This window comes from Zootoca vivipara, chromosome 8 (assembly GCF_965207765.1).
Source record: "Zootoca vivipara chromosome 8, rZooViv2.hap1.1, whole genome shotgun sequence".
Lineage (NCBI taxonomy): Eukaryota > Metazoa > Chordata > Lepidosauria > Squamata > Lacertidae > Zootoca > Zootoca vivipara.
The window spans coordinates 22,171,284-22,227,114 of NC_142591.1; the positions used below are offsets into that span (position 1 = coordinate 22,171,284).

The following is a 55,831-nucleotide window of genomic DNA, read 5'->3' on the forward strand; positions in this document are numbered from 1 at the left end:
CCTTATTGACTTCCTGCAAAGGGGGCAGGAGTCTGATATAGTCTATGCCAATGCCTAAGACAATACCACTCACATTTCTGTACTGTAATTCAATAAAGTTGTGGCCTTTTTTTTTTGCCAATAACCTTAAACCTAAAATTCTGTGTCCGTGTGAATTTATTTTAACAACGGGCTGGTCTGGGGACCTTGCCATGCAAGAGGAATTTGACTTCTGTGAATTTTGTTGTGAACTGACCTGCCGTCTGTTCTAAGTGTGTGGATCAGAATGCAATTATCTTTCACATTTTGCATGGCTCCAAATGTTGCAATACAGTTCTTAGCTTAAGCACTAAGATGCTTTAAAAATGCCTATTTCAAGGCAACTCACCTTTTGAAATGTGTACATTGAGATGAAATGATATGTTTCTTTAAATAGACATTTTTTTGATTAAATCACTTGGATCACCTGGGGAAATTATACTTGTACCACCTACAGCATATCATATGTGAAGCAGCAACCATCACTTGCCTCAGATACCTCATAAGACGTATCTTTTTGCCCAGTCTTTGCCAGACTCGTAAGCTTAGACCGTGTTTCATGAGAACCCCCAAAATCTCTTTCTTGTTTGTTTGGACTAGCAGAAAGTGCCTGCCATTGCTCAGGAATTCTAAGAATCCCAAAAATATTGTGATTTTTAAATGGATAGTGTGATTTGTAGGGTTTTTTTTGGACATGCATACCCAGGTGGCGCTGTGAGATAAACCACTGAGCCTAGGGCTTGCTGATCAGAAGGTCGGCGGTTTGAATCCCTGTGACGGGGTGAGCTCCCATTGCTTGGTCCCAGCTCCTGCCAACCTAGCAGTTCGAAAGCACATCAAAATGCAAGTAGATAAATAGGAAAGGTATAGCGGAAAGGTAAACGGCTATAGCGGAAAGCTAAACGGCGTTTCCATGTGCTGCTCTGGTTTGCCAGAAGCGGCTTTGTCATGCTGGCCACATGACCTGGAAGCTATATGCCGGCTCCCTCGGCCAATAATGCGAGATGAGCACGCAACCCCAGAGTCGGTCACGACTGGACCTAATGGTCAGGGGTCCCTTTACCTTTTTTACATACTGATACAGGGTTCAGTGCATCCAACAGTATCCAAACGTAGATGAAAACCATCTCCTCCAACCTCAGGAAACCTCGTTTGTGACCATCACACCACATTGTGTGAAGTCACATCAAAGTCACATTTCGGTTCACCATCTTGAGCACCTGGTGTCCAAATGAAGACCACTGCCTCCACACCAGGAACCCTCATGCTGAGTTGGGAGACAATATCTCAAGAGGCATCCAAACTGGCACAGTTGCAACTCACCATGCCATAGTGGGTGAAACCAAGTAAAACTGGGAAATGATATCTTCAGAGGTGTCCCTACCACCTCTGATTTTTGGACCCATCATGCCAAAATCAAGTGAATTGGTGCCCATCATCCTAATGTTGATGAAGATTGTCACCTGCAGCTCAGGAACTCTTGTGCCGAGTTTGGTGGTGATATTTGTAGAGGCAGCTTAGCCCTCTGAGGCCCAGGGCAAGTGTACTCAGCTGTCCCCACCCTGCTCTCCAGAGTCTTGGTTGTTATCAGAACTACCGGTATGCTGCCTTTTGCCTTGGAAATTTCATTGAGTCCCTTTGCCTCATAGAAACATTATCTGTGGATTTAACCATTCCATTTTTGAAGCCAACTAAATGGACGGTCATCACCATGTCCTCTAACAGTGAATTCGTATGCGCTGGGCTGCCATGTCATTTTCAGTTTGCAACACATGTCATAATAACCTCCTGATACCTGATCTGAGGGTCTTGACATCTGCCCTAGGTTATGGCACTCACCTGGATCCCAGGTCATGACACCCTGGTATCATTCCAACATTCCTCCATTTTCACTGGAGAAACGTTGGAGGGTATGTGGTTGGTGTGTTGTTGGTGTACATGTGATTTAAAATTGAAAAGTTGGTTTTTAAAATGGTTATTTTAAAAAACCAAAAACCAGCAGTGCTGTGAAACCTGGTGTTGTTGTTAAGTTATCTTACAATTAATGTTAACTGAATATGCACAAAACCAAAACAAAAAAAACTAAAGTGACACCACAACACGCCTGCCAGCCAAACAACCACTGCCCAAGATGCTTGCTTTCCTTAGAGAGACGTGTGAGAAGCTACTTCTGGTTAAATGGAGTGCATCACTCATACACGGCATCTCCATGCTTCCTCTTTTCTCAAGATAGGGGAGCTTTAAAAACAAACAAACAAAAATAGTTTGGTAATCACATTTCAATGGCATAGAAAATAAGAATATAGGTGTCTCTTTTGGCTCCTGGGAGGCTGAGCATCTGCTGAAAGGCCAGTGAGTTGGTTCACAAAGCAAAGGGCAGGGACGGAATATGGTTGCTGGTCTAGAATAATGGGTTAGGGATGCTGGTAGCTCTGTGGTCTAAACCACTGAGCCTCTTGGGCTTGCCAATTGGAAGGTCAGCGGTTCAAATCCCTGTGACGGGGTGAACTCTCGTTGCTCTGTCCCAGCTCCTGCCAACCTAGCAGTTTGAAAGCATGCCAGCGCAAGTAGATAAATAGGTGGCAGAAAGGTAAACGGCATTTCCGTGTGCTCTGGTTTCCACTCTGGTGTTCTGTTGCACGAGACGTGGTTTAGTCCTGCTGGCCACATGACCTGGAAAGCTGTCTGTGGACAAACGCCATCTCCATTGGCCTGAAGTGAGATGAGCACTGCAACCCCAGGGGTCCTTTACCTTTACCTAGAATAACGGCTTCAGGCAGGAGGCAGGAGGGCTCTGACTGAGTCCTAGAATCCATCCACCTTCTTCCCAAAGCCTAGTAAACACTAACTAGGCTTTGGGAAGGAGCCCTCATGCCTCCTTTCCAGTGCCACCGTTGTTCCAGGAGCTGCTTCTGCAGCCCCCATCCATAGGCTGGGGAAAATCGGGATGCCCTGTGATCAAGTCAGAAGCTGTGATGGTTTTAGGAATTTTGTCACCGTCCCGGCAAAATCAAGGTACTTGGAGGGTATGAGATATCTCTCAGTAAGTGATGTGGTAGCATGATGAAGGGAATCAGAAAGCGATCCTCAGCATTTCCTGCTTATAGGATCACCCATTCTTTTACTGGAGTTTCTTGGGAGAAAATACTGGTTATAAGGGATAGTTTCAAAGAGATAGTTTCAAGAGTCATTATCCGGAGTGCTTTGGACACCCTGCCAATACATGGAGATCTTCAGTGCCGAAACGGCATGTCATAATCCACCTGCTTCTTGCAGTAGATGAAGTGCACATAATTATACAAACTCATATCTGAAGCATATTTGGCAATCCATGATAATTAAGTCTGATTATTATAAATGTCCAGTTTTTGCACCGCACTGTTTTCATTATGTAAATTTGATTTAATGAAATGGTTGCAGGTTTAGAACTTCAGGCTTGTTTAATGGTTGTGGGGGTGTGAGAAGATCAGTATAAATACCAGTATCTCACAGCAGGAGAGCATCACACTCACCTGCCAGACTCCTATCATCACAACTGAAGCCAAGGTAAGCAGCTCTCCTTTCAAGCATCCATGCAGCCTTGCTTTGGGTGATGTGCATCTTTACCGCAGTTCTTTTGTCATGGGTACTTCTTCTAAACTGTGGGTTTGGTGATAGAATGTATTGCAGTGCAGAAGTAGGAACAAGTATATCTGTATTCTGAAGGATCCTGAAATGATGAGCCGTTTTGGTCTTCCCTCAGAGCTTTTGAATTCCATCATGACCACCCTGCCTGAAGCCAATGCTAAATTCGCTGTCGACTTTTTCAAAGTGTTGACCACTGAGCACCCATGCGACAACCTCTTGTTCTCCCCTGTGAACCTCACCTCAGGCCTGGGCCTACTCGCTTATGCATCTGGTTGTGAACAAGCACCTCAGATCGAGAAGGTGGGTCTAATCAAGCAGTAGAGATGCAGCCTTTAAACTGGGTTCATCAGCAGATACCTTTCCATCACTGGTCATATTTGATACAAGTTGAGAAAAAGAATGACTTCATTGTGGCTTGATCCAGTAATAAGCACAGTCAACGCTTCTGCACAAAATTCCATAAATGTGCAGAGATTGAATAATATTGAATCACTAGGCATGGAGTAGAAATTTGTTTGAGGAGACATTTAAAATGGAATCTTCCAAATTTGTAGTTTTCAAAGCAATATGTGAGCCAAAAACAGCTCTTTTTAAAATAGATTTGTACTTACCTGTACTTATTTTGTAAAAATAATATTTACAAAAATCCATATATTAGGGCGAACTGTGCATAAAAATGAAGATATTAGCGAGAGTAGCGTAATACATGCATTATATTGGGGAAATTGCTTGAAAAAATGTGCATACAGTATTAGTAAAAGAAAATGCATCTAAAATGGGTTTATTAGGAGAATTTCACACTAAAATGCTTGTGAATTTTCATGTGGATCTTTTAAAAAATAATAATAGCAAACTCTTGCAAAATGGGGAGAACTAAATTTAAGATTCGATTCCTTCAATTCTCATCCTATATGAGATTTGTTGCTATCAGCTCAAGACAGAACCATAGATTGCCCGAAGTTTGCATGTATGTTTGGATCATTAATTTAGCATGATTCAGATATCATGTGCCAAACAAGTTGAATCATTTCTAAGAAGATATCCATCCTGCAAATTTCACATATGATCTAAGAGTCATTTGACATACATATCAGGGTAATAAGTGCTGCTGTTATAATTTTGCCTGTGCAACTGAAGCAATGTTCCACTTTCATTCAAGGTCCTGCATTGGGATGAAGTGAAAGAGTGTGACAAACCCAGAAGCAGGAGCCTTGGACATTCAACAACCAGACTAAGAAGGGTATGTAGAAGAATGCTTGGATAAAGCTCCCGTCCCCAAAGAACCCAGCTTGCATATTAGTATATATTAGTATATTAGTATTATCTCCTGTTATCTCAACATCAAACTCCATGCCTGTTGTGAAGAAATATATCTGAAGGAAGAACAGAGGCAGCGAGCCGTCAATCAATTTTTCCATGAAAGTGCAAAATGTCATTTTCACAAATACATTTGAAACAAAATATTCAGATGTGAAGTTAACTGCCCCTCCTTAAGCTGAATGGGGAATGCAGCCTGCAATCATCTGTGGTATATTTGTGGCTTATCATTTGTGGTATCATTGCAACATTGGGAAAACTATACAGTTCTAGGAGTCTACTTATGGACACATACATTTTGTAACTTCATTGCAGGCGCAAGAAAAAGTTGAACCCTGCCCCAAACCAAGACCCCGTCCTGAACCAACCAAGCCTGAACCAACTTGCCCCAAACCAAGACCCCGTCCGGAGCCAGCCAAGCCTGAACCAACTTGCCCCAAACCAAGACCCCGTCCGGAGCCAGCCAAGCCTGAACCAACTTGCCCCAAACCAAGACCCCGCCCTGAACCAGAACATCCTAAACCTTGTGACAAAAGACGAGTCATTCACCGTCCAGCTCCTTGCCCTGAGCCAGAGCCAGAGGCCGAGCCACCATGTCCTAGACGCGTAAGTTGTGAAACATCTGGAGAGTTTCATCTAGATGATTTTTCTTTATTTTTTATTTAACATTTAGGGGGCTCTCTCTCTAAGTATTCTAAAGGATCCCACACAACTTGTGATGAAATCCACAGGAAAATATGAAACAGCTAGATCCAGATTTAAAATCCTTGCTCAGATGTGAAGTTCAATGGGTGACGTTGAGTCAGTTGCCATCCACCATCTAACTAACGTATCACAGAAGGTAGCTGTGAGCATAAAATTGAGTAAGTCACATGAAAGATGTCCTAAGCTCCCTGGAGGGATTCAAATGTGATAAATGTTTACTTCAAAGTAGGCATTCCCGAGTTCAATATGACTTTCAAGTAAGCATTCCTGCCCTGAGATAAGGGTATAGATTTTCTTTCTCACAAGACAAACCCTTAAGAACCAGCCAGGTGTCATGAGAATTAACCTCCTTTTTTTTTAATCCTTAGGATGTTCCCTGCTATGAGTGTGAGACACCTGAAGGAATCCATACGGCATTCAGCAAAATCCTTGCAACTCTTAATGAGCCCAGCACCAACTATACCCTCAGCTTTGCCAACAAGCTCTATGGAAACAAGGACATTGCATTCATCCAGGTAACGCTAATTTTGGCCCCTATGGGTGCTCCACTGCACTGTGAGAACCAAGTGCACATTCTGCAATTGACTGTATTCTACCATTAATGGGTTCATTATCTACTGGTGTCTGTCAAAGCTGTGCCTCATTCCCAGGCCATCAGAGGAAATGATAACAATTAGTTGCTCTACAAAGTGCTTTACCTGCAAAATCCAATGGTGCTGGTGGTTGCTGTTATTATTATTTATTATATTTATACCCCACTTATCAGGAGGAATTGGGAGGAACTGGATTTTTGAGGGCATTAGGCAACACTTGGAAAATTCTCAAATGAGAAAGATGATTCTGGATATTTTCTGTTTTTATGTATATATACATGGATCCAATGTTTTCTTGTTCTGTTCAGAAATTCATTTACTGTGCTCTGAAACTGTACTTGACTGAAGTGGAGAATGCTGATCTGCATGATGCCCCAGAGGAAGTGAGGAGACTCATCAACCTTTGGGTCGAAGTCCAGACACATGGTAAGAACACAGCACACTCCAATGACTTCTTGAAATAACTTTCATGACAGGGAGGTCATGATTTATATTCTGCAAATCAGGAACCAATTAAATATTTCTGAACCAACAATCAGTTAAGAGCCCATTGTGGGATGGTCAGAATATCAAAATAAATGAAACTGGTGCCCATAATATTTTGTTTATTAAAACATTTAAATACCCCCATTCGGCTGCAAAGGACCACTCAGGGTATAATTAAGTATTTCGTCTCTCAAGTTGCTTAATTTATCTTCCATAAAGAGTGAGTTACTCAAACAGTGTGATATTATGGCTAAAATCTGAAGATTTTTTTAAATAAAGATAACGTACTATATCTATTTCTTTCCCAGGTAAAATCAAGGACCTTCTCCCCAAGGACAGCTTTGACTGCCTTGCTCAGCTCCTGTTGGTGAATGCTCTCTACTTCAAAGGACAATGGGAAGTGAAATTTGACAAAGAGCTCACAGAAGAAGCCCCCTTTTACCCTCATCATGCAGATGAGGTGAGTTAGAAACATATTCCTAGCTTCCTTGCTTCTTTAGTGCAGAGACAATGGACCTTGTAACTTCCAGAATACATGTTTAGTGTTGGAGTTGAGTTGCCCCATAAGGTATTGAAGGAGGTCACTTGAAACACTTGGTGCAAGGAAGGCTCTGCAATGAACCTTTCCCAAGAGAAGCCACTGAGAGAGAGAAGAAAGAAAGAAAGAAAGAAAGAAAGAAAGAAAGAAAGACCTTCCCAAAGCAAACTAAGTTCCTTCTCTCTTTTTAAATATTTACTTTTTTCCTTTTCTTCACAGAAGGAATGCCACAGTGTGCAGCTGATGCATAGGAAGGGTATCTACAATGCAGGGACAATTGACCTATGCAATGTTCAAGTCCAAGTTCTTGAGATCCCGTACAAGGACAATGAACTGGCCTTCGTTCTACTGCTGCCAGTAGATTGCAGTGCAGAAGCTCTTGAACAGGTAAATGGTCTTTCCATTCTTATGATACTGTCCCTGGTGTTTTAGCCACCACTGCCCCTCAATTTCAATAATGGTATGGTATGGCATGGTATGGCATGGTATGGTATGGTATGGAATACTGGTATGGAAAAAGTCTGCTTATTTATATTTCTTATTGTATTCATCCTTGTTTTGATTCAATCTGGGACTGGAATGATATCACTGTAACTTCTACGTGTTCCTCTAGCTGGAAGATGGACTTAGCCATGAGCATCTGCTTGACCTGTCCTGTCATCTGAAGGCCATCGAGGTGGATGTGGCCATTCCCAAGTTCAGCTCCGAGAAGAGCATTGAAGCCAACGAATACCTGAATCTGCCAGATCTGACTGATCACGAAAAGGCCGATTTCTCCGGAGCAACCACAACAGAAGGCGTGGCTCTGACTCAGCTGGTCCATGATGCTGCTATCGAGATTGATGAAGAGGGTGGTGAAGAACCAGAGGCAGTCCCTTGCACCAAGGATAGGCGTCCACGTCGGGAACCTGTGGAGTTTCTGGCTGACCATCCTTTCCTCTATTTCATCCGGCACAATTGCACCCAGAGCATCATTGCTCTTGGAAGATTTGCTAAGCCAGAGTAAAGGAAGAGTTCTGATGCATGGAACAAGATCAATGGAAAACGGATAAGGAAGATGTTTTATAGGAAAAATAAACCTAGTATTTTCCCCTCTTTGCCTCATATGTTGTAATGCCAATCATTGCAGATATTTGGTCAAAGAGAACTTTCATTTGGTGGTGGGCTTAATTTTCATTTCATGATAATGATGTTTTAAAGAACTGCTGTCCTACCTGTCTGCAATTCTTTCTCCGCCTATTTTACAACTTTTTGAGGAAAATCTTGCCTCCTCAGGTCTGAATGCGGTCCTAGTTCTTAAACAGAAATCCAGGTCTTCAGAACAGCTGATAAAACAGAAATGTCTATATTCTGAATGGAAGAGAGCTTCTTTCCCTTAAGGTCTTGCATGAAGCGCAATGTTCAGGACGTACAGTTTTCTGCGCTACTATAGCACTGTGATCAAAGAAGCTGCCCTTCTCTGGGTCACAGCTGACACCAGAATGGAGCCTGGAGGCAGGAATTTGTCACTACTCTGGAATCTGCTTCCTGATGAAAGTCTTCCTGTTGATTCCTGATGCAATCGTGTCTGAATAACTGAAACACATTTGTATGCCTTCTGCTGAATTACTTTCTCTGAAGTCAGCATGAAGCTGCCAGCCTGTGCCTACTTACATTTAAGTAAGCTCTACTGAATTCATTGGGACTTACTTTTAAGTAGACACATATAGCATTGCAGTACAAAAACAGTAAACTGTAGTCTGGCTCCTCAAAATGATTTATTTTTTTTGCTATGATGTCTGTGAGACTATACTCTTTCTTTGAAACTTATGAAACCCTGTTGCATCTTTTTTCTGAACTGCACAATATCTCAATAAACAGAGCATTTAATAACATTGTTGTTTTGTCGTTTTCACTTATGTGAGGTGTATTGTAGAGTATGGGTTCTCAAGAGTTGTGATGAAAAGTCTTCCCAAGTCAGACAACAGGTTTTTTTAAGCCTCACCTAGAGTTCTAAAGCCAAACTATAAGATAGGAATCCCTCATTCACATCCAAAAATTGAGACACAGGAATACAGCTAGAAATACACACACACATAGCCATGCAAACAAGCCTCAGTTCTCTCCCCCCCAAAATAAACACGGCTAAACAAGACCCCACAGCCCCATGTAAACACTGTCAGTCAACCTCCCCTGAAAATAATCTCTACCCAAACACAGGGAAGCAACATTTCCAAAATAAACCTATACAAAAACAGCCAAGCAATATCCACCACATCCACCCAAACATAAGCAGGCAACTGCCCCTCCCAAAAGGACTACACTAACCCAGCCAGAATACTCTTCTGAAAAAGCACATACAAGGACACACATACCCTTCAAACTGCATACCAAGACAGCCAGGAACAGCCTGCTCTCCAGCTGAGAAAACCCAATGAAAGCATAGCCGAGGAACACTCCCAACCCCTTACAGATGCACAGCCAGCCAACACCTCCCCTTTCCCAAACCCCGCAAACCCTAACTAAGAACTATCACCTTCATTCCAAAGCTCCCTCTATACACATCCAAGCACTTCCTCTTTCCAACCACTCCAAAAACTCTACACAAATGCAGCCATGCAGCATTTTGCTCCCCTCCAAGATACCTCACACAAGACAGCTGGGCAGCATGAAGCCCTGTCCCAACTCAAAACACTCAGTCAGACTATCACCTGAAATCCCATACAAGACATAGATTCACCTAGTGCTGAGGTTATCTCTAAGAAAGAAGAAAGCTTTTTGTTCTTAGTAGGGGCGAGTTGTCCTGTCTGGTTTGGTTCTGCCAGTTTCTCATGTTTCCAATCTTAAACTCGCTCCACTTTGTATTTGCAGCAATTTTCAATTTCTTTTTTTTTTAAGTGAAAATTTGCCAGCATTTTAGTGTGAATTTGTCCTAACAAACACATTTTTGTTTGTTATTTTGCTACTATACACATTTTTTGCAAACACTAATTCATTTTTTGTATGTTGTTTCCACTAATATACACATTTTTGTACACACTAGTTGCCTGGATAACTGCATTGCAAAATTCAGAGAAATGCAAATTTCAAAGGGTGCCTGTGTTTAAATATTGTTTCAGAAAGTGCAAAGTTGGTAGGTTTATGTTTAAATGAGAAGCTTATCCAACTTCTCCTCCATTCCAACAGCTTAGCAAAATACAATAGGAACATTCCAAGTCAATTCAGAATCTGGGCAATGTGTAGCAATCTAGTATTTGTATAAGCCTAAGAAATTTTCAGGCATGGCCGGGCGTATAGTACTTTGATGTGGCAGAAGTTGGATCTGAGACCCAAATGCCAAGCTACATATTTGACTTAACATAGCACACAAAGTATCCAATTCCCAGTAGGAAAAGTTTGCACAGAAACCCATCAACACCCTCCACCCTCCACACCAAACATTGCCAGACACCTGCCCCCAAACCATACACAAAAAACAACCAGGCAACACTCCCAAACCCTTCACACAAAAGCTGTCATGTAACACCTCCCCTCTGCACAAAAATACCCCACACAACACAACTTGCTAGCAATTGCCCCGATCCACCCACAAATATAGCCAGCAACACCCACACCCACCCCACAGTACAGATGCATGCAACACACACACATTCAGACTCCCCAAATAACACACCCATGTATGCAATGAGAGACTCAGGCAGATTGAGGGGATGAGACTAATAGTGGGTCCAACAGTCAAGAGGGCAGTTTCTGCATGTGCTGTAGAGGGAAGTGAGGGGCAGGTGATAATGATAACAACAACAACAACAACAACAACAACAACAACAACAACAACAACAACAACAACAAAATTTTATTTATACCCCGCCCTTCCCGGTTTAGAAACCGGGCTCAGGGCGGCCAACAACAAATATAAAACATTGATTAAAAACGACTTAAAAACAGCATAAAATACAACATAAATGTAGCATCACCAGGGCTAACTGGACAAGTTAGTACTGCTAAGGCCAGCAAGGAGACCAGGGAAGAATTTAAATGTGGGGACCCAGTAGGGTTTCTTCATATAAAAAGGAAAGGGAAAAAGGAATAGAAGATCAGGCTAAATTGAAGGCCAGGCGGAATAACTATGTCTTACAGGCCCTGCAGAAGGAGATCAAGTCCTGCAGGGCCCTAGTCTCATGGGACAGAGCATTCCACCAGGTCGGTGCCATCGCTGAAAAGGCCTTGGCCCTGGTGGAGGATAATCTGGCTTCTTTAGGGCCCGGGACCTTTAAGCAGTTGTTATTCGTAGACCTTAGGGTCCTCTGCGGGACATACCAGAAGAGGTGGTTCAATAAGTATGAGGGTCCTAAGCAACATAGGGCTTTAAAGGTCAAAAACAGCACCTTAAACCTGACCCAGTACTCCACCGGGAGTCAGTGCAGCTGGTAAAGCACTGGGTGAATATGCTCCCATGGCAGGGACCCCGTGAGGAGCCTCGCTGCAGCATTCTGCACCTGCTGGAGTTTGTGGGACAGTTTCAAGGGCAGTCACGCATAGAGCGAGTTACAGTAGTCAAGCCTGGATGAGGCTCTTCAACCTGGGAAGGTAGTCAATCTAGAAGAAGGGAAACTGGTTGCTTTGGAGGACATATTTCGAAGAAGGAAAGGCTAAGGGGTAAACCCTACACAAATCACCTTATATGCCGCCTCCTGGGAACTGCTGCAGCCAAGCTGGTGCCAAATGCATTGCTCTGCTTTCCTTTGGCCCACATCAGCGAGGCCAAGAGGGGAGCCTTATCATCTGGGCAGCCCAGGACCTCCATACACATTGCCTAGGCTTGTGCCCCCAGAGAGGTCACTTCGGTGCTGCTAACTCAGCGGTTTAACTTCACTCCCAGAGGCACACTCGATTGTCTCTCAAGACAGATGGATGCCAACAATGACAAATTGGTGAGCAATCTGGCCATTGCATTTTGCACCATCTGAAGTTTCCAGACCATCTTCAGAGGTGGTCCCATGTACTGTGCAACACATTACAGTAATCCAGCTAAGATGTTACCAGACTGTAGTGCACAGCTATCCCCGTACTGATAGAGGAATAGCTGGACCACCAGATGAAGCTGACAGAAGACCACCTGAGCCACAAGTGACAGCAATGGCTAGGGGAGCACCCCCAAGCTGTGTACTCGCTCCTTCAGAGGGAGTGTAACCCCTCAAGAGCAAAATAATAATAATAATAAAATCATTCCAGTAGCACCTTAGAGACCAACTAAGTTTGTCATTGGCATGAGCTTTCGTGTGCATGCACACTTCTTCAGATACACTGAAACAGAAGTCACCAGACCCTTATGTATAGTCAGAGGGTAGGGAGGGGTATTACTCAGAAGGGTGGTGGGAATGGGTGATGGGCTGGTAAACCTGTTGATGACTGTTAACGACTGCAATTGGTCTTGCAGGAAAAAGCAAGAGGTGAGATGGCTAAAGATAGCTTTATCATGTATAATGAGATAAGAATCCAATGTCTTTATTCAGACCAGGTCTCTCCATGGTTTTAAGCTTGGTAATGAGTTGCAATTCAGCAACTTCTCTTTCCAGTCTGTTTCTGAAATTTTTCTGTAATGAGACAGCTACTTTGAGATCTTGTATAAAATGTCCTGGGAGATTGAAGTGTTCTCCTACTGGTTTCTCTGTCTTGTGATTCCTGATGTCAGATTTATGTCCATTTATCCTTTGGCGTAGGGTTTGGCCTGTTTGTCCAATATAGAGAGCTGAATGGCACTGTTGGCATTTGATGGCATACACAATGTTAGAAGATGAGCAATTAAATAGTCCTGAGATGGAATGTTTGATGTTGTTGGGGCCAGTAATGGTGTTGTCCAGGTGTATGTGGCAGCAAAGTTGGCATCTGGGTTTATTGCAGGCTCTGGTACCAGTGTCCATGTTAAGTCTGGTGGTGGTATTATTGTGGGTGAGGAGTTGTTTAAGATTGGGTGGCTGTCTGTAGGCAATGAAAGGTCTTCCTCCCAGAGCTTGAGAAAGGGAGCTGTCATTGGCTTAGGAGAGGTTGTAGATATCTGATGATGCGCTGTACTGTTTTAACTTGGGAGCTGTATGTGATTACTAGTGGTGGTCTGTTCTTTCTTTCTTTCTTTCTTTCTTTCTTTCTTTCTTTCTTTCTTTCTTTCTTTCAAGAGCAGACAGTCTTCCACCCATCTGGTCTAGGGAACCAACCACTAACAGTACCTCTGTCTTATCTGGATTGAGCTTCAGTTTATTGGCTCTCATCCAGTCCATTACCAAGACATGACACCCACTCACCCACTGCCACACCTGTAGATGTAAAAGAGAAATAGAGTTGTATGTCATCGGCATACTGCTGACAACACACTCTGAAACTGAATGACTCCATTCATCAGCTTCATATAGATATTAAACAACACCCCTGTTGATAAAATTGAGCCCTGAGAGACCCCACATAGAAGGTCCCATGGTGCCGAGAAACACTCCCCAAGCATCACCTGCTGAAGACAACCATCCAAGTAGGACCGGAACCACTGCAAAGCACTCGTAACTCAGATAGCCTCTCCAGGGGGATACATTGGTTGATGGCATTGAAAGCTGCTGAGAGGTCAAGGAGGATTAACAGGGATATATGGCCCTTGTCTGTCTCCCAACAGAGCTCAGCATATAAGGTGGCCAGGGCAGTTTCTGTGCCAAAGCCAGGCCAAAACCCTGATTGAAATGGATCTAGAAAATCCAAGAGCACCTGGATTTGGTTAGTGACCACCTGCTTAAGAACCTTGCCCAGAGGAGGGAGGTTGGCGACTGACTGGTAATTAGGTTCTTGGAATCTAGGGGTAGTTTCTTAAGAAGTGGTCTTGTCTTCTTCAAACAAACAGGAACCACCCCCTCTTGGCATCGACCACCTCCATGCCCTAGGCAGCTGTCTCCTCTTCCAAGAGGGGCAAGGGTCCAATCCAAGCACCTTGTCCACATCCTCCAGCTTCATCTACTGAAATTTGCGCAGCAGAACAGGATTAGTTTCTGCATTACCTGCAGTTTGTCCATTTGAATACAGAGGTACAGGGTTCGTCAATGAGGGTGGAGGTGTATCCACACCTGCACCATGTCATTGTGGGTGGCTATATGCCAGTATCGCAATCACCACTTCCTTCTTCATTCGCCTGGGGCATAAGCAGGAAGGAAAAGGCATGAATAACCTTATCAAGGGGAGGGTTTTCAAAACTGCAATAAGTAACCACTCACTCTTGTGGAGGGTGGGATCTAGAATAAATCTAGATTGAAAGCAGCTGTTGAGGATGAGTATAAATGATTCTGGATTGAGAAAAAAACTACATTTTTGTGAATGCAGTCCATATCTGAGAAAGAAAAAAGCTGTGGGCATGGGGCAATTTCGATTACAAAAAAATGTAAACCACCCATTTCCTAGTACTGCAGCTATCACTGTCACCATCCACCAAGACTTTGATGTGCCAATACACCATTTTCCTAAAGAAAAATAATTTGTGCCCAGAATTGGGATTGAAAATATTAAATGAGGATATTCAGAGCAGAAACATGAATGATATTCAGAGCTCCATATGTATTAAATAGTTCATGGCACAATGAATTATCTGGATGAATTCTAGCAGATCACAGAACAGCCTGTTTATCCTAGTCCTGCTTCTCCCGACTGCTCTTTGGGACACTGGTCATATTTTAGATTTTGTTGTTGTTGTTCTAAGCTATGTGAATAGCAAGCTACCCCAGGATGGATGTAGTTTGTGAACCCTAAAAGTTTAAAGCACATAGCGAAGTGATGACTCTCCAGATGTTACGATATACAAAGAACCTAGATTAAACTAAAGTTACATCTGATACATCCTTGTCTTTTGAGCAATGTTCAGTCTGGTGTTTCTTGAAAGGTGGCATATATGTAAAAAAACAACAACAGCTCTCCTCTGCCACTCATGCTCAGCATCTTGAATTGTATTTGGAACTATAGTCTTTTTGGACTCGGACATTTCATTGAGTCATTTTGACTGATAGAAACATTTTCCACAAATTTCCCCAGTCTGTTTTTAAAAACATCTCATTGATGATCCTCACCATTTCCTCCAGTGGAAAATTCATACCCACTGTCCTGCTGTGATCATTTTCGATTTCTTACAGATATTTTTCATAGCACATGTAGGGTGGTGTGGGGAATAAGAAAGGAACCCTCTGCCTTTCCTGCAACATAGGGACACACACTCTTTCAATGGAGTCTCTTGGGGGGGGGAGTTGGTTTTAAGGGATAGTTTCAAGGGGATATTTGGAGTGCTTTGGGACACACTGACAATACACCAATGGTGACAGGGTGTGTCACATTGTGCCTGCACTTTGCAGTATATGAAGTATACATAATTAAGCAAAGTCATATAGGGAGTATATGTGGCAATCCAAGATAATTACCTCTGATCATTAGAAATGTCCAGTTTTTGCATCGTACTGTTTTCATTATGTAAATTTGAATTAATCTAATTTTTTGCAGATCCAGAAAATACAAACTAGTTTAATGGTTGTGGGGGTGTAAGAAGATCAGTATAAATACCAGCATCTCACAGCTGGAGAGCATCACACTCACCTGCCAGACTCCTATCATCACAACTGAAGCCAAGGTAAGCAGCTCTCCTTTCAAGCATCCATGCAGCCTTGCTTTGGGTGATGTGCATCTTTACCGCAGTTCTTTTTATCATGGGTACTTCTTCTAAACTGTGGGTTTGGTGATAGAATGTATTGCAGTGCAGAAGTAGGAACAAGTATATCTGTATTCTGAAGGATCCTGAAATGATGAGCCGTTTTGGTCTTCCCTCAGAGCTTTTGAATTCCATCATGACCACCCTGCCTGAAGCCAATGCTAAATTCGCTGTCGACTTTTTCAAAGTTTTGACCACTGAGCACCCATGCGACAACCTCTTGTTCTCCCCTGTGAACCTCACCTCAGGCCTGGGCCTACTCGCTTATGCATCTGGTTGTGAACAAGCCCCTCAGATCGAGAAGGTGGGTCTAATCAAGCAGTAGAGATGCAGCCTTCAAACTGGGTTCATCAGCAGATACCTTTCCATCACTGGTCATATTTGATACAAGTAGAGAAAAAGAATGACTTCACTGTGGCTTGATCCAGTAATAAGAACAGTCAACGCCTCTACACAAAATCCCATAAACGTGCAGAGATCGAATAATATTGAATCACCAGGCATGGAGTAGAAATTTGGTTGAGGAGACATTTAAAATGGAATCTTCCAAATTTGTAGTTTTCAAAACAATATGTTGAATCATTTCTATGCAGGAAGATATCCATGACATATGATATAAGAGTCATGTGAATCATCCCTAAATACATACCCTGTTTCTCATATTTTAAGACATACGCATAAAATAAGCCATAGCAGGATTTTTAAGCATTCAAGGAATATAAGCCATACCCCGAAAATAAGACATAGTGATAGGTGCAGCAGCAATGCCGGCCGCAGCAGGAGAAGGAAGAAAAAAATAAGACATCCCTTGAAAATAAGCCATAGTGTGTTTTTTTGAGGAAAAAATAAATATAAGACATGTCTTATAATATGAGAAACACGGTATCAGGATAATAAGTGCTGCTGTTTTAATATTGCCTGTGCAACTGAAGCAATGTTCCACTTTCATTCAAGGTCCTGCATTGGGATGAAGTGAAAGAGTGTGACAAACCCAGAAGCAGGAGCCTTGGACAATCAACAACCAGACTAAGAAGGGTATGTAGAAGAATGCTTGGATAAAGATTAGGAGTATCCCTCCCCTCCCCAAAGAACCCAGCTTGCATATTAGTATTGTCTTCTGTTATCTCAACATCAAATCCATGCCTGTTGGGCAAAAACGTCTCTAAAGGAAGAAAAGGGGCCTTGAGCATTGAATCAGCTCTTAAAAATGTAAACGTCATTTTCGTAAATATATTTGCAACAAAATAATTGGATGTGAAGTTTACATCACTCCTTGAGATGAAGGAGGATTAGATCATGAATGTATATGTCTGATATCAGTGCAACGTCAGAACAAGGATTTGCTGATGCTTGAAAGACTAATTTGGTTTCATGCCAATATTTCTTATTCCTGTATTGTAAATGGGCTGGGATTGAACTACCTATGGATGCAGGCATTTTATAACTTTATTGCAGACCCAAGGCGCTGGTGGTGCCAAACCGAGACCCCGTCCTGAACCCAAACCTTGTGACAAAAGACGAGTCATTCACCGTCCAGCTCCTTGCCCTGAGCCTGAGCCTGAGCCACGTTGTCCTAGACGCGTAAGTTGTGAAGCATCTGGAGAGTTTCATCTAAATAGTAATAATTATTGCACACACACACACACATTTAGGGGGTTATCACTAAGTATTCTAAATGATGCCACACAACTTGTGATAAAATCCACAGGAAAGTAGGAATGAATCTGCTTAGGAATGAAACTTGCTTAGATGTGAGGTTCACTGGGTGATGATGATTCAGTCACCATCATTGCCCATCTAATGTATCTCAGAGGGTTGCTGTGAACATAAAATTGAGTAAATCACAAGAAAGATGTGCTGGGCTACCTGGAGGGATTCCGATGTGATAAATGTTTACTTCAAAGTAGGCATTCCTGAGTTCAATATGACTTTCAAGCAAGCATTGTTACTTAAGAGAAGTCTGTAAGTTTTCTTTCTCACAAGATATACCCTTATTCGTGAGAATTAACCTTTTTCTTTTTGAATCCTTAGGATGTTCCTTGCTATGAGTGTGAGAAGCCTGAAGGAATCCATACAGCATTCAGCAAAATCCTCGCAACTCTTAATGAGCCCAGCACCAACTATACCCTGAGCTTTGCCAACAAGCTCTATGGAAACAAGGACATTGCCTTCATCCAGGTAATGCAACCTGCAATAAACTGTATTTTACCATAAATGGGTTCATCATCTACTGGTGGCTGTCAAAGCTGTGCCTCATTCCCAGGCCGTCAGAGAGATCTATAAGCGCATTAGGCAGTATTCAAATGCGAGAGATGGCTCTGGACATTTTCTGTTTTGTTATATATTTACTGATACATTGATTTTTCTTGCTTTGTTCAGAAATTTGTTTTCTGTGCTCTGAAACTGTACTTGACTGAAGTGGATGGAGTTGATTTCCATAATGCCCCCGAGGAAGTAAGGAGACTCATCAACCTTTGGGTGGAAATCCGTACCCATGGTAAGAACACAGAGTGCATTAATGACGTCTTCCTCACATAACTTTCATGACATGGAGGTCTCCGATCTTTGGTCTTCTGATGCTTGTTCAAAAAACCAGTTAAATCTTTCTTATTCCACAAGAATAAACTAAGACCCCACTGTGACCTCTGCTTTCCTTCAAACCTGAGGAAAGGTAGGATTGATTTGTTGCAATAAACTGGTGCCCCTACTATTTTATTTGCTTATGAAAACAATTAAATGCTCCCATTCGGTTGCAAAGGGCTACTTAGGCTATAATTAAGTATTTATTCAATCTGTTCCATTCATCTCCATCAATTGTGAGCTACAAATTGTATGCTCCCCTTTTATTTGGAGGAATGCAGTAGAGTAGTTAAAACCTGCCCCCACCCCCAAAACCTATTGTAACAATTTCTTTTCCAGGTAAAATCAAGGACCTTCTCCCCAAGGACAGCTTTGACTGCCTGGTTCAGCTCCTGCTGGTGAATGCTCTCTTCTTCAAAGGACAATGGGAAGTGAAATTTGACAAAGAGCTCACAGAAGAAGCCCCCTTTTACCCTCATCATGCAGATGAGGTGAGTTAGAAACATATTCATACCTTCCTAGCTTCTTTAGTGCAGAGACAATGGACCTTGTAACTTCCAGAATACATGTTTAGTGTTGGGTATTGAGTATTGATGGAGGTCACTTGAAACACTTGGTGCAAGGAAGGCTCTGCAATTAACCTTTCCCAATAGAAGCCACTGAGAGAATGAAAGAAAGAAAGAACTTCCCAAAGCAAACTAAGTTCCTTCTCTCTTTTTAAATATTTACTTTTTTCATTTTCTTCACAGAAGGAATGCCACAGCGTGCAGCTGATGCACAGGAAGGGTGTCTACAATGCAGGGACAATTGACCTATGCAATGTTCAAGTCCAAGTTCTTGAGATCCCCTACAAGGACAATGAACTGACCTTCGTTCTACTGCTGCCAGTAGACTGCAATGCAGAAGCTCTTGAACAGGTAAATGGTCTTTCCATTCTTATGATACTGTCCCTGGTGTTTTAGCCATCACTGGCCCTCAATTTCAATAATACTGGTATGGAAAAAGTCTGCTTATTTATATTTCTTATTGTATTCACCCTTGTTTTGATTCAATCTGGGACTGGAATGATATCACTGTAACTTCTATGTGTTCCTCTAGCTGGAAGATGGACTTAGCCATGAGCATCTGCTTGACCTGTCCTGTCATCTGAAGGCCATCGAGGTGGATGTGGCCATTCCCAAGTTCAGCTCCGAGAAGAGCATTGAAGCCAACGAATACCTGAATCTGCCAGATCTGTCTGATCACGAAAAGGCCGATTTCTCCGGAGCAACCACAACAGAAGGCGTGGCTCTGACTCAGCTGGTCCATGATGCTGCTATCGAGATTGATGAAGAGGGTGGTGAAGAACCAGAGGCAGTCCCTTGCACCAAGGATAGGCGTCCACGTCGGGAACCTGTGGAATTTCTGGCTGACCATCCTTTCCTCTATTTCATCCGGCACAATTGCACCCAGAGCATCATTGCTCTTGGAAGATTTGCTAAGCCAGAATAAAGGAAGAGTTCGTGCAACAAAATCAATGGAAAATGGATACGGAAAATATTTTATAGAAGCATATTGTTTTCCCCTCTCCTCTTTACTCAGCAAGGCCAACCTTTGCATTGCTTTGGGCAAAGAGAACTTTCATTGGGTGGCGGGCTTAATTTTCATGGTATGACAATAATGTTTTATAAGATTGTTGCTCTACCTGCCTTCTCCTGTCATTTTACATCTTTTCAATAAGATGTTTGATAAATGACAATATTCGGTAAGTGCATTTCCCCCTGAACTATAGTACTGCGATGGAAGAAGCTGCACTTCTTCGGGCCACAACAAACATTTTCCAAATGGAACACTGGGGTGGAACCTGAAGTCAGGAAAATGGCGCTATTCTGGAATCTGCTTCTTGATGAAAGCCGTCTTGTTCTTTCCTGATGCAAATCTGCCTAACTAATTGAAGCAAAATTGTATGCATTCTACTGAATTATCTTGCCTGAAATCAGCATGAGGCTGCCACGCTAGATCTACTTACTTGGAAGTAAGCCCTGCTGAATTCAGTGGGATTTTTGAGGAGAGATGTATTGGACCACACTATGAAAGAGGAAACTACAGTCTGGCTCTTGGAAATGAAAATCTTTCCACGTTGCTTGTGAGATTATAGCTTTTCTTTGAAACTTATGAAACTTTCTTGCATCTTTTGTACTGAAGCTGCACACTATCTGAATAAACAAAGCATTTAATAAAACTTGTTTTGCAGTTTTCACTCCTGTGAGATATATTGCAGAGTACGAGTTCTCATGGATTGGGATGGCAAATCTTCCCCAGGCACTCAGACAACAATTTTTATGACTAAAGTCATCCCCTCCTTCGCATTTCAAAAACTGAAGAATTGTTGTGCATGACATCGCAAGATGAGTGGTATTTGGGGGTGGGGGCACAGAAATCAGTAACTTTCCCCCAAAACATAGAATAAGGTAGAGGTTGAGTCTGAAACCCAAATGCCAAACCATGTATTTGACCCCACACAATGCAACAAAATATTCATTTCCTAGGAGGAAAACGTCCCACAGAAGTACAGACAGGCAGCTCCAGTTGCCCCAAACTTTTCCTTTCCTTTCCTAAGAATGCCTCTGAAGGAAAAAAAGATGTCTGGAAGCTAGCCATTGCCTCTGGAAGAGTTTAAACAAGTGGGGGCATGGTTTGACTTCCTGATACATTGGATCAGGGGCAGGGAACTTTTCTGGACCAAATGCAGACCCCCCGTGCCTCTGAATCTAAACCACCAGACTCTCCCCAGCCCAGCCCTTAATGTTATATGTTATCCCTGTCACCACAGCAGTGCGAGATCCCAGGGGTTCAGGCGCTTACCCAGGGTTTGCTTTTGCTTCAGAAATGATGCACAGCGGAGACTGTAGTGCAGGGGCGTACCCAGGATCAAAACTAGGGGGGGGAGCCATGGTCATTCAGGGGCGGGGCCAAGACACAGGAGGGGAGGGGCCACTAAGTGGGAATGTGGGCGGGGCTACAGAGCCCAGGTGAAACTGACCTTTTTTTAGGGAGCTGACACCACACTTACACATTATCTCTGCTTGGGAAAATAAAACAGGAAACATAAACAAACCTCAGTCAGTAAAGCATGAGACTCTTAATGTTGTGGTTGCAAGCCCCATGTTGGGCAAAATATTCCTGCATTGCAGGGGGTTGGACTAGATGATCCTGGTGGTTCCCTTCCAACTATGTGAATGATTCTGTTGTATCTGAAGGGCTGTTCACAGGAAAGATAGAGCAAACTTGTTTTGGGAGAGATGCTTGTGCTGTGATTCCTGCACTGGAGGGGTTGGTCTAGAGGACCCTCGGGGGTCCCTTCCAACCATCTAGTTCTGTGATCCTATGATTAAAATACTCCAAGAAATATACAAACAGGCTTCTCTGTGGCAGTCACTGGAAAGGGCTCCAGGGGCGGCCATCCCACAGAAAGTTTGGTATGTGCCCTGCCAAACCACCCTCTAGCCCAAGCCCCATTCACCAGGTGAGACCTGGTGAGCTGAAGGAGTGCTCTGCAGTGGCAATGGGGCTGCCCAGGAGAGCTTGGCTGGGGATCTATCTATACCTATCTATAGGGCTGATTCATTTTATCTTAGGTAGGATTTAAAGATTAATAAACTGCCAGTGATCAAATCAAACCCAGCTCCTAATTTTAACCCCTCACCCCTCCTGGGAAGAAGAGAAATAAGAAAGGGGGGCAGATGGAGAAGGTCATATGCAGATCTTCAGACATATTTTCTCTCCAGCAAAGACTTGATAGGTGGGGTGCCTTCTGTTCTTACAAAACTTGATCCCCCCCCCACTTTAAAACGTACAAAAAAGTTAAAATGCTGAAATAGATTGAATTTCACATCCACTTAATTGGATATTCCCTGGTTCTAGTATTATGAGAAGGATTAAAATCTCTCATTCCCACCCCCAATTACTTGCCTTTTTTCTAAAAGTTATAATGCCCCAGGTTTTGTAACATTTCCTCATAGGGGAATTGCTCCAACCCCTGGATCATATTGGTCACTCCCCCTCCCCGCCAATAATGTGCTTTGCTGCCATAGCAATAAGTATGCTCTCATAGACCCAACCTTCAGCAACATAGCCTTTCAGTTTTGTTCCGTGTACATGCTGTCAATTACTACCTGATAAACTGCAAATATGGTACTCACAGGTACATGATCCACGGAGTCAACCATTCATCCTATTATTTAATGTAAACTGCTTAGCTGCTTGTTTTAGTTGCTTTATACTAAGTCAATTGGTCAATCTTGTTTAGTATTGTCTACATTGACTGGCAGCAGCTTTCCAGAGTTTCTGACTCTACCCAGACATGCCTGCAACTGAACCTAGGGCAATGCAAGGCAGTTGATCTATACTGAGCTACAGCCCAGAAAGCATAAACCAGGAACCAGAGGAGCACTTAAGAAAGGACAATAACAGTTTGCTATAATTTGGCAAGCTTTGGATACCTAAACCAGCTCAAGAGAGGGGCTTGCATTTCTTTGAGGTGAAGAACTGAAATACACAGGTTCTTCCTTTGAAACAAAAGAATGTCAGGGATTTGCAAGATGCAAATTAAATCCCTGCCCCCAGGCAAATCTACTTGGGGTGTGAATTGGATTTGAGCTCACAGCTCCTTCTTTATGTGGCTGTTGAGCTCAAACGAACAACAATGGGCTGGGCACAGGAGGAGCTGCTGCAAAAAAGATATTTTAAAAAGCAAAACTTTTGAGGCCATTTATCATACAGTAATAATTTTCACAATTTGCCAGACCAAAGTGAACTAAAAAGGAGGGTTGAAGAAGGAAGGAAGAGCTTGCAGGAAAACCTCCTTCGGATTGACAGCGAGTCAGGGAGGGAGAGGAACAGCTTTGCTGAGGCTGCTGCTCACAACTCGAGCCGCTGCCTTGCCGGGTGGGGAGGGGGAGGGGAAGCCACTTTGCTGGGAGGGAAGGAGCCCCGCTGGGGCTGCGAGATAGGGAAGGAGCCGAAGGGAGAACAGCAGCTTTGCCGAGGCTGCTTCTCCCGACTCGAGCCGCTGAATTGCCCAACAGTCAGGCGGGGAGGGAGGGGCAGGAGCCGCTTTTCAGGGAGCTGGTCGGCAAGCTGCCGTGTCGGGTGTTTATTTTATTTTTATTTTATTGCTTCTAGAGGGGGGCAGGAGCCCCCACCTGCCGGTGCTGGGTACGCCCCTGCTGTAGTGTCTATATGGTTTTATTTACACATATATACAACCTTGGTTTACTGTAGAGGGAGTTCCAGCATTACACTCTGCTGGTTCTGAAGCTTCAACGGTGACTGAAGCTTCAACAGGAAGCTTGACAGTGACTTTGAAAGGCTCCAGCAGCCAAGAGAGAGGTATGTGTGTTGTGCTCTATGTATTCCAGCAGCTCATCCATGGATTCTAGTGCTCTCTGCACTGTCTGGTGGCTCTGGGCCAGAAGGATGCTGGATAGCTCCGGGAAGGATCTATCAATAGAGAAGGTCCTTTGCTCCTTTCATAGGTGCAGCAGGTTTTGGTCTAAAGGCAGAGAAATCCACTGTGCCATCTCAGTCCCTTTGTTCCAGCCTGTCACCCTCAGCTCACAGAGTGTTCTGCCCCCCCCTTCTCCCTCTCGCTGCCAACAGGCTCCATGGATCTCTCCCCGTAGCGAAAACACAGCTAATAAGCTCAAATCATATACGTGACTGACACTCTTCTTTGGAAATTCAACCAATATCCAGACTTTAACATTCAAAAAATTTACTTGCAGAAACTTATAGATGAATGGAAACATAATATTTAGAATCATGTGCTTACCCAAGCATGGGATTCCAGTCTCTTCTTCTGATTTCCAAACAACTGTATTTTTTCATCTCTTTTCAGAGCTCAGCCCTTTTAGCCTTCTGTGTCTCAGTTAGGCCATGCGTTGCAGCGCCTATGAGAGATGTCCACTTTTACCTTCTCCTGCAGCTTTGCTCTCTTTCTTTCAAGCAGAGAAGAAGCACTCCAACACTCGATTCAACTTAGCAATGTTCACAGTTGTAAATTGTAAACCACCCATTTCCTAGTACTGCAGCTATCACTGTCACCATCCACCCAGACTTTGATGTGCCAATACAACATTTCCCTAAGGAAAATGAATTTCCAGTCATAGGCATGCTTCCGATCGTTTGAAAGAGGAAGGGGCTGAGAGGTGGATATTGAGGGGAGTGGGTGTCAGGGCTTTTTTCAGCCAGAACTCACCTTCTCAGGTGGCAACCATTCCCATTATAAGAGAACAAGGGGTAGTTCATGGCAAAACAGCACTGGTGGATGTAGTTGAGATTTGGTGTCATTGCTCAGTGGCTTCTATTGGGAAAGGTTCAAGCTACATGTGAGACTCAAATCCCACGAACCATTTCCCTGAGATATTTTTAAAAGCCCACTCATCCCTCTTGGTGTGGCGTCGTTGCAGGACGGCAGAGGCTTCACTGGGGGCCTCGATGAGGGAACTTGAACTTCAGTGCCCTTCCTGATAAGCGCTGGGGGCATAAGCCCCCGTCGCCTATCAGGAACTAGATCCTAGCCTGCGCCCTGCTTTGGCAAATGAGGATTCAGGCTGGGACTTGGGCCGTGCTGGGGGTGGAGCTGATGGAGCAGGTAGGCTTCCCTCAGATCTGCTCCTTGCCCCATTTAAGCAGCCTACACCTGGAGCACTACCTGTTCGTTAAAAGTGATCTGGTCTGCAAATTTATAGAGGGGAGGAGGTCCAGGATATTTTGCTGCCAGATCCCCCCCCTCCCTTCTAGGTCAACACTGTTGGTGTACGTTTCCGAGCACAATTCAAAGTGTTGGTGCTGACCTTTAAAGCCCTAAATGGCCTTGGTCCTATATACCTGAAGGAGTGTCTCCACCCCCATTGCTCAATGAGATCCAGCGCCGAGGGACTTCTGGCGGTTCCCTCACTGCGAGAAGCAAAGCTACAGGGAACCAGGCAGAGGGCCTTTCAGTAGTGGCGCCCGCCCTGTGGAACGCCCTCCCGTCGGAGGTCAAGGAGATAAACAACTACCTGACATTTAGAAAACACCTAATGGCAGCCCTGTTTAGGGACGTTTTTAATCTGTGATATTTTAATGTATTTTGGTATTTGTTGGAAGCCGACCAGAGTGGCTGGGAAAACCCAGCCAGATGGGTGGGGTATAAATAAATAAACAACAACAACAACAACAACAACACTGTAAAAAGTCTTGCTATGATTTTGTAGACCAATTCCTGCCTTCTGTTATCCCCTCCACCAGCGGTGGCTAGTGCTCAATGGAACTGGTAGAGAAGAAGACAGGTAGGCAATTCGTCGGTGGAGCCAGATCTGATGATCAGCAAAGCCAACACATTTCTAGTTTTCCTTGCTAAGTTGTGCACAGGAAAGACTGGGACTAAAGAGGAAGAACCTGGGAGTGCCATTCCTGTACTGGTTGTACAAAAGACAGGTGAGGGCTGAGTGAAGGTAGACTGATTTTGTTGGGGCACTGCCCCCCTAGCCCTAGCAGGTGACCTCCACTGCCCTCCTTATGAGACCTACTTAAGTAGATTGCATGTAATAAGCAACCCCGTTACAGTTGGCCAAGCTTACCGGCTAATAAACACCTATATCAACATCAATATAGATCTCCTTACCTGCTCTCTCTATATCTCAAATACTACCATTCACTAATGAAGCTCCAGGGTGATTTACATCAATAAAGAATGTAAAAACGGTACAATAAAATATAAGCTGGATATGATAAAAAGCAACTCAACAACTGTAAGAATGGTAGAAAAGGGCAGGACTTGATTTCCATGCACACTGTTGTGTAGCATGGGGGGCAGAGTGCAAAATTCTGAGAGAGGAGCAACCAGGCGCCCCGACAACAGGCTGTCCCCTCAAGGCTGCATGACTGAGCTCCTGCCACCTCCCAGAGCTGCGGGGAGGCAAGCCATGCCCAGGCCGGGCCTTCAGGGTTGGATCACGCACCCTTCTCCTCGTGGCCTGTGAAGGGACACCTGCATGCTCCACCCCTGGGCTGGCTGAGCTGGGAGGCAGCAGAGTCGCCAAGCCTAGAAGCCACATGGTCATTGTGACGAAGTGTCCTCCCTCTCTATTACTAAAAATGCGCCACAGGAATCCAGGGGTGAAACCACCACCCTCACCCCCACTTCTCCTGCTGCCTTAAAATAAACCCCTGTTACTTGGGTTCCTTAGTAAAGAGAGTCTTCCAGCTTACGTGGCCTGGTATCATGAGAAACTCTAGGCTGAAAGACGGAATAACCTCCTGGCTACAGTAAAGGGTCTCACTCAGTTTGATTCCCCACTGCAAAAGTTTGCCCTTTACACCCTGGCAACTTTGTAGCACCCCAGGTTATCCTCCTAAGCCTCCTCAGTGTAACTCTAAGACACAAACCGTTGCCTCTATTCCCGAGGAAAGTTTTGTCCTCTATTGAGCCACCACTTCTGTGAGTTTGGATACCCAGCTGGCATAACTAAGCACATCCACTAACATTTAAGAAAGCTTTATTTAGACTAGATGACTTTTAAATGCGTAATGGTTCCATGTGTACAGGCTCTTAGATCATATTCTTAGTTTCAATTAACAATGGCTAGATAATATAATTCAATTAAATTCCTCAGAACACTTTAAGATCTCCTACGCCTACCCACACTCTCCCTCGCTCCCACAACCCTCTCAACCGAATTAACTGCCTCCCATTCCTTTTAAACTCCTGGCAGTCCCGCCCCTCAGGAATGGAATGCGTCATTTATCCAGGAGGTTGGGGTTTAAACTCTCTGCACCCTGGAGTTCTTTTGCCCACCAGGCCAATCTGTCACAGTCATCACCACCAGCAGTGGCAGCCATGTGAGCCATGTGCCTCACGGGCTTGGTGCACATTCCTCAGCACATGCCTCTACCCCAGCTGTCCAGTCCAACACTTGCCCTGTCCCAGGCACCAGCAACCCATGCTACGGCACTGCATCCACACCCCACTGCTAGAGATCAAGTAATCTGTAAATTCAGCTATTCTTAATTCTTAAATATAATAACAGCATGAATTAAAAGCAGACTGGAGCATCCAGTTCTTTGAAGCCCCCTTCAGAAATAATAGGGGAGGGAGCACACCTCCCACTGGTGGTCCCTTGCTCATGCTTTTCCTTGGTGGCAGTGGCAGAAATGAGTACATTTCCCACAATGCCCAACCTGCCATAGAAGGCCTAGAGGACATCTTAATGAAGTGCTTGCCTAGCAGCTTGTCTCACTTAAACAAGAACGGAAGAGTAACGAGAAATTTCTGACTCCAAGGTAGATATCAATAACTCCATTGCCACCTAGTGACTAAATCATATAATGACACTGTCCGAACCATTCGGGAATTAAGAGGGCGCTTGCTAACATAGAAATGAACTAACACTCGGTGTGCCCAAACTCCCTCCAGTACTGTGCAAGGTGTAGAATTAATCTATTTTCAGTCAATTCCCATCTATGTCAAGTGATTTCTTCCTTGATATAGATGTCCTTTTCCTTCCACAAAATGGGTCTGTGTTTTATCCTCAGGGGAGATGACTAGCAATGTGAGAGAAAGGACAGGCATAAGAAATGGTGGATCATTGGCATGTTCCAGCTGCTCTGTCACTGACTAGTGATAAGCAATTGGTTATACTGAAAACTTCAATTTTTGACATTGTAGTTTTGCTTGTTTACCTTATGACATCATTTTTGTTTGTTTGTTGGACCAGTTTACATGATTTTGTAGTATTTGTATCTTGTTATTCTTCTCTTTACTTTTATTACTTTGTGCCCAGGATTGGAACTGAAAATATTAAATGAGGATATTCAGAGCAGAAACATGAATGATATTCAGAGCTCCATATGTATTAAATAGTTCATGGCACAATGAATTATCTGGATGAATTCTAGCAGATCACAGAACAGCCTGTTTATCCTAGTCCTGCTTCTCCTGACTGCTCTTTGGGACATTGGTCATATTTTAGATTTTGTTGTTGTTGTTCTAAGCTATGTGAATAACAAGCTACCCCAGGATGGATGTAGTTTGTGAACCCTAAAAGTTAAAAGCACATAGCAAGTGATGACTCTCCAGATGTTACGACATACAAAGAACCCAGATAGGTAGAACTAAAGTTATATCTGATACATCCTTCTGTTTTGAGCAATGTTCAGTCTGGTGTTTCTTGAAAGGTGGCATATATGTAAAACAACAACAACAGCTCTCCTCTGCCACTCATGCTCAGCATCTTGAATTGTATTTGGAACTATAGTCCTTTTGGACTCGGGCATTTCATTGAGTCATTTTGACTGATAGAAACATTTCCCACAAATTTCCCCAGTCTGTTTTTAAAAACATCTCATTGATGATCCTCACCATTTCCTCCAGTGGTGAATTCATACCCACTGCCCTGCTGTGATCATTTTCGATTTCTTACAGATATTTTTCATAGCACATGTAGGGTTGTGTGGGGAATAAGAAAGGAACCCTCTGCCTTTCATGCAACATAGGGACACACATTCTTTCAATGGAGTCTCTTGGGGGGAAACTTGGTTTTAAGTGATAGCATCAAGGGGATATTTGGAGTGCTTTGGGACACACTGACAATACACCAATGGTGACAGGGTGTGTCACATTGTGCCTGCACTTTGCAGTATATGAAGTATACATAATTAAGCAAAGTCATATAGGGAGTATATGTGGCAATCCAAGATGATTACCTCTGATCATTAGAAATGTCCAGTTTTTGCATCGTACTGTTTTCATTATGTAAATTTGAATTAATCTAATTTTTTGCAGATCCAGAAAATGCAAACTAGTTTAATGGTTGTGGGGGTGTAAGAAGATCAGTATAAATACCAGCATCTCACAGCAGGAGAGCATCACACTCACCTGCCAGACTCCTATCATCACAACTGAAGCCAAGGTAAGCAGCTCTCCTTTCAAGCATCCATGCAGCCTTGCTTTGGGTGATGTGCATCTTTACCGCAGTTCTTTTGTCATGAGTACTTCTTCTAAACTGTGGGTTTGGTGATAGAATGTATTGCAGTGCAGAAGTAGGAACAAGTATATCTGTATTCTGAAGGATCCTGAAATGATGAGCCGTTTTGGTCTTCCCTCAGAGCTTTTGAATTCCATCATGACCACCCTGCCTGAAGCCAATGCTAAATTCGCTGTCGACTTTTTCAAAGTGTTGACCACTGAACACCCATGCGACAACCTCTTGTTCTCCCCTGTGAACCTCACCTCAGGCCTGGGCCTACTCGCTTATGGATCTGGTTGTGAACAAGCACCTCAGATCGAGAAGGTGGGTCTAATCAAGCAGTAGAGATGCAGCCTTCAAACTGGGTTCATCAGCAGATACCTTTCCATCACTGGTCAAATTTGATACAAGTTGAGAAAAAGAATGACTTCACTGTGGCTTGATCCAGTAACAGTCAACGCCTCTGCACAAAATCCCATAAATGTGCAGAGATCAAATAATATTGAATCACCAGGCATGGAGTAGAAATTTGGTTGAGGAGACATTTAAAATGGAATCTTCCAAATTTGTAGTTTTCAAAACAATATGTCGAATCATTTCTATGCAGGAAGATATCCATGACATATTATATAAGAGTCATGTGAATCGTCCCTAAATACATATCAGGATAATAAGTGCTGCTGTTATAATATTGCCTGTGCAACTGAAGCAATATTCCACTTTCATTCAAGGTCCTGCATTGGGATGAAGTGAAAGAGTGTGACAAACCCAGAAGCAGGAGCCTTGGACAATCAACAACCAGACTAAGAAGGGTATGTAGAAGAATGCTTGGATAAAGATTAGGAATATCCCTCCCCTCCCCAAAGAACCCAGCTTGCATATTAGTATTGTCTTCTGTTATCTCAACATCAAATCCATGCCTGTTGGGCAAAAACGTCTCTAAAGGAAGAAAAGGGGCCTTGAGCATTGAATCAGCTCTTAAAAATGCAAACGTCATTTTCGTAAATATATTTGCAACAAAATAATTGGATGTGAAGTTTACATCACTCCTTGAGATGAAGGAGGATTAGATCATGAATGTATGTGTCTGATATCAGTGCAACATCAGAACAAGGATTTGCTGATGCTTGAAAGACTAATTTGGTTTCATGCCAATATTTCTTATTCCTGTATTGTAAATGGGCTGGGATTGAACTACCTATGGATGCAGGCATTTTATAACTTTATTGCAGACCCAAGGCGCTGGTGGTGCCAAACCAAGACCCCGTCCTGAACCCAAACCTTGTGACAAAAGACGAGTCATTCACCGTCCAGCTCCTTGCCCTGAGCCTGAGCCTGAGCCACGTTGTCCTAGACGCGTAAGTTGTGAAGCATCTGGAGAGTTTCATCTAAATAATAATAATAATTGCACACAAACACAGGAATGAAACTGCTTAGGAATGAAACTTGCTTAGATGTGAAGTTCACTGGGTGATGTTGGGTCAGTCACCATCATTGCCCATCTAACGTATATCAGAGGGTTGCTGTGAGCATAAAATTGAGTAAATCACAAGAAAGATGTGCTGGGCTACCTGGAGGGATTCAGATGTGATGAATGTTTATTTCAAAGTAGGCATTCCTGAGTTCAATATGACTTTCAAGCAAGCATTGTTACTTAAGAGAAGTCTGTAAGATTTCTTTCTCACAAGATATACCCTTAAGAAGATTAGCAGCCAAGTGTCCTGAGAATTAACCTTCTTCTTTTTGAATCCTTAGGATGTTCCCTGCTATGAGTGTGAGAAGCCTGAAGGAATCCATACGGCATTCAGCAAAATCCTTGCAACTCTTAATGAGCCCAGCACCAACTATACCCTGAGCTTTGCCAACAAGCTCTATGGAAACAAGGACATTGCCTTCATCCAGGTAATGCTAATTTTGGCCCCTATGGGAGAACCAAGTGCACATTGCAACCTGCAATAAACTGTATTCTACCATAAATGGATTCATCATCTACTGGTGCCGGTCAAAGCTGTGCCTCATTCCCAGGCCGTCAGAGAGATCTATAAGCGCATTAGGCAGTACTCAAATGCGAGAGATGGCTCTGGACATTTTCTGTTTTGTTATATATTTACTGATACATGGATTTTTCTTGCTCTGTTCAGAAATTTGTTTTCTGTGCTCTGAAACTGTACTTGACTGAAGTGGATGGAGTTGATTTCCATAATGCCCCCGAGGAAGTAAGGAGACTCATCAACCTTTGGGTGGAAATCCGTACCCATGGTAAGAACACAGAGTGCATTAATGACGTCTTCCTCACATAACTTTCATGACATGGAGGTCTCCGATCTTTGGTCTTCTGATGCTTGTTCAAAAAACCAGTTAAATCTTTCTTATTCCACAAGAATAAACTAAGACCCCACTGTGACCTCTGCTTTCCTTCAAACCTGAGGAAAGGTAGGATTGATTTGTGGCAATAAACTGGTGCCCCTACTATTTTATTTGCTTATAAAAACAATTAAATGCTCCCATTCGGTTGCAAAGGGCTACTTAGGCTATAATTAAGTATTTATTCAAGCTGTTCCATTCATTCTCCATCAATTGTGAGCTACAAATTGTATGCTCACCTTTAATTTGGAGGAATGCAGTAGAGTAGTTAAAACCTGCCCCCACCCCCAAAACCTATTGTAACAATTTCTTTTCCAGGTAAAATCAAGGACCTTCTCCCCAAGGACAGCTTTGACTGCCTGGTTCAGCTCCTGCTGGTGAATGCTCTCTTCTTCAAAGGACAATGGGAAGTGAAATTTGACAAAGAGCTCACAGAAGAAGCCCCCTTTTACCCTCATCATGCAGATGAGGTGAGTTAGAAACATATTCCGAGCTTCTTTGCTTCTTTAGTGCAGAGACAATGTACCTTGTAACTTCCAGAATACATGTTTAGTGTTGGAGTTGGGTATTGAGTATTGATGGAGGTCACTTGAAACACTTGGTGCAAGGAAGGCTCTGCAATTAACCTTTCCCAATAGAAGCCACTGAGAGAATGAAAGAAAGAACTTCCCAAAGCAAACTAAGTTCCTTCTCTCTTTTTAAATATTTACTTTTTTCATTTTCTTCACAGAAGGAATGCCACAGCGTGCAGCTGATGCACAGGAAGGGTGTCTACAATGCAGGGACAATTGACCTATGCAATGTTCAAGTCCAAGTTCTTGAGATCCCCTACAAGGACAATGAACTGACCTTCGTTCTACTGCTGCCGGTAGACTGCAATGCAGAAGCTCTTGAACAGGTAAATGGTCTTTCCATTCTTATGATACTGTCCATGGTGTTTTAGCCACCACTGGCCCTCAATTTCAATAATGGTATGGTATGGCATGGCATGGTATGGAATGAATACTGGTATGGAAAAAGTCTGTTTATTTATTTTTCTTATTGTATTTACCCTTGTTTTGATTCAATCTGGGACTGGAATGATATCACTGTAACTTCTATGTGTTCCTCTAGCTGGAAGATGGACTTAGCCATGAGCATCTGCTTGACCTGTCCTGTCATCTGAAGGCCATCGAGGTGGATGTGGCCATTCCCAAGTTCAGCTCCGAGAAGAGCATTGAAGCCAACGAATACCTGAATCTGCCAGATCTGTCTGATCACGAAAAGGCCGATTTCTCTGGAGCAACCACAACAGAAGGCGTGGCTCTGACTCAGCTGGTCCATGATGCTGCTATCGAGATTGATGAGGAGGGTGGTGAAGAACCAGAGGCAGTCCCTTGCACCAAGGATAGGCGTCCACGTCGGGAACCTGTGGAATTTCTGGCTGACCATCCTTTCCTCTATTTCATCCGGCACAATTGCACCCAGAGCATCATTGCTCTTGGAAGATTTGCTAAGCCGGAATAAAGGAAGAGTTCGTGCAACAAAATCAATGGAAAATGGATACGGAAAATATTTTATAGAAGCATATTGTTTTCCCCTCTCCTCTTTACTCAGCAAGGCCAACCTTTGCATTGCTTTGGACAAAGAGAACTTTCATTGGGTGACGGGCTTAATTTTCATGGTATGACAATAATGTTTTATAAGATTGTTGCTCTACCTGCCTTCTCCTGTCATTTTACATCTTTTCAATAAGATGTTTGATAAATGACAATATTCGGTAAGTGCATTTCCCCCTGCACTATAGTACTACGATGGAAGAAGCTGCACTTCTTCGGGCCACAACAAACATTTTCTGAATGGAACACCGGGGTGGAACCTGAAGTCAGGAAAATGGCGCTATTCTGGAATCTGCTTCTTGATGAAAGCCGTCTTCTTCTTTCCTGATGCAAATCTGCCTAACTAATTGAAGCAAAATTGTATGCCTTCTACTGAATTATCTTGCCTGAAATCAGCATGGGGCTGCCACGCTAGATCTACTTACTTGGATGTAAGCCCTGCTGAATTCAGTGGGATTTTTGAGGAGACATGTATTGGACCACACTATGAAACAGGAAACTACAGTCTGGCTCTTTGAAATGAAAATCTTTCCACGTTGCTTGTGAGATTATAGCTTTTCTTTGAAACTTATGAAACTTTCTTGCATCTTTTGTACTGAAGCTGCACAATATCTGAATAAACAAAGCATTTAATAAAACTTGTTTTGCAGTTTTCACTCCTGTGAGATATATTGCAGAGTACGAGTTCTCATGGATGTGATGGCAAATCTTCCCCAGGCACTCAGACAACAATTTGTATGACTAAAGTCAACCCATAAGATAAGGATCCCCTCCTTCGCATATCAAAAATTGAAGAATTGTTGTGCATGACATTGCAAGATGAGTGGTATTTGGGGGTGGGGGCACAGAAATCAGTAACTTTTCCCCAAACATAGAATAAGGTAGAGGTTGAGTCTGAAACCCAAATGCCAAACCATGTATTTGACCCCACATCATGCAACAAAATATTCATTTCCTAGGAGGAAAACTTCCCACAGAAGTACAGACAGGCAGCTCCAGTTGCCCCAAACTTTTCCTTTCCTTTCCTAAGAATGCCTCTGAAAGAAAAAAAGATGTCTGGAAGCTAGCCATTGCCTCTGGAAGAGTTTAAACAAGTGGAGGCATGGTTTGACTTCCTGATACACTCTGGATCAGGGGCAGGGAACTTTTCTGGACCAAATGCAGACCCCCCCATGCCTCTGAATCTAAACCACCAGACTCTCCCCAGCCCAGCCCAGCCCTTAATGTTATATGTTATCCCTATCACCACAGCAGTGCGAGATCCCAGGGGTTCAGGTGCTTACCCAGGGTTTGCTTTTGCTTCAGAAATGATGCACAGCAGAGACTGTAGTGTCTATATGGTTTTATTTACACATATATACAACCTTGCTTTACTGTGGAGGGAGTTCCAGCATTACACTCCTCTGGTTCTGAAGCTTCAACAGGAAGCTTGGCAGTGACTTTGAAAGGCACCAGCAGCCAAGAGAGCGGTATGTGTGTTGTGCTCTATGTATTCCAGCAGCTCATCCATGGATTCTAGTGCTCTCTGCACTGTCTGGTAGCTCTGGGCCAGAAGGGTGCTGGATAGCTCCTGGAAGTATCTAACAATGGAGAAGGTCCTTTGCTCCTTTCATAGGTGCAGCAGGCTTTGGTCTAAAGGCAGTGTCTCAGTTAGGCCATGTGTTGCAGCGCCTATGAGAGATGTCCACTTTTACCTTCTCCTGCAGCTTTGCTCTCTTTCTTTCAAGCAGAGAAGAAGCACTCCAACACTCGATTCAACTTAGCAGTGTTCACAGTGGATTCTAAAACACAGTTATCTTGCTTCATATAAAATGGAGTCTCTCCTTCACCATGTGACCAATGTTAGCCAATCACGTGTGAACTACCAGAAAACTCTCCAGAATTCACATACCAATCATTCAAGTTTAAACACATAATAATGCATACAAGCTGTCACGGTGGCCAGAGAAGGCTACTTCAGAGTAACGACTCTACACAGCTCTGCATTTTGTCTTTTATTGGTGCTGAGTATTTACAGTGCTAATGGCAGTGCTATTTACAAAGACACATCTGTTCAGCTTGAATCAGAACCTCCAAGTGGCTTTTGGCGCGTCTTGCGCCAGCATAACAACTTGGGGAGACCCATCCTCTTCCCCCGACGCTTTCTGCGAAGTTCCGGAGTTGGGGGGACTGGCCTGCCCCCTTCCTTCCCCCTTCCTGTCCCACCTGGGACGATGGCTCTTCTACCCTGCCAGAGCCTTGGACACCACTTCCTGTTTCCCCACTTGAGCTGGAGCTTTCCCTCTTTTCAGCCTCGCTCGGGGCTGGGCTGGAACTCAGGAGGGGAGGGGCTTCGCGATATCCCTTGCCCCTCACATCCACCCCCCTCCCAGGCCCCCCCGTCTCCCCTCCCTAGAGGCTGCACGGGTGTCGGTGGTGACTGAAAGCCTAAAAACTCCGTGCTGTCCGAGCCGGTTGGTGTGAACACCTCCCCCCAGTCCCGTTGGCCCCCTCCTTCCTCCTGGGAAGAGGGAAAGCCCAAAAAGTCCGTGGCCTCAGAGCTGGTGGGGGTGAAAATCTGCTGCCAGTCCACCTCTTCTCCTGACTGAATGGACCTCGGAGATGCCCATATCTCCTCCTCCGTGTCCTCAAACTCTGCTTCCCATCTCCATGGTGAACTGCTTTCCCCCTCCTGTGCTTCCTCCTCCTCCCACTCCCGTTCCATGTGCCAGGGCTTGGGCCTGTGTGGGAAGAGGGCGTGGAATTCTTCCACTAAGAATTCCTCTTGTATCTGGGTGGCTGGGACCCATTCATTTTGGGATGGCGGGGCGTCCTCCCATGCCATGAGGTACTCCAGGCCCCCCACCCCCCTTCGTGAATCAAGGATGGCCGTTGCTTCATTGAGTGGCTCCCTGCCTCCACTCTCCCCCCCTCCCTCGGGGGTCTGTGCGCTGCCTCGGAACCTGCTACTTTCCCTGTACGGAGACAGCAGCGATCTATGAAACACTGGGTGCACCCTCATGTCCTCTGGCAGTGCCAGCCTGTATGCCACCGGGTTTACCTGCTGCGTGACCGTGAAGGGGCCCAACCTTCTGGGTGCCAGCTTCTTGCACCTCCCTCTGGTGGGAAGGCCCTCCGAGGACAACCAAACCTTGTCCCCCACCCTGATGGCCTCCCCCGGTCGCCTGTGGCGATCTGCCCCCTTCTTGTACGCTTCTTTGGCCCTCTCCAAGTGTTCTCTGAGCTGCTGGTGCACCGTCTCCAGTTCCTCTGCCCAATCCTCTGCCTGTGGGCCCTCCTCCTCCTCCTCCCCCTCCCTCTCCGGGAAGGATCTGAGGTCGCGCCCGTAGTTGGCCTTAAAGGGCGACACCCCTGTGGAGACGTGCACCGCATTGTTGTAGGCAAATTCTGCCAGTGGCAGGCGATCCACCCAGTCCGTTTGCCGCTGGCTGACGTAGCATCTCAGGTACTGCTGCAGAATTGCGTTGACCCTCTCCGCCTGTCCATTGGTCTGCGGGTGCCGAGCCGTCGACAAGCTGACCTCCACCTGCAGGAGGTTCATGAGCCGCCTCCAGAACCTGGAAACAAATTGGCGGCCTCGATCCGAGATAACTCTTAAAGGTAATCCATGCAGTCTGAATACGTGGTCAACAAACAGTTTGGCTGTCTCTTCTGCAGAGACCGCCCTGGCACACGGTATAAAATGGCACATTTTGGACATGAGGTCCACCACCACCAACACTGCGGTCTTGCCCCTGGACGACGGCAGGTCTGTGATGAAGTCCATGGACACTACTTCCCACGGCCTGTGTGGTGTGGCTAATGGCTCCAGCAACCCTGCTGGTGGTGCTCTGACCACCTTTGCTCGCTGGCATATGTCACAGCCCCTTACATAGTCCCGAACATCTTCCCGCACCCCTGGCCACCAGAAGTGTCTCATGACTAGGTGAGTGGTTTTGTCCCTTCCAAAATGACCCGCCGTCGGGTTGTCGTGCATCTGCTTGAGGACCTTACCTCTGAGCTGGTTGGTGGGCAGGTACAGGGCTCCCCTGTAAAAAAGCAACCCCCTCCTTTCCTCAAAGTCTTTTGCCTGCTCCCTCCCCCCTCGCAGCTCTCTGAAGATGCGGGTGGCAAACTCATCTGCTGCCGTCAGTGCTGTGAGTTCTGCCTCGCTCACCACTGCTGCTCCGCAGGACCATGCGGACGGGGGGAAAATGTGCCTGGGTGCTGGGGGCAACTCCTCCTCCATGTACTCTGGCTTACGGGATAGGGCATCCGCCCTGACATTCTGCTCCCCGGTATGTAGTGGATGGAGAAGTTGAAGTGCGAGAAGAACTCTGCCCACCGTATCTGCCGCTGGTTGAGCACCCTGGCCGTTCTCCAGAACTCCAGGTTCTTGTGGTCCGTGCACACCTGAATGGGGTGCTTGGCGCCCACCAGGAAGTGTCTCCAGTGCTGGAAAGCAGAGTGGATCGCGAGAAGCTCCTTATCAAACACCGTGTAGTTGCGCTCCGGCTGGGTCAGCTTTCTGGAGAAGAAGGCACAGGGTCTCCACTCTCTGTTGGCGTCCAGTTGCAGCAAAATGGCGCCCACAGCTCTGTCTGAAGCATCTGTCTCCACGCGTAGGGGCGCATCCTGCACCACGTAGAACAAGTTCTGGTCTGAGGCGAACACCCTCTTGAGGCTTTCGAACGCTGCTTGCGCCTCTGGTGTCCATCTGAACTTCTGCTTGCCTCTCAGGCAGTCCGTGATGGGAGCCGTAACGCGAGAGAAGTTCTTGATGAACTTCCTGTAGAAGTTGGCGAAGCCTAGTAGGCGTTGGGCATCTTTGCGCGTCCTGGGGCTGTGCCAGTCCAGGATGGCCTGCACCTTGTCCTTGTCCATCGCTAGCCCCTTGTCTGACAGCTTGTAGCCCAGGAAGTCCACTTCCCTGGTGTGAAACTTGCACTTCTCTAGCTTCACATACAGGTGGTTCTCCTTTAGGCGCTGCAACACCTCCCTGACATCCTTCACATGCTGCTCGGGGTCATTGGAGTATATAAGGATGTCCTCTAGGAAGACCAAGCAGTTCTTGAAGAGGAGGGACCCCAGGACGTGGTGCATGAAGGCCTGGAAGCATGCTGAGCCTCCTTGCAAACCGAAGGGCATCACCAGATATTCAAAAGAGCCCAGAGGCGTGAACATCGTAGTCTTCCACTCATCGCCTTCCCGGATCCTGATCAAGTTGTACGCCCCCCTCAGATCGAGCTTGGTGAAGATCTTGCCCCTGCGTGCCGCTGTCAGCAGATCATCCACTCTGGGCATTGGGAAAGCCACCGGTTCCGTCATGCTATTGAGCCGTCTAAAATCCACCACCAGGCGGCGCTGTTGCGTGTCTTTCCTTTCCACCCAGAAGACCGGGCTGCCCCCTGCTGCCTTGCTTTCTCTGATGAACCCCCTCTTGAGGTTCTTGTCGATGAACTCCCGTAGATCCTCCAGTTCCTGATCTGACATGGAGTACAGCTTGGCGGGGGGTAGTGAGGCCCCTGGCACCAGGTTGATCTGACAGTCAAATGACCTGTGTGGGGGTAGATGGTCGGACTCCGCTTCGCTGAAGACCTCCTGCAGGTCCCAGTATGGTTTGGGTATTGCCTCCCCCCCCCTTGATGTGCATGGTGGCCACCGTGGCTATGGGAGGCCCCTCCCCTGGTTGGCGCTGCATGCAATGTTCTAGACAAAAGTCCGATCAAAACGTGATGCATCTCTGGTGCCAACTGATGGAGGGGTCATGGTGCGCCAGCCAGCTCATGCCCAAGACGATGGGGGGGTCTGAGATGGTGGTGACGTTGAATGCCAGTGTCTCTGAGTGTCGCCCCACCGTCATTCTCATGGGGGGGGGGTCTGGTGGGTGATGGCCCCTCCCAGCAACTCCCTGCCGTCTATGGTGGAGACGTGCAGGGGGAAATCCAGCTGCAGAAGTTGGATCTGGTGTGCTTCTGCAAAGGTTCTCGAGAAGAAGTTCGCCGGCGCCCCCGAATCGATTAATGCGAGGACCGTCAGGGGATAGCCATTTGGGAGCGTTAGCGTCACTTCTAGAACCACCCCTGCTCTGGGGGGGGGTGGCGCTGCTCCTCGCTGTGCGGGTGGGCGGGTTGAGGCCGGTTTGTGCTAACTGTGCCTGGCTGCTGCCCCTTGTCTCCTGCAGCCAGGCTGTCTCGTTTCCTTGCTGTGGTGCTACGTCAGTGGGGGAGGGCACAACCGTTCCCGCCTTTCCTTGCCACTCCCTGCGGTGTGGGCAGTCTTTGACGCGATGCTGGGGGGAGTTGCAGAGAAAGCAATTCCCGCCTCTTCTCTCCTTGCGTCTTGGCGCCGCCGGGGTTTGAAAAGCCCGCGCGCGCGCGTGCTCCACCGATCTCCATCGGTTCCGGCTCTGAGCTCGGTCTGGGCGGGACTAGGGGTGGGCCCTGGGGTGGGGTTTGGTGAAGTGGTCTGTCCTGGGAGCGTGGGAACCAAGGCTTTGCTGCGCGCGTCGTTTGTTTGTCATTCCATCTGGATTCCTGTCTCACCCCCACCGCTAGCGCCGCTTTGCTTAACTCATCCATAGTCCGCGGTTTGGGACCTCTCGCCAGCTCATCCTTAACGTCTGAGTGCAACCCCAGGTAGAAGGCTGATTTCACTGGCTCACTGTGCAGATCCCACCCCAGTTTGTGCACTAGCATGGTGAACCTCGCCCAGTAGTCCCGAACTGTCGATTTTCCTTGTGTTAAGTTATGAAGCTCTTCTTTTGTGGCTTCCATTTCAGAGTCACTCGCATACATGATTTTTAAAGCTTCTAAGAATAGTTTTGCGTTCTTCATGCAATTATTTTTTTGCGCGATGAGCGGTCTGACCCATTCTCTGGCGGCCCCCGTCAAATGCTCTATGATAAAGGAGACTCTGTGCGCGTCATCTGGGAATTCTGCCGCATGCAGTTCCAGCGCATAATTTATTTCTGTCTCAAAGCCTAGGTACTCTCTCGGGTCGCCGCTAAACTTGGTGACTAGGGTCTGTCCCCTCCTCACTTGGACTAGCTGGGGCTGGGGCACCCCCCCACCTCTCGCAGCTTTTTCCTCATCCAGCTTTTTCTGTAACTCCACCACCATCACCCTTAGTTGCTTCTCAGTTTCATCTTTCGCTCTCACCTGCTCTGCCAGCTTGTTCAGCTCCTCCCGCGTTCCTCGCGCTTCCTCCTGAGCGGCAAGTAATTGCTGGTGTGCCTGTGCTGTCAGGTTCTGTAATTTCTGTAATTCCTGTGCTGCGGCTTCGGCCTCCAGCCTCCACTGCTCAGCGTCTTGCGCGCTCATCGCTGCCGCTCCCAAGTAGCCAGAAAGACTTGGAGGTTGCTGTCACGGTGGCCGGAGAAGGCTACTTCAGAGTAACGACTCTACACAGCTCTGCATTTTGTCTTTTATTGGTGCTGAGTATTTACAGTGCTAATGGCAGTGCTATTTACAAAGACACATCTGTTCAGCTTGAATCAGAACCTCCAAGTGGCTTTTGGCGCGTCTTGCACCAGCATAACAACTTGGGGAGACCCATCCTCTTCCCCCGACGCTTTCTGCGAAGTTCCGGAGCTGGGGGGACTGGCCTGCCCCCCTTCCTTCCCCCTTCCTGTCCCACCTGGGACGATGGCTCTTCTACCCTGCCAGAGCCTTGGACACCACTTCCTGTTTCCCCACTTGAGCTGGAGCTTTCCCTCTTTTCAGCCTCGCTCGGGGCTGGAACTCAGGAGGGGAGGGGCTTCGCGATATCCCTTGCCCCTCACACAAGCGTTTACAATTTCAGTGAATTAAATTATTATATTCAACACCCCCAGTCTATGTCATCCAAACCTGAAGCTCTGGACCTGGCTTTTGCCTCTGTTCACCATCCCCTGATGGGAGAAGGGGCTCACACTCCTCTGCTGTCCAGCCCAGAGTAACCACTTCGTTAATTACTTATTGCTTTCTTTTATACTGCATTATGGCTCTTCTCTCCAGGTGATTCCTGATCAGGTAACTGATACTGCCTGCATTTTAACACTGCTAAATATAACATTTGTCACCCAGGTTAATAATCCAAGCATATTTTTATTTCTAACATTTACTAACCCTATAAAGCAAATCATAACACCATAACATTGTAGCAGCCCACTCCTTTCCTACAGTTCCCAGTATCAAGTTGCCCCACAATGCCTTCTTATTTCTCCTGCAGTGCAGGAGAACTTCTAAAAACACACCCCGCCAACAGAACAATTCCTAAAAATCATTTATCAGTTCAATTTCTAAAAATTATCAATGGGTTCCCACCACCAGAAACATGTAAAAAAAACCTACACATACTGTCAGGGGGTTGTTGCGGCTACTCTCGAGTAAAGACGCTCCAGTCCGTGCTGTGTTTAAGAGTTTTATTGTGCATACTATTTACAGTGCAGAGATATCAGAAAAACATGACCGCCTACTCACTTTCAGAACTCGGCAATGGCTTCCGTCTGCTTTTCGGCCAGCATAAAAGCCTGGGCACCCCAAACGCCGTCCCTTCGCCCTACGTGTGGGCGCGCACCTCAATTCAGGCACTGGAAGGAAAGGTCTCCCCTCTTGCTGGCTAGGGCAGCACCTGGGCTCCGACGTCTCGCTGAGCCCCTCATCCGCTGACCCTCGACCAGAGCGTTGCCAGGGCTCAGACGCCTCACTGAGCCCTCTCTCCATTCCGCTCCATTCCTCATTCCCTCCTCCTGACTCGCTGCTCGTGCTGTCACTGGGCGAAGTGCTGGTCAGGATAACGGGGGGGGAGGCTCCCTGTAGGGAGTCCCCCTGACACATACACACAGTCCACAGCATTTAAAAGAAACCTATTGCTAAGATTTGCTGGAAGGATTATTGAAGTAAACAGTCTCAGAAAGCAGAACACAAACCCCTGCCCACCCCCCACATTGAGCAACTTCCTGCAGGGTGCTTTGTCTTGCGCAGTCGTCAGCAACCTAAGGCCCACGGAGGTCATTTGACCGGCCCACAAGCCCACCCCCGAACTGAGCTGCCCGCTCGTGGGCTGTGCTAAAACAGTGCAGCATGGCGCGGGGACTCGCTTCTGCAGTGCCAGAAATTGTGTCTGTGCAGACGCCGAAAATCACGGGAATGCGTGCTCCCTCATCAGCTTTATCTGTGTGGCTATTCTTGATTCCATTTTTTGTTTACTTCAGTCACACCTAGCTGATGTTTATTGCATTTTTACTATTTTTTTGTTGGGAGCCACCCAGAGTGGCTGGGGCAACCCAGTCAGATGGGCAACATATAAATTATAAATACTTCTTCTTAGCTCTCAGGCCTTTCCTCCAGGAAACACTGATCCCACTTCTAACACCAGTATTGCACACCACCCCTTTCTCTACAGTGGTGCAAGATCTCAGGGGTCCAGGGTTTGTGTTTCCTTCAGAAATGAGGCACAGTAGAGCCTTTATGATATATGCCTTTATTAACAAAACACACACAGAGAGAGACACTTATATACCCAAAGGGTGCTCATCAATGGCTCCTCTTCATCCTGGAGAGAAGTGACTAGTGGGGTGCCACAGAGTTCTGTCTTGGGCCCAGTCTTATTCAACATCTTTATCAATGACTTGGATGATGGGCTTGAGGGCATCCTGATGAAGTTTGCAGATGACACCAAATTGGGAGGGGTGACTAATACCCCAGAGGACAGGATCACACTTCAAAATGACCTTAACAGATTAGAGAACTGGGTCAAAGCAAACAAGATGAATTTTAACAGGGAGAAATGTAAAGTACTACACTTGGGGTGTGTGTGTGAAAGGCACAAATACAGGATGGGTGACACCTGGCTTGAGAGCAGTACATGTGAACAGGATCTAGGAGTCAACAGTGTGATGCAGCAGCTAAAAAAGCCAATGCAATTCTGGGCTGCATCAATAGGAGTATAGCATCTAGATCAAGAGATGTAATAGTACCACTGCACTCTGCTCTGGTCAGACCTCACCTGGAGTACTGTGTCCAGTTCTTGGCAGCACAGTTCAAGAAGGATACTGACAAGCTGGAACGTGTCCAGAGGAGGGCAACCGAAATGGTCAAAGGCCTGGAAACGATGCCTTATGAGGAACGGCTTAGGGAGCTGGGTAAGTTTAGCCTGGAGAAGAGAAGGTTAAGGGGTGATATGATAGCCATGTTCAAATATATAAAAGGATGTCATATAGAGGAGGGAGAAAGGTTGTTTTCTGCTGCTCCAGAGAAGCGGACATGGAGCAATGGATTCAAACTACAAGAAAGTAGATTCCACCTAAACATTAGGAAGAACTTCCTGACAGTAAGAGCTGTTTGGCAGTGGAATTTGCTGCAAAGGACTGTAGTGGAGTCTCCTTCTTTGGAGGTCTTTAAGCGGAGGCTTGACGGCTATATGTCAGGAATGCTTTGATGGTGTTTCCTGCTTGGCAGGGGGTTGGACTGGATGGCCCTTGTGGTCTCTTCCAACTCTATGATTCTATGATTCTATATATGCAAAGAGAAAGGGAAAAAAAGGAGAGAGCACATATTTTTGGTTTTAAAAAATTTAGGTGCCCATAGTAATCTATTGATAAACTTGTCATGTGTCCCAGAAAAAAATGGCTATCATGGGATACAAAGAAAAAGTGATGGTACTCCTTACCAGTGAGTACTAGCACTAAAAATCAATGACTCTTCACTTGTTATTATTAAATAGAATAGCCGCATGAATTAAAAGCAGATGGGAACATCCAGTTCTTTTAGAAACAGTAGGGGAGGGAGCATGCCTCCCACCAGTGGTCCCCTGCTCATGTTTTCACTCGGTGGCAGTGGCAGGAGTGGGGATGAGGGAGCACAGGAAGCTGGGTGGCTGGGTGGCTGGAAGCTGCTCTTTACATTTCCCACAATGCCCAGGCTGCCATGGAAAGCTAACATTACATAATGAAGTTCTTGCCTAGCAACTTGTCTCTCTTAAACAACAACTGGAGAAGAAGACATTTCTGGCTCCTATCTAGACATAAATAACTCCATTGCCACCTAGTGACCAAACCATACAATGACACTGTCCAAACATTGTAGGAAGTGAAATGGCAGCTCACTTAGGGTTGCCATACGTCCAGAATTTCCTGGACATATCCGGAACACTGCAGCCGCAAGCAGTGTCCAGGCAGAAATCGTTCAAATGTCCAAGGAAATCTGGATGTGGGGCAGCCGATGTCGGTGATTTTGCAAAAGTTTTTGAAATATGGCAACCCTAAGCTCACTGGCACAGGGGGGAAAAACTAACACTGGATGTGTCCAAACACTCCAGCAGTGTGTGGGATGTATAATGAATGATTTACCAGTCAATTCCCATCTAAGTCAAGTATTTTCTTCCTTGATATAAATGCCGTCTTCCTTGTTCCATGAAATGGGTCTGCATCTTATCTTCAGAGGAGATGCCTAGTGTCATTCTGGGGCATTGTCTAGGGTTGCGATCCATCCAGGAATTCCCAGACATGTCCCCTTTTAGGGGGTCTTACATGCCCATCCAGGGGGGATTTTACATTTTAAAGCAGATGTCCTAGATTTGGTTCAGACTCAGGTTCTCGTGCAAAGGACCCGGGCAATTGGTTTCAGGCTCAGGCTCTGGCATGGACAGAGGGGCTATTGGGCGATTGCCTTAAAAAAGCTCAACAACTTTTTGTGTCCGGATTTTTACCTCTTGAAATATGGCAACGCTAGCCACCACGATAAAGACTGGATAATTTGCATGTTTCCAGCTGTGCTGTCTAGTGGCACGTGAATGGTTAAATTGGGAATCTTAATTTTTGGCACTGTGGCTTTGTTTACATTATGACAGAATTTTTAATTTGTTGTTTACTGGATCTATTTAGATGGTGTTGTAATATCTGCATATTGTTCATCTTCTCTTTATTTTTATTATTTTGTTCCCAAGATTTATGCCCATGTAGACCTACCTATGCAGACATTATTTCTGCCAGTGTGGTGTAGTGGTTAAGAGCGTTAGACTTGTAATCTGGGGAACTGGGTTCGTGTCTCCGCTCCTCCACATGCAGCTGCTGGGTGACCTTGGGCTAGTCACACTTCTTTGAAGTCTCTCAGCCCCACCCACCTCACAGAGTGTTTGTTGTGGGGGAGGAAGGGAAAGGAGATTGTGAGCCGCTTTGAGACTCCTTTGGGTAGTGATAAAGCGGGATATCTAATCCAAACTCTTCTTCTTCTTCTGCCCCACCCTTTGCAAAACAAAATCAACAAAATTGCAAACTAATCAAAATAGCTGAGTAGCAAATAAAATAATGTACAAATAGAGCAAACAAGGAATCCTGACCAAATATACCAAAGTCCTCCTCCTCCAAAGGTCTTGGGGAAGGTGGAAGTCCCATCGTGCAAGTGGAAATCCTTTTGCTGACCAGACACATTAACTGAATACTGTCCAGTGTGCTCAAAGCCTGTCATTTTTCACAGCACCAGAGGGCATTCAAGGGGAATTTGGGGAATAAGGAAGCAACCCTTTTCATTTCCAGCCTAAAGGGACACCCATTCTTTCAATGGATTCCCTTAGTAAAATAATATTGGCTTTAAGGGATACAGTAGTTCTATAATGGGGATGTTTTCGAGAGTCATTATTTGGAGTTCCGTGAGCACACTGACAAGGCACAAACATCTTCATTGCTGAAAGGGTGTGTCGTAATCCACCTGTTTGCAGCAGTTGAAATATATGTAATTATACAAAGTCATATCTGCAGCATATGTAGTCACCTGTGATAATTAGGTTTATTATTACAAATGACCAGGTTTTGCCTCGCACTGTTTTCGTTATGTAAATTTGTTTTAATCAATTTTTTTTGCTGATTTAGAAATGCAAATCTATTTAATGGTTGCGGGGGTGTAAGGAGATCCGTATAAATGCCAGCAGCTCACTGGAAGAGAGCATCACACTCACCTGCCAGCCTCTTATCATCGCAACTGAATCCAAGGTGAGTAGCTCTCCTTTTACCCAAGGCCAAATTAAAGTGGCAGGGAGGTTCTGTTGCAGTTCTCAAAATAGGGGTCCCCCTCCCCCCTCAAATAGGAATACATAAAATAAGGAACCAAAATTATGCCCTTAAAGTCTAACAAATTTATTATTAATAAGCTTCCATGGACTACAAAACAAAACAAAACAAAAATACTCCGAGCATGCTTAGTTTCACACCACCAACCAAGTACTGAGAAAAAACATTTCGGCAGCCCCCCCAAACAGAAAGAAAATACTCCGAGCATTTGCCAGGCTTCGGGGAATTTGATCCCTCCCACAGTGGCAGCCAAGAATCAGATAGACAATAAAAGATCTTACCAATTAATTTATTCAATATTCACAGTGAGAGATGAAGGAATGCAGCCTCCCCTAGTTAATGGCATTGCTCCAAGTAAAACCCCACCCCTTACGTCTCTCCTGTTCTACATCACCCCTGCATCGGCCAATCTGAGCTTTCTGCCTTTGAGCTTTCTGTTCTACTACTCTCAATACTTGCTTGGTCCGGGGTGGTGGTGGTCAGGAATGCTCTCCAAAGGCACTGAGTCCATCAGCTGTCTCTCTCCTGGTGCTTCTTCTCCCTGCTGTTCCTCTTCCAATATTTCCCAGCTTCTCCCCTCTGCAGCCTCTGAACTATGCCCTTCTGCAAACCAATGTTCTAAATCTATACTGTCGTCCTGTTCTCAGGAAGTTCAGGAGAAGGGGGGGCGGCTCCCACCATTCCTCCTCAGTCCAACCCAACAGGCGGACTCTGGTCTTTCAAATTTCAGCAGTGCTTTGTACGAGGTCAAAATTTGGCACGCTCCGCCTCTTGCCTTCCATTTTGTGCATGCTCCATAGTTGTGCTGTCCCCCTCAGCTTGGGGGGACTGCTTGCACTGCCCTAAATCCGCCTCTGTTAAACTCACTTCCCATTATATTTTTTCATTACCTAATTTGGGGTTGCCGTAAGTCCGGGTTTTCCTGGACATGTCCTCTTTTTGGCATCCAATGTGGGCCCCGGACAGATTTTTTGATTTTACATGAATTGTCTGGGTTTTTGAGTTTGTTGAGCTTGGGGGGGTATGCGCATGCTCAGGAGGGCGCTGTGCAGCAGAAGCGCCACAGCGGGGTCTGGCGCAAGGACTGCAGCCAGACCCCTTCGCAATATTTTTTTTATCCTAGGTAGTTCTTCAAAATTGTTTTTGATGAACGGGTGTAGAATCAGGAACAAAACATACATAGTATGATAGAGCTTGTAAGAATGACTCATTCTGGTCTTCCCTTAGAGCTTCTGAATTCCATCATGACCACCCTGCCTGAAGCAAATGCTAAATTTGCTGTTGACTTTTTCCACCGTGTGGCCCAAGAGCTCACAGACAACAATGTCCTGCTGTCCCCTGTGAACCTCATCTCGGCTCTGGGCCTGAGTGCATATGCATCTGGAAATGAACAGGCAGCTGAGGTCGAGAAGGTGAGAATAAAGAAGCAGAAGAGATCCAGTCTTCAAACTAGGTTCAGTGGCAAATAGCTTCCCATCACTGGTCCACACCAATTATTACAGTTATTGTTATAATCACTGGTTACAATTCATCTGAATTCCCCCTCCCCGTTATTATTAATTTTTTACTTAATTAAACAAAAATTAGTATTGAACAATCCCCCATCCACACATACAGAGGCACCAGATATCTATTTAATTACATTTAACTTTTAAATCATTTCAGTTCTTAAACTGAACTACAGTGGTACCTCGCAAGATGAATGCCTCATGCAACGAAAAACTTGCAAGACGAAAGCGTTTTGTGATCTTTTTGTTGATTCGCAAGACGAATTTTTCTATGGCTGTGCTTCGCAAGATGATTTTTTTTGCATTTTTTTCTTTGATTTGTTTAAATTGGAAAACCGCAAGATGAAATTTTTGCAATACGAAACAACTCACGGAATGAATTAATTTCGTCTTGCGAGGCACCACTGTATAGTGATTGTAACAAATTATAGTGAATTATAGTGATTATAACTAGTTTCCATGTGTACTTAGAGGCCCATAACCACTATTGATACTGCATATGTAATAAAACTATGCTGAGTTGATTGAAAAGCAGTGATTTTCTTGTCTGTTCAACTCTCTCAGACATGGGTTGTCAGTTTGTCCATTAATATCAGGTCCCATGGTTGTGAGATCCAGATCTCAAACAGGTCTGCATTTAGAGTCTTCCAGTCTTGTAATAGTAGGTAAGCAACGAGATTGTTCTGGGAAAGTTGTTGACCAGTTTCTGAAAATTATCAAAGAAATGCTATTTCCAAATCCATAGGGATTCCTCATATGCACTGAGCCTATTTGATTATTTTTTCAATCTGAACATTTACTTTCTCATTACAATCCTAAAATAGCATTGTAAAGAAGGATGTCTTAGCATGTGCATGCCTGGAAGAAAGGCTGTGTGCAAAAGCTGATACATGTGTAGAGATGTAACACTACTGAATCATGTCATAGACAATATATGTAGGGCTGCCATACATCTGCCCATGCAATCTTTTTCTCAAATAGGTCAAAATGTCTGGGAAAACCAGACATTTTGGGGGGCGAACCCCCCCAAATAGCTAACAAACTTCTTTTTCTATGGAGATTTTGCAAAAAAGAAAAAGAAAAGAAAACATTTTGTGTCCAGATTTTGAAATATTGCAACCCTAAATATATGTTTTTGTAGAGAATATCCCTTTTGTAGAGAATATCCCAATGTGACTTTTTACTATCAGCTGAACATAATATTAACTCAAACTTCAGGTTGCCTGAAACTCAGTGGATGTTTGGATCATTAATTTGGCATGGTTCAGATATGATATTCCAAACATGTCCAATCATTCACAAGTTTGAGATGCAAGCAGAGATCTACTCTGTGTTTGATTGACAGTGACACCTTGTGGTGTATGAGACCTAGGAAACCATATGTTTCAAGTTCTTAAGTGCTGCTATTATATTGCCTATGCAACTGCAGTCATGTTACCATTTCATTCAAGGTCCTGCACTGGGATGAAGTGAAGGAGTGTGACAAAACCAGAAACAGTAGATATTTGGAAGCAGCCAAAAGTCTCGGACGTTCATCAACCAGATTAAGAGCTTCAAATGTACGTACAAGATTGCTTGAATAAAGTTTAGGAGTATTCTCCCCACCCCATAAATCCAAGCGGCATATTAGTATTATCTCCTGTTTAAACTCAACCTCAAATATATTTGCAGGAAGAGTGTTCAATCAATTCTTCGCATGAGAGTGCAGACATCATTTCCACAAATACATTTGCAGCAAAATACTCAGATGGGAAACTCAAGTAAAACAGGCACAAGAACATACAAATATTTGCATCTTCCTCTGCAGTATTAGTGCAATGTTGGGCAGTATTTAACTAAATAATTGCAGAAGTGAAACAACCTTCGCTTGTGCACTGGGATTACCACCCTCCTCCCCAGGCATATCCCAAACATGCCAACCCCAAATCTGCTTCAAAGGGTTAAAGTGGGGACCAGAACAGATTTGGTGGGCACAGGTGAAAAGAGGGAGGAAAGTCCCACTGTGCAAGTGGAAGTTTTGAAAGGTTCATGTGTTTTTATGCCAATGAAGATTTATTATTCCTTTCCTCTAACTCAGCAATGTCCAACATGTCGACCGTGATTGACAGGTAGATCGCCTGCGTGATCCTGGTCAATCACAGTTGATCACGGGCAAGTAACGTACCCGCCTCCCGCCCCACATAAACCTCCGAAACTCTGTCCACCCCCAAGAAAACTCTACAACTCTGTACACTCCTCTCCCAAAAGAAGCTCAACAACTCTAGTCAACCCCCCCCCCCAAATGCACACTCCGCCCCGCTCCAATGACAATGGGTAGATCACTGCTAGTTAATTTATGCTGGGAGTAGATCACAGTTTCTTAGGAGTTGGACGCGCCTGCTCTAACTGAACTGGAATTGAAGAACCTATTGAGATGTTTCATTGCAGGCACAGAATAAAAGTGCTAGTTGTCCCAATCCAAAAACACATCTTAAACCATCACATTTAAAACCTTGTGACAGCAGATGAGACATTTGCCATGCACCTCCTTGGTTTAAGCCTGAGCTACCTTGCCATAATGCCTAAGTTGTGAAATACATGGGAAGTTTGATCTAGATCAATGTTACAGATATAGTGACCGACCCGAGGTCATCCAGTGAATTTCACTGCTGGGCAAGGATTTTCAATCTGGATTTGGGTATTTCCTTCCAACTTTTCACTGGATCTTATAATAATACATTGCGTGAAATCATTTGAAACTCTTGCACGTTGGGGTAACCAAGTGCTTTGCCAATAAAGAATTAAAAATCCGGTCGCTTGGCTTTGTTGGTTTGCATGTATTCCGGACAAAGAGAAGTTAATAATGAAATTAGCAGCCAAGTGTCATGAGAATTAATCTTCTTCTTCTTTGAATCCTTAGGATGTTCCCTGCTATGAGTGTGAGACACCTGAAGGCATCCATACGGCATTCAGCAAAATCCTTGCAACTCTTAATGAGCCCAGCACCAACTATACCCTGAGCTTTGCCAACAAGCTCTATGGAAACAAGGACATTGCCTTCATCCAGGTATCTCTATTTTTGGCCTCTTGGGTGCTCCACTGCACTGTGAGAACCACGTGCACATTGCAACCTGCAATTGACTGTATTCTACAATAAATGGGTTCTTCATCTACTGCCATCCAATGATGCAGTACCTCCTTCCCAGGCCACCAGAGGGAACTATTACAGTAATGATTACCTGTTGCATGAAGTACTCCACAAGTAAAATCCAGTGTTCTGAAACTAGTGAAGAACACCCGAATCCAAGATAGTTAAGAAGTACCAGTGGTGAAGAAGGAAGCCTATCAATGAAAAAAAAAATCTCTGCTGGCTTTCATAAGGCTGTCAATAATAACATTTCTATTATGCAAAATCTTTGAGGTCATGAAGCTGTACTTACTTCTAATAATCTCAAATCAGAGAGGATCCTGGATGTTATAACCGATTTGTTATTGTTTTATATTTATTGATACATGGATTCGGATTTTCTAATTCTGTCCAGAAATTCATATTCTGTGCTCTGAAACTGTACCTGACTGAAGTGGATGGAGTTGATTTGCACAATGCCCCCGAGGAAGTGAGGAGACTCGTCAACCTTTGGGTTGAAATCCGCACACATGGTAAGACCACACAATGTACTAACGAATTCTTCCTGACTCAACTTTTGTGAAAGGAAAGCTTCTAATTGTTGTTCCTCGTTTGAGTGATCTAAAAACCAGCAGATAAATCTTTCTTATTCTCCAAGAATAAGAATAAATCTTTCTTATTCTCCAAGAATAAGAAACCATTGTCGCTTCTGCTGTCCTCCAAACATGAGAAAAGGAAATTATATTTTATTTGCTTCTTAAAGCACCCCAAAGCCCTTGTTCTGGTGCAAAGGACCACTCAGGGTATAATTAAGTACTTTATCTACTTAAGCTGTTCCATTTACCCTCCATGAATAGCTAGTATACAAGTTGTATGCTCCTTTTTATTTGAAGTGATACTATGGAATATATTTTAAAAACCTGAATATTTTTCTTAACCCTATTATATCCATTTCTTTGCTAGGTAAAATCAAGGAAGTTTTCCCCAAAGACAGCTTTGACTGCCTGGCTCAGCTCCTGTTGGTGAATGCTCTCTACTTCAAAGGACAATGGGAAGTGAAATTTGACAAAGAGCTCACAGAAGAAGCCCCCTTTTACCCTCATCATGCAGATGAGGTGAGTTATAAATATATATCTAGCTTCCTTGCTTCTGCTGTGCAGAGACAATGAGAGCAAGTAGGTGGGTAGCCTTTCAACTTCCAAATTGCATGATTTTCGTGGGAGTTCAGTTGCCCCAATAGGGTCCCGATGGAAATCACTTGAAACACTTGATGCAAGGAAGGCTCTGCAGTGCTGAACTGTCATCTCCCTTTTTAGATGATGGCTCCCACACAACTAGGCTTAGCTGTCTTAAAGCCCCATGAGTAACAACAGAGTTTCACTTGGCCACTCACCACCAGTCTCATTATTTCAATTAAGGAAGACGATAACATATTTTAGCAGGATTGATGCTGAAATCTTGGAAGAGGGAAATCTGCTCCCTTCATTCTCTTTTCCTGGGAGTTTGATGGAATCACGTAGCCTTGCAAAGAACTAGAAGGCTCACTACTTCTTGCATTTTAAAGGGGAGATCCTTACCATCATATTTCTTCCAGACTAATTCACCCAGGATAAACAGAAGACATTGGGCTTCCCCTTCAATCTTGCATATCTTCTTCTTCCAAGAGAGCTTCTAAAAAAAAAATGTGCTTGACAGATGGTGTCCATTTTATTCATCTCTCCCTTTTTCAGCAAACCAGAGGCAGTCGCTTGGGGTGTAAATCTTACCTTTATAATTTGGATATTCAGAATCAGGCCAAGGCAGGAACCTCCTAAAGCAAAATAAGTCCCCTTTCTCTTTTTAAGTATTTTTTTCTTTTCTTTACAGAAGGATTGTCACACCGTGCAGCTGATGCACAGGAAGGGTGTCTACAACGCAGGGACAATTGCTGTATGTGATGTTCAAGTCCAGGTTCTTGAGATCCCCTACAAGGACAATGAACTGAGCTTGTTTGTATTGCTCCCAGTAGACTGCAGTGCGGAGGCTCTTCAACAGGTAAATTGTATTCCTGCTCCAATGCTGATGATGCTGATGATAATTATTATATATACCACATGTATGTATGTGGTTTAGCCTGCAGCGCCGCAGGTGGCACTGCAGGTTAAACCACAGAGCCTAGGGCTTGCTCATCAGAAGGTCGGCGGTTTGAATCCCTGCAATGGGGTGAGCTCCCGTTGCTCGGTCCCAACTCCTGCCAACCTAGCAGTTCGAAAGCATGTCAAAGTGCAAGTAGATAAATAGGTACCGCTCCAAGCGGGAAGGTAAACGGCGTTTCCATGTGCTGCTCTGGTTTGCCAGAAGCGGCTTTGCCATGCTGGCCACATGACCTGGAAGCTATACGCCGGCTCCCTCGGCCAATAATGCAAGATGAGCGCCGCAACCCCAGAGTCAGTCACGACTGGACCTAATGGTCAGAGGTCCCTTTACCTTTACCTTACATACATACCCTAACCATCTGGCTGGGTCTCCCCAGCCACTCTGGGCAGCTCCCAAAAGAATATTAAAAATGTGATAAAACATCAAACTCTAAAAACTTCCCTAAACAGGGCTGCCTTCAGATGTCTTCTAAAAGTCAGGTAGTTATTATTTCCTTGACATTTGATGGGAGTGTGTTCCTCAGAGCAGACGCTCCTATCAAGAAGGCCCTCTGCCTGGTTCCCTGCATACCTGCCAAGTCTCTCACGGAGAAATCCGGGATCAGCAGCCACGCAACACCGGAAGTTGCATAGACGCAACTTCCGGTGTCACTTTGCCCATCTATGGGCACTCAAAATGGCCAGCACTAGCACCGGAAGTTGTGTCTACGCATGTCTGGAAGTGCGTAGACGCAACTTCCGGTGCCGGCCATTTTCGGTGCCCATCGATGGGCAAAGCAACACCGGAAGTTGCATCTACGCACTTCCGGACATGCGTAGATGCGACTTCCGGTGCCAGCCATTTTCTGGTGCCCATAGATGGGCAAAGCAGCACCAGAAAAATGGCCGCCGACAGGAGCCAAAATAAGGGAGATTAACGGGAGAGGAGCTGAAACGGGAGACTGCCAGGAAACAATAAGGAAAAACGGGGGTTTCCCAGGAAATACAAGGTACTTGGCAGCTGTGGTTCCCTGTAACCTCACTTCTTGCAGTGAGGGAACTGCCAGAAGGCCCTCAGAGATGGACCTCAGTGTCCGGGCTGAACGATGAGGGTGGAGACGCTCCTTCAGGTATACTGGGCCGAGGCGGTTTAGGGCTTTAAAGGTCAGCATCAACATTTTGAATTGTGCTCAGAAACGTACTGGAAGCCAATGCAGGTCTTTCAGGATTGGTGTTATATGGTCTTGGCAGCCATTAATATTCATGATGCTCTTTTCTATAACACTTATATGTACCTGGCCATCACCTTACCCACATATGGCTCTTAAAGTTAATAATATTGTTGTGAAAGGACGTACTATTACCTACTTATCTGTTGTGGTCACCGTTGCTTTGATTCATCCTGGGACTGAGATTATATCACTGCCATTTCTGTTTGTTCCTCTAGCTGGAAGGTGGACTAAGCCATGAGCATCTGCTTAACTTATCCTGTGAACTGAAGCCCATAGAGGTGGAAGTGGCTCTTCCCAAGTTCAGCTCAGAGAAGAGACTTGAAGTCGACTTGGTTAATCGAAAAAGCGGGGATTTCTCTGGAGCAACCACAACAGAAAGCGTGGTTCTGACTCAGTTTATCCACAATGCTCTATTTGAGGTTGATGAGGAGGGCGGTGACGCAGCAGAGGCAGTCCATTGCCCCAAGGATAGGCGTCCACGTTGGGAACCTGTGGTGGTTTTGGCTAACCATCCTTTCCTCTTTTATGTCCTTCACAAATGCACCCAAAGCATACTTGTTCTCGGCAGATTTGCTAAACCACAATAAAGGAAGATTTTTGATTTGGGGAACAAAGTCAGTGGAAAACGGATATAGGAAATGCTTTATAGGACTCTTTGCCTCATATTCTTTGGTCAGAGAAAACTTTTTTTTGTGGTGGTGGGCCGACTTTTCATGGTATGTTAATGGTTTATTAAAGGATTGTTACCCTGCCTGTTTGCAATACCTTCAAACATTTTTCATCTTTTTGAAGAATATCTTTCCACCCGGGACTCAGCTAGACTACTAAAGAAAAAATGATTTGTTTGTGTTGTATGTGTGATATAGCATTGTGCCACCAAATGGTGGCATGGAATCCCATTTTTCGCTGTTTTCCCTTTTTAAAATTTACAATGCTTTAAACTGAAGCCTTCTTTGGTGTTTCTAGGTCCAGCCCTGAGCTCCAAATAGTGCCCTAGCTTTTGAACAGATATCCAAGACTTCAGAGCATCCACCTAAACAGAAATGCCTATATTCTGAAAGGAATTTTTTTAACAATGTGTTTGAATTTTTGCACAAAATACACTAAGAATTTAAAATATAAAACATAAAACAATGTAAAAAAAGAGAGAATATGTATTATTTCCTCCTTTCATATATATATGAAAGAGAACCAGAATAAGTCCATTTGGTTGATACTTGGTCTCCTGTGTAATCTGCAGTTTTAGTTCAGTGCAGTTCCCTCTGTCCCCACAGTACAGCTGTCATCTTTGGACAATGGAGCTAATTTCAGAGTGAGGATGTGAGGTTG

General features: G+C 44.8%; 5 protein-coding genes across 5 annotated transcripts; all 5 read left to right on the top strand.

Moving 5' to 3' along the window:
• Positions 1–3,668: 3,668 nt before the first annotated feature.
• LOC118090133 (serpin B3-like) lies at positions 3,669–9,156 on the top strand. The gene is made up of 7 exons (XM_088676071.1): positions 3,669–3,945; positions 4,805–4,885; positions 6,036–6,182; positions 6,569–6,686; positions 7,055–7,206; positions 7,504–7,671; positions 7,898–9,156. The coding sequence occupies exons 1-7, from the start codon at positions 3,733–3,735 to the stop codon at positions 8,288–8,290; spliced, it is 1,272 nt and encodes a 423-aa protein (XP_088532197.1). The 5' UTR covers positions 3,669–3,732; the 3' UTR covers positions 8,291–9,156.
• A 6,640-nt stretch (positions 9,157–15,796) lies between these two features.
• Positions 15,797–20,120, top strand: LOC118078144 (serpin B3-like). The gene is made up of 8 exons (XM_060278240.2): positions 15,797–15,904; positions 16,102–16,286; positions 16,937–17,017; positions 18,014–18,160; positions 18,362–18,479; positions 18,902–19,053; positions 19,312–19,479; positions 19,661–20,120. Exons 2-8 carry the CDS (start codon positions 16,119–16,121, stop codon positions 20,051–20,053), a joined length of 1,227 nt encoding a protein of 408 aa, XP_060134223.1. The 5' UTR covers positions 15,797–15,904; positions 16,102–16,118; the 3' UTR covers positions 20,054–20,120.
• A 9,589-nt stretch (positions 20,121–29,709) lies between these two features.
• On the top strand, positions 29,710–31,853 carry LOC118090134 (serpin B3-like). Its single transcript, XM_060278239.2, has 3 exons — positions 29,710–29,877; positions 31,309–31,455; positions 31,695–31,853. Exons 1-3 carry the CDS (start codon positions 29,710–29,712, stop codon positions 31,851–31,853), a joined length of 474 nt encoding a protein of 157 aa, XP_060134222.2.
• Positions 31,854–32,890: 1,037 nt separating this feature from the next.
• Positions 32,891–33,423, top strand: LOC148684757 (serpin B5-like). The gene is made up of 2 exons (XM_088676121.1): positions 32,891–32,908; positions 33,031–33,423. Exons 1-2 carry the CDS (start codon positions 32,891–32,893, stop codon positions 33,421–33,423), a joined length of 411 nt encoding a protein of 136 aa, XP_088532247.1.
• A 14,363-nt stretch (positions 33,424–47,786) lies between these two features.
• On the top strand, positions 47,787–55,089 carry LOC118090135 (serpin B3-like). The gene is given in 8 exon segments (XM_088676442.1): positions 47,787–47,954; positions 49,502–49,609; positions 50,478–50,544; positions 50,903–51,096; positions 51,572–51,689; positions 52,120–52,271; positions 53,023–53,190; positions 54,718–55,089. Coding segments are annotated over 8 exon segments (1,347 nt in total).
• Positions 55,090–55,831: the final 742 nt, after the last annotated feature.

Bases quoted from the DNA above. Each gene is read 5' to 3' on its own strand.
- LOC118090133 (XM_088676071.1), top strand. From the start codon at position 3,733: ATGATGAGCCGTTTTGGTCTTCCCTCAGAGCTTTTGAATTCCATCATG. The intron at 4,886-6,035 runs GTATGTAGAAGA...TTTAATCCTTAG, and splicing joins CAACAACCAGACTAAGAAGG to GATGTTCCCTGCTATGAGTG. The intron at 7,207-7,503 runs GTGAGTTAGAAA...TTTTCTTCACAG, and splicing joins ACCCTCATCATGCAGATGAG to AAGGAATGCCACAGTGTGCA.
- LOC118078144 (XM_060278240.2), top strand. From the start codon at position 16,119: ATGACCACCCTGCCTGAAGCCAATGCTAAATTCGCTGTCGACTTTTTC. The intron at 16,287-16,936 runs GTGGGTCTAATC...CTTTCATTCAAG, and splicing joins AAGCCCCTCAGATCGAGAAG to GTCCTGCATTGGGATGAAGT. The intron at 18,161-18,361 runs GTAATGCAACCT...TGCTTTGTTCAG, and splicing joins AGGACATTGCCTTCATCCAG to AAATTTGTTTTCTGTGCTCT.
- LOC118090134 (XM_060278239.2), top strand. From the start codon at position 29,710: ATGACCACCCTGCCTGAAGCCAATGCTAAATTCGCTGTCGACTTTTTC. The intron at 29,878-31,308 runs GTGGGTCTAATC...TTGAATCCTTAG, and splicing joins AAGCACCTCAGATCGAGAAG to GATGTTCCCTGCTATGAGTG. The intron at 31,456-31,694 runs GTAATGCTAATT...TGCTCTGTTCAG, and splicing joins AGGACATTGCCTTCATCCAG to AAATTTGTTTTCTGTGCTCT.